The 60,948-nt window shown below is 45.9% G+C and overlaps 2 pseudogenes; both read left to right on the top strand.

Annotated features, from left to right (window-relative positions):
* The first annotated feature begins 25,520 nt into the window (after positions 1-25,520).
* Positions 25,521-26,103, top strand: LOC145356829 (10 kDa heat shock protein, mitochondrial pseudogene; annotated as a pseudogene).
* A 33,874-nt stretch (positions 26,104-59,977) lies between these two features.
* On the top strand, positions 59,978-60,507 carry LOC145356831 (10 kDa heat shock protein, mitochondrial pseudogene; annotated as a pseudogene).
* Positions 60,508-60,948: the final 441 nt, after the last annotated feature.

Here is a 60,948-nt window from a genome sequence, read left to right on the forward strand (position 1 = left end):
AAGATTCCTTAGACAGCACCTTCCAAACCCACGACCACCACCATCCAGAATAGCAAAAGCAGCAGCTACCTGGAAACACCCTTCACCTGGAGATTCCCCTCCAAGTTACTCACCATCCTAATTTGGAAATATACTGCTGTTCATTCACTGTTGCTGTGTCAAAATCCTGGAATTCCAGGATTTTGGAATTCTGGGTGTACAGCAGGGTGGGTGTACCTACACCAAAGAGGCAGGTCACCACCACCTTCTGAAGGGCAACTAGCGATGGGCAGTAAAAGCTGGCCCAGCCAGCGATACCCACATCCTATAAATGACCTTTTAAAAATCCATCCACTTGCACAGGGTTAAAATCAGCTCCAATGGGTTCATCAATGCAAACTAAAACACAAATTGCTTAGTGTACACCCGAAACTATACTGCGATACAGGACTCTTTCCAGTCTAACAGGCCTGGTGTTTGGTACAATTGCTTCTGGCTTCAAACACTAATGGTTTTGGCCTCAAATGAGGGTGCAGTTGGTCCTGGACAATATCACAAAACGTGTACTCACAAATTGCCAGCCTATTTCTCAAACTCTTCTATTTCCCAGTGACTTTTTCTCCAAACTCCAATCGCAAATGACAAGGGGCTCTTTGAACTTGGTGGACGAGATCTTAACTCATTCAAACCCCTCCACTTACACAAAGTTAAAATCAGACCCAATGGTTCTTGCAATGAAAACGAAAACTCTGCTTGACCATCAAGTAATAAACTCACGTTGCTTCTAAGTTCTCAGTGTTCATCCAAAACTAGACCCAGCTCCTCCATATATTCAGGAGGTGGCTGGATGTAGCACTTGGGGTGAATGGGATCAAAGGTTATGGGGAGAAAGCAGGATTAGGCTATTGAGATGGATGATCAGCCATGATCGTGACGAATGGCGGAGCAGGCTCGAAGGGCCAAATGGCCTCCTCCTGCTCCTATCTTCGATGATTCTATGTTTCTATAACAGGCCTGGAGTTGGGTACCATCCATCAACTTTGAAAATTCACCCAGACATGCTGAGAAATTTCACTGCAGCTATGGAAAATAGAAATGGTTTATTAAAATTAGACCCAGGCACCTCTGAAATCTTAAATTAAACTTCAGAATGAGCAAGAACTGAAGACAGCAGCATTTAACAATTACACAGCAGTTTATGACTTTTTGTCCTTTAAAAACAGAAAACATTTTTGCAGCACAATGGCACAGTGGTTAGCGTTGCTGCCTCACAACACCAGGGATTCAAGTTCCCTGTTCAATTCTACGGTTCGGGTGACTGTGTGGAGTTTGCACGTTCTCTGTCTGCGTGGGTTTCCTCCGAGTGCTCCTGTTTCCTTCCACATTCCAAAGATGGTTAGGTGGATTTGCCCTGCCAAATTGCCTCTTGGTATACCAAGGTGTGTGGGTTAGGGGGATTAGTGGGCCAAATGCAGGGGTTACAGGCATAGGGAGGGGTTGGGGCTGGGTAAGATGCTCTGTTGGGGAGTCAGTGCAGACTCGATTGGCCAAATGGCCTCTTTCTGCACTGTAGGGATTCTATGATATTTTCAATGTTTGATTAATGTATCATGTTTTGGGCAATGAAAAATGTTCAGTTTTTCACCATTTTGAACTTTTAATGACTCTTTTTCTCATTTACCAACAGGTAGATGGGACCCAATCCTATCAGAGGTCAGCGTTGTGGGAAATGCCATCACTGTACCGTGTCTGTTCACGGAGAGGGAGAGACCATATAAGAAATTCTTGTGTAAAGCAATCTCTGTAAATAAATGTATTACTATTGCCAGCTCTGATGGAGTTACAGAGAATCGGAATCATGGGAACATTTCAATTATTATTAATAATTCTCATGATTTTACCGTTACCGTGACTAACATAGACAAAGATGATGAAGGAGAGTATTGGTGCGGAGCCGAGAATACCAATGACATAAAGATTGAAGCCATTAAAAAGCTGACAATTACTGAAGGAAAGGATCAATATCAAATTATTATAATTCAATCAATATTGTATAAAACTCACAAAACAATAACAATTGGTCAATGCTGTTCTTCATGTTTTACACAAGCCCATCACCGTCTCTCATCTCAATCTTGCAGCATATCCCCTTCTATTCTTTTCCCCCTCAGTAAGTTTCTCTTGATTACCCCGAAAAGTATCTGAGATATTTGCCACAACTGCACTTTATGGTACAGGTAAACACAGAAACATAGGAAATGGGAGCAAGAGTATTCCTTCAGATTCACCAATAATAAAACCAGCAATGTCCATAAGTTAGATATTTTCAAGATGTTCTATGCACCAATCTTAACTGAGTAAGTATGTTTTTAATTTACCTGGACAATTCAGCCAGGCACTCTGTTGACCATCATGTAGCTCAAGACCAGTTATTGGCTTCATTGCTTCATATTCCACTGTCTCCACCACTCTAAGTGACCCGTACAACAGCCGACCCAGACAGGCATGAACCACCTGTGGCCTGAACCACGCAACCGCCTTCCAGCAAGGCCTAAAATCCAGCAGGACTGGATTTGAGCTATTGAACCCAATTCCACATTGAACAAGTTCCACCTTCTAACAAGACTCTGGGTAAAGAGTTTCAAAAATTTCACTGATACTAATAGTAACCACTCAAGATGAAAATACATTGAAATTTTGTGCTATACCTCACTGAATATTGTATTTCCAACACTATTAGCCCCTTTGAAACCCCCTCAGAAAACCAGACTCCCACCCATTGACTCTGTCTATACTTCCCGCTGCCTCGGAAAAGCAGTCAGCATAATCAAGGATCTTACACACCCCGGACATCCTCTCTTCCATTTTCTTCCATCAGGAAAAAGATACTAAAGTCTGAGGTCCCATACCAACCGAATCAAGAGCAGCTTCTTCTCTGCTGCCATTAGACTTTTAAATGGATCTACCTCGTATTAAGTTGGTCCTTCTCTACACCCTAGTTATGGCTGTAACAACACATTCTGCACTCTCTCCTTCCTGTCTCTATGAACGGTATGCTTTGTCGGTCTAGTGCGCAAGAAATAATACATTTCACTGCATGCTAATACATGTGACAATGATAAATCAAATCAAAATCTTCTCCTCAGCTCACTTTCCAACATGTTAGTTAAGGACACAGAAATCCATTCACAAAATCACTGTTCATTCATCCTGTATTTGATATGAGGAAACTTAACCAGCCAGTCTTCAGAATGAATTAAACCCCTGCCTCCCCATCACCAACCTGCCGTTCCCCCACTCACAACACCCAGGCTCACTTTCTATAAGTACTGTCTACTGAAGAGAATTGTGGTGGTTATCAGTTCTTCATTGAATTATTCATTCATGTTTATTTGCTACAATAGGAAAATCAGAAGTTTCCCACAATACCTCAAGGTAAGTTTGGAATTTGCATCTTATAAATAACAATTTTTTGCTCCAATCTGAATGAAGCCACAGTTGAAAGATAATCCTGCTTTCCCCACACGTCAAGGTGAACAATGCAATATCTATAAATTCCCACAATCCAGATAGTGGCAATCTTGTGTCACCTTTTTCCTCATAATTCTTCCATTGATTGTCTTCCCATTTAAGACACACAACATCGAAGTCGGGGAGCAACGTTCTTGCATGTCCTGGCAATAATCATTCAGTACAATAGCATGTGAGGATTGCATTGCAACTTTCTGCTGATTCCTTCCACCAGGGAGCACCCGTCAGCTCAGCCGGGTGTTTCACTCATTCAGGGGATGTGGGTGCTGCCGACAAAGCCTGCATTTATTCCCCATCCCTAATTACCCTTGAGAAAGAGTTGGTAAATTACCAACTTTCAACCCCATGTGGTGTCAGTGCACCCACAATGTTATTCAGTGGAGAGGGTTTTGACCCCGAAAAGGTGAGAAACCTGTGATACTCTTCCAATTCAAGTTAGTGTGAGAGTTAAAAGGGGAATTACAGATGCCGCTGTGATGCCTGCTGTCCTTGTCTCGCTAAATGGAGATGGTCACACGTTTGGAAGGTCGTGTTGAAGAAACCATAGAAAGTTGCTGCAATGTATCCTCAACAGTGAGATGTAATCTCACCAGAACAAAGCTCAGCTCTCAGCTCAGGAATAAGTAAATGAACTCCTCAAGATGGTTCAATCTGTTGGAGATATTTTCCCTGTGCACACACAGCCCAATAACTCCTTAATGTGATTACACATTGAAAATCAGCCCACAGCTTGTACAAACTGTCTGCGCTTTCAATATGATGTTGCACACATTTTGGGAGGTTGAATATGGTCATCGAAATCCTGCAACGCAGAAGAGTCCATTCGGCCCATCAACTCAGCACCGACTCTCTGCCAGGCCCTCACCTCTGCCCTATCCCCATAAACCCACTCATCTACCATGGGCAATCCGCCTAACCTGCTCATCGTTGGGCACTCAGGGGCAATTATAGCATGGCCAATCCACATAAACTGCGTATCTTTGGGCTGTGGGAAGAAACCGGAGAACCCTGTGGAAGCCCACGCAGGCACGGAAGAACATGCAGACTCCGCACACACAGTGATCCAAGCCAGGAATTGAACCCGGGTCCTCGGGGCTGTGAGGCAGCAGTACTAACCACTGTACCACAGTGCTTATCACACAAGATTATCACATAAACCCTGGGATAAGTTACCTTGTATTAATTATATCTCCTTGTTTTGTCAGAGACGTTCTGTTGGAGGTATGGATGATATTCCGCTGGCTGTTCTTTAGTGCTCTGGTTGCTTGCACTGTTTCAGTCACATGCTATGCACATTTTGCAAAAGACCCAGGTATAATATTTTCAACCTGTTTCCTCTAATATTTATAGATAATTAACTTCAACCTAAAAGCTTAGGCACTTTGAAAGCTGCTGAAAAGGCACAGCAAAAAAAATCCACAAGGAAATGACTCCTCCTCAAGAAAATCGAACCAAATGAACCATTATTACCAGGCCAGTGTTAGAACAAGAACTGCTGGAGTGAATGTTATGTTTGTTAATAGAAAGAATAAAATGTCACTTCATCTGCAGTTTTTCATTTACACATGGGAGTCCAAGATGGGAAAATACCAAGGAGACAGTGGATACAAAGCACTCAGCTTCATTCAATGTTTATTTAAAATGCCTGCTTGTGTACAAAGGTGGCCGTAACACCATAAGAAACAGGAACAGGAGAAGGCTGTTCGGCTCCTCCAGCTGCTTCAATATTCAAAAGGATCATGGCTGATCCCAACATTCCTCACGTCCACTTTCCTGCCCTTTCCCGTAACCCTTGATTCCTTTACTGACCAAAAATCTGTCTATCTCACTATTAAATACACACAAGGGCTCTGCCCCCACAGCTCTCTGTGGCAAGGAGCTCCAAAGACTCACAACCCTCTCAGAGAAGAAATTCCTCCTCATCCCAGTCTTAAATTGGTGTCCCTTGATTCTGAGACCGTGCCCCCGGGTCCTAGATTCTCCCATGATGGGAAACATTCTCTCAGCACTTACCCTGTCCAAGCCCCTTAAGAATCCAAGATGCCTCAATGGCCTGGAACATGGATAAAAGAACACCAGCTGTATTCCTGGATCAGAAACAGTTGGCGGAACTTTCCCGTTCCGGCTGCCGTGGGAACGTAGCCGATGGGGGCAGACCATGAAAAGGGCCATTGACTCCAGATGGGATTCTCCAGTCTTGGCGCCAGTGTGGCCGGAAAATCCCGCCCAGTGTACTGCATTGTAGAACCTGGAACCCAAGATGGGCTCCAGGGCTATGGGCACCACAGGCAAAATAGAAAGTTCCCCCTACCTCAGGAAATTTGAACAATATCACTGTTTGAGGTTCTGCCAGACACACTTCAGTACTTATGTGAGGATATACCTAACCATTCTTTCACCTATTTTTTTTGCCAGAGTCTCTCAAAGTATTTCACTTCATCCATTTCCGACAGTCCAGCTGCTTAAATTAATTTCTCCTTCAGTTCCCCAGGTGAGCAAATGACGGGTTATGTGGAAACCTCAACCACAGAACATAAATAGATCACAGTGGATTTGAAGATTGACTCATTCCTACACCAATGTCCAGAATGTTCCCACTTGCTTTCCAAAGTTACTTTGCAATATTGCATTTTTTTATACTTTATAACATTCTGAAATGCTTTGTACCGCCTCCAAAATTGTGTGCAAATTCCTTTTATTCTAATAAAAAATAGGTAAACTTTCTTGATATTTTCATTTTAAGGAGTCAAGTTGTTTTTTGCCATGGTCACAAATGTCTAAGTTATAAAGTTTACTTATTAGTGTCGCAAGTAGGCTTACACTAACAATGCAATGAAGTGACTGTGGAAATCCCCTCAAAAACCTTTGTGACTAAAGGTATGTTAACTTGTACCAATCGATCAGGGGCAGAGAATGACTCCCAGGAAACCTAAGATTTCAGGCTGGAGTCCAGCTCTCTCTCACGCATGTGAAATATAAACTTTTCTCAAAGTTCAACTCAGTCTCCAAGGCTCAACTTGCTTTATTTCCGTCCTACATCACCCAGGCCCTATCCCTATAACACCTACTTATTTACCCTGCTAACTCCCTGAAACTAAGGGGCAAATAAGAACATAAGAACATAAGAAATAGGAGCAGGAGTAGGCCATCTGGCCCTTCGAGCCTGCCCCGCCATTCAATAAGATCATGGCTGATCTGTCGTGGCTCAGTTCCACATTCCCGCCCTCTCCCCATAACCCTTAATCCCCTCTCTTATCAAAAACCCATCAACCCGCTTCTTGAAAATATTTAGCGAGGCAGCCTCCACCACTTCAACGGGTAGAGAATTCCAGAGATTCACCACCCTTTGAGTGAAGAAGTTCCTCCTCAACTCTGTTCTAAAACGCCCCCACTTTATCTTGAGGCTGTGCCCCCTAGTCCTACTGTCTTTTTTGAGCGGGAAGAGTCTCTCCACCTCTATCCTATCCATCCCATTCATCATCTTATACGTCTCAATGAGATCTCCCCTCATTCTTCTAAACTCCAACGAGTACAAGCCTAGTTTATTCAGCCTCTCCTCATAGCTCAACCCCCTCAACTCCGGTATCAGCCTAGTAAACCTCCTCTGCACTCCCTCCAAGGCCAAAATATCTTTGCGCAGGTGCGGCGCCCAAAACTGCACACAGTACTCCAGCTGCAGCCTCACCAATGCCCTATACAGCTGCAGCAAGACCTCCCTACTTTTATATTCAATCCCCCTCGCTATGAAGGCCAGCATCCCATTCGCCTTCCTGACCACCTGCTGCACCTGCAAGCTGGGTTTTTGCGACTCATGCACAAGGACCCCGAGGTCCCTCTGCACCGTCGCCTGCTGCAGTTTTTCGCCACGTAAGTAATAGCCCTTCCTACCATTCTTCCTACCAAATAAGCTTGGCCAATCTACCTGGCCTGTATATCATTGGAATCTGGGAAGAAACCAGAGCACTCAGAGAAACCCCACGCAGACACAGGGAGGATGTACAAATTCTACGCAGGCAGTGACCCAAGCTGGGAATTGAACCCGGGCACCTGGCATTGTGAGGCAGCAGTGCTAACCACTGTGCCACCGAGCCTCCCCGTGTTTGCAGCCATCTCCTTCCGGGCCTTCAGACCATTACAGCCTTTGTTTCTGAAAAAACTTATTCAATCCAGGAATGTCGTTCTGGATGGTTTCAGCCTGCCCTGAGTGTTTTCAGTTTCAGAAGCCTGGGCACATTGAAGGGTGTTTTTAGCATGGCAAGAAACCAACAGGGGGCGCTGTGGGCTGCATAGTGACTGTAGCCATCAGCTCAACTGTAACAGTGAGGACCAGAATACCCGTGAGAGCTTTCCACACAAAGGGGAAAATGATTCCTTTTGTATTCCAAGCTTCGTCAAAGGATACCATTGTCCTTCAAACACCACGGGAACGATTCTCCCAGCCCTGCTCTGCTGCTTGTGTCGTGCCGTGACCAGGAGACTCGAGCAGGGGCAGGTTCTGGGCCTCCTCGCTGGGCCTCACGACCACTGCACATCTCCCATAGCCGGAATTTTGGTGCAGTCAGCTCCGCCCAGGAAATTGGTGCAGTTGCAAAATGTCTGCAGACCTTCATTTGAATATGTTTTAAATCAGACTCTCCCTCCCCCGACAGGAGTATTTCAATCCAGCGGGGTTTGGCATAGATTCCCCACTTGAGGTGAGGCGGTGGACCGACCCCGCTCGAGAAATGAGGGGCCATCGAGACGTTCCATGGGGTTGGGTACTGTGAGGGGGTGCCCCCTGGGCATTGCCAACTTGGCAATGCCAAACTGGCCCAGACACTGCCCAAGGGCTAAAGTGCCAATGCCCAGGGGACATTTTGGCACTGCCCACTGATCATAGGGCACGGCCAAGGGGAGGGGCCAATTTGAGGAGGGGGGCTGATGAGTAGGATTTCAGGGTGAATGAGGGGTGCAATCTGTGAGTGCGGGGGGTTCCGTGGCCACTCTGTACTTTGCGCTGAGTGACAGAACATAGAACAGTACAACACAGTACAGGCCCTTCGGCCCTCAATGTTGCGCCGAGCTATGTCTGAACCCAAAATCAAGCTATCTCACTCCCTATGATTCAGGTGAGTGATCGAGGGAGGGAGGCCAGCAATCGGTGCTGGCCATCAAGGTGGGAGGGGGCAGCCTGCTGTGTCAGTCAGGACTGCAGGGAGGGGGTTAGAACTGCGGGGGGGGGGATGTCGGGGCTGCGGGGATGGGGGGGGAGCCAGGACCAATTGGGAGATAGGGATAGCCAGGGCTGAGTGGGGGTGGGGGGAAGTGGTTCGAGTCTGGTCCGAGCATGTTGGGGGGGGGGCCAGCAATCGAGCCTCGCTTGGGGGTGGGGTGCTCACACAGCTGGCGGTGTGGGGGTTGCGGGGCTAGTCAGACATCGGGAGGCCAGCAGTGCAGGATTATTGCACATGCATCAATCTCTGCTCTGAACGATCAGCGTATGCGCAGTGACTCGCTCAGCACTACGCTGCTGGCCTCTCCAATGGCAATAGGCACAGCACACTGATCTTTAGGGTGATTCACGCTACTGCACTCTGCAATGCACAATGTGGGAGATTCATTTGGAAACTCCCGCTGAAAAATCCAGCCGGATTTGCTCCAGTTTTAACGTGAATTCAACACTTGGATATTTTTGGAGAGAATCACCCCCGATTCATCCCAAAGGTTTCAGAGATGCAAACTGAAAACAAAACAAATCATACGGTGTTGGTAAAAGTGTTCCCTGGAAAGTTCTTGAAGGTTCCCAAGAGAATTCCCAAGGGGGCAGACACACATTGATGGAGACGCCTCACCCGGTTATAGCCCCACCGAGGGTTCAGCAAAACCTGGCTGACGTCTGAGGGCAATAATGTCCCAGGGAATAGATTGGGGGCAAATCGGTCCCTGAGGTAAGTGGAAAAGGGGAGATGTTTTACCCAAAGACAAACAGCACCTTGTGGAAACCATGGGGGAAATAAAAGTCTGTGTAGAATTACCCACTGAAATATCACAGGGCAAAGTTCAAATTTCTCATCTCACTCAACCCAACAATGCAGATTCATAACCCACTGAGGACAACATGCAGGAGGGGAACTCAAATGTCTCACAAGGATTTCAAAATAATTAATTGCCCAACATCGCGCAACAAGTAAGTGGAATATTTCTGGCGATGGAGGTGGTCTGCCATTGGCTGCCGGTGGGATCTTCCAGTTTTCATTCGTTCGTGGGACACGGGCGTCGCTGGCTGGCCAGTATTTATTGCCCATCCCTAGTTGCCTTTGCGAGGGTGGTGGTGGTGAGCTGCCTTCTTGAAACGCTGCAGTGGGTTGACCCACAATGCCATTGGGAAGTGAATTCCAGGATTTTGACCCAGCGACTGTGAAGGAACAGCGATATATTCCCAAGTCAGGATGGGTGAGCGGCTTGGAGGGGAACTTGCAGGTGGTGGTGTTCCCATGTATCTGCTGCCCTTGTCCTTCTAGATGGAAGTAGTTGTGGGTTTGGAAGGTGCTGTCTAAGGATCTTTGGTGAATTGCTGCAGTGTATTGTGTAGATGTTACACACTGCTGCTACTGAGCGTCGGGGGTGAGGGGAGTGGATGGTTGAGGATATGGTGCCAATCAAGTGATGTCCCCATGGGGTAAAGACAAGTTCTTCTTCGCTGCTTCAATCTGCTTTAGTTCCCTATCATTTGGTGCTTGTAATTCGTCCTCAAACTTCTCCAGTGGGAAGGATCACTCCAACTCTCTTTCCTGGAATCCCCCTTTTCCTTCCCTGCCTCAAACTCTTGCCTCTGCTCCTCCAGCTTAATCTTGCCGAGGATCACCTGGTCCGTGTCGGGTTTGTGTCTTCTGCCTGTTCCAGTTGAGGCCAAGCTCCTCAGCCAGCATTTCTAGTTCCTCAGTGTGTTGTGCCCATTTTCTCACAGTGTGTCCCATCGGGTTAGTTATTGCTTGAAGCTGCTCTGTTGTTGGGGCTGGTAACCTTTGCTGAGTTAAATCCTCCACTTCCACAAATGAGTTCACATTGAATCGAGCCATTCCACCCTCTAGTGGTAACAAACGCACAAAACATGCTGCTCGAGGCTTTTCATTTCAAAGAAACACTTTCAGCTGCTGCACTTTCCCTTCTTCTTCCCAATTTATTCTTTTAATGTCAGATTTGGCTCCAATCTTGGCTGCAGCAACAAATTCTGATATGGACAGGAGAACAGCGGTTAGCACTGCTGCCTCACAGCGCCAGGGAACCAGATTAGATTCCCAGCTTGAGTCACTGTCTATGCAGAGTCTGTACGTTCTCCCCATGTCTGCATGGGTTTCCTCTGGGTGCTCCGGTTTCCTCCCACAGCCTGAAAGACGTGCTAGTTGGGTGCATTGACCCGAACAGGGGCCAAAGTGTGGCAACTAGGGGAATTTCACAATAACTTCATTGCAGTGTTAATGTAAGCCTTACTTGTGACTAATAAATGAATAATCTTTAAACTTTATAAATAGAAACCCTCCAGTTCCCTTCCCTTACTGCCAGGAATCAGTGTGGCTGTTTCTGGAACGGTTTATCTGTGTGACTCTAAGCTCCCTTTAGCACCCGGTCAGTTTAAAGGAACAGCAGGAGGCTTTTATGCGTTTAAAAATAAAGATTATTTCTTCATGCACTCACTCTGAAGAAGCCTAAATGTCACATTATTCTCACACTGAGTAGGGCATTACTGGGTTAAATATTTATTTCAGCTCCAAGCAGTCGGTCCTGCGATGACAGGCTGAAAATGGTGCTCCAACCTTTGGAAAAGCATGGAGTTCGGGCAAAGGCGCTCAGATGCAAAATGTTTCCAATTTCTGTGGAGTGTTTGGGTCACGGGGTGAATGAAGAATGGTTACATCCTACCAGGGGTGAAGTTCAAGATTTAAGAAATGTTCAGGATATCGCTGAGCTCAGATCGGCTTTGGGGCTTAACCACATCTTCTAGAACAGAATGCTGCTTTCCAGAGAGTTTCTCTTACCATCTGGCCATGGCGATGTTCTGAAACACTCATCAGCACCCTGCTACTGACATATCATATTTCCATTTTGATCTCACTCGCTCTATTGGACTCACCTTAGAAGCCATACTTTTAGCATGTAAGTGTGACCTGCTTTCATGTGTCTTCACTTTGAATAGATCTCTTCCTCAGTTTTACAATTCCATACCCTATTGTTCTCCACTTCACTGAGGTAAATACCTGTTTGCCTTGCTGCTAAGCTAATTCATATATTAAAACCTTCCAGACAACTGCATTGCCCTTTTAACCAATTCTTTAAACATTATTTTGTTGGAACTTCTTTCATCTTTATTTCATCCAATGCTTAAATTTTTACTTTATCCAATCTTAGGTTTCAAGTTTAAAAGTATATATAAAGTTTATTTATTGGTGTCACAAGGAGACATAATTTAACACTGCAATAGCACCAGGGACCTGGGTTTGATTCCTGGCTTGGGTCACTGTCTGTGTGCAGTTTGCACTTTCTTCCTGTATTGGCATTGGTTCCCTCTGAGTGCTCCAGTTTCCTCTCACATTCAGAAAGATGTGCTGGTGAGGTGCATTGGCCATGCTAAACTCTCCCTCAGTTTACCCGAACAGGTGCCAGAGTGTGGCGACTAGGGGATTATCACAGTAATTTCATTGCTCTGTTAATGTAAGCCTTACTTGGGACGAATAAATAAACTGTATTTAAAGTTAGTGTGAAAATCCCCTAGTTGCTACACTCTGGCACCTGTATGGGTACACTGTGGGCAAATTTAGCAGGGCCAATGCATCTAACCAGCACATCTTTTGGACTATGGGCTGAACTGGAGCTTCCTGACACTTTACAAAGTCATGGTGATTAAAATCCAGCCTTCTGCATTTTCCGTGCCCTCCTTCCAAGTGTCTCTGCTTGAAATGGGCCTTGGCACCTTTTCAAGTGCCAAATTCCTTGTCCTCTCAGGAGGGGCTACAGGCCAAATTCCCCTCTTCCAGAAATTGGGTACGTTACAGCATCAACAGTTTTTGATCTATGACTTTACTTGTACTTTCTTTTTAAACAGCTCTTCCAACACTTCAATATGCCCTCAATCAGTTGGTGAATCGTAGCTGGCACTCTGTCTTCGTGTCCATTTTCCCGAGAACATTTAGCACAGTGAGTGGAAGAGGGACAAAACCAGACAGGAAGAGAATCCTGATCGGGGTGGAGTTAGAGAAACAAGCCTGAAGTTAAACCAGGAAGTTAAGATGAAACAACGTCATCAGAAGTGGCTGAGAAGATTACCAAGAATAGTCATGAAAATGTGTGACCTTTACACATGTTCATTCAAAATGTTTGATGCTGGAAATGTTACGTTTGTACACATACATCTCGTTTTAACTTCAGTGATTCACAAAGGTTAAGGAGGTTAGAAAGAATCAAGTGAGTTGATGAATTGGACATTTGGGATGTGAATGCAACACAAGGAACGGCTGAATCCTGTTCAGATGCAAGTCAGAGTCAGACAGACAGACGTGTCTGGGGAGGTGGAATTTCAGGGCCGGGGTTTGGGAATGAGGGAGGGAGGGGGGTGGTGGAGGCGGGGGGTGCTGGTGGCGTGAGGAGAGGGGGGGCGGCTGGCTGCAGGGACACAAATGATCCAGTGAACCTTCAGCTCGGTGTACAAGGAATGGAGACTGACTCAACCCAGTGACAATGTCTCACTCACAATAAAACTTTATTTAAAACCCAAATGCCGCACTAAGCCCTCAGCTCACTAGCCATCTGCCAATGTCGAAAATAAGAAGTCTCACAACCCCAGGTTAAAGTCCAACAGGTTTATTTGGCTGGACTTTAACCTGGTGTTGTGAGACTTCTTACTGTGCTTACCCCAGTCCAAGGCCGGCATCTCCACATCAACGTGGAAAACCCATTGAACTGAGGAAAATATTCATGTGACTTCAGCTAAGTGAATGTGGGAGGGACCATTGATCACATCCAATGCTTCAGCTGAGGAACATTTTCAGCTGGGGTGGAGGTTTGGAAGGGGCAGGGGAGGGGCACAGAGGTTGATCATGGCTGGTTAGGTGGTCTCACTAAATGTTACATGTCAGATATTGAATGTAGCCCTGTCAGCCTCTGCAATTGATTTGATGTCTTTTTATTTATTATTCTCACGTGTATTGGGATACAGTGAAAAGGATTAAAGGTCAAACATTAAAGGTCGATAGAGCTCTGATAACAAATGAATAGAAATCTGATAAGCTCGGTTTCTCTTTGAATCTCATAAACCCGAGGGAGCAAACACCCCAGTTCCAAATACTATGTATGTGCTTCAAGTTAAAACACCCTCAGTCCTGTTCCTCTTTACACTCCCTGAAAACCCACTCACACTGATTCCCATCCCTCAATTGAATTGTTGATTATAAGAACATAAGAACATTAGAAATAGGAGCAGGAGTAGGCCATCTAGCCCTTCCAGCCTGCCCCGCCATTCAATAAGATCATGGCTGATCTGAAGTGGATCAGTTCCACTTTCCCGCTTTCTCCCCATAACCCTTAATTCCCTGTCTGTCAAAAACCTATCTACCCGTGACTTAAATATATTTAGCGAGGCAGCCTCCACCACTTCAACGGGCAGAGAATTCCAGAGCTTTACCACCCTTTGAGTGAAGAAGTCCCTCCTCAACTCCGTTCTAAACTGCCCCCCCCCCTTATCTTGAGGCTGTGCCCTCTAGTCCTGCTATCCTTTCTGAGCGGGAAGAACCTCTCTACCTCTACCCTATCCATCCCTTCCATTATCTTATACATCTCTATAAGATCCCCCCTCATCCTTCTAAACTCCAACGAGTACAGACCCAGTCTATTTCGTCTCTCTTCATTATCTAACCCCCTCATCTCCGGTATCAGCCTAGTGAACCTCCTCTGCACTCCCTCCAAGGCCAAAATATCCTGGCGCAAGTGCGGCGACCAAAACTGCACACAGTACTCCAGCTGCGGCCTCACCAGTGCGCTGTACAGTTGCAGCAAGACCTCCCTGCTTTTATATTCTATCCCCCTCGCTATAAAGGCCAGCATCCCATTTGCCTTCTTGATCACCTGCTGCACCTGCAGACTGGGTTTTTGCGACTCATGCACAAGGACCCCCAGGTCCCTCTGCACCGTAGCATGCTGCTGCTTTTCGCCCTTTAAACTGTAATCCCTCCTACTATTATTTCTGCCAAAGTGGATAACCTCACACTTGCTAACATTGTACTCCATCTGCCAGGTCCTCGCCCACTCGCTCAGCCTATCCAGATCCCTCTGCAGACTTTCCACACCCTCTGCAGAATTTGCTTTTCCACTCACCTTTGTGTCATCAGCAAATTTCGGTACCCTACACTCAGCCCCCTCCTCCAGGTCATCTACATAAATGGTAAATAGCTGATGCCCCAGCACCGATCCCTGCGGCACTCCACTAGTCACCAACCGCCAATCAGAATAGCACCCATTGATACCAAGTCTCTGCCTCCTATTAGACAACCAATCCTCTATCCACACTAACACCTTACCCCCAACTCCATGCCCCCTAACCTTCTGAAGCAACCTTTTGTGCGGCACCTTATCAAACGCCTTTTGAAAATCGAGAAACACCACATCCACTGGTTCCCCTCTGTCTACCGCACTAGTCACATCCTCATAGAATTCCAATAAATTCGTCAAACACGACTTCCCCTTAACGAATCCGTGCTGCGTCTGCTCTATCAAACCATTCTTTTCTAAGTGCCTCGCTATTTCTTCTTTGATGACGGATTCAAGCATTTTTCCAACTACAGACGTTAAACTAACCGGCCTATAATTCCATGCTTTTGCCTGCTACCTTTTTTAAACAGCGGCGTAACATTAGCCGTTTTCCAATCTCCCGGCACTTCCCCGCAATCCATCAAAGTTTGGTAAATAACCACTAAGGCCTAATCACTAAATCACATAATCACTAAATAATCATGACCCAAACAGGATGCATTGGAATTAATTTCCGATGTAAAGCACCAAGGAGGGTGATTATTGCTTCAACACACATTACAGCAAAAAGCAGAGCAACCAGAAGTAAAAACTGAAAATATATTTACAAAGGAGATGTCTTTCCTTTGATAACACCTTCATGTAACATTGTACTTTGACACCAGTCAGCCAAGGGCCGATCACTTCCTGCAACTGTCCCCATTGACATCAACACAAACCACGTTGTGAAACTGTGTGGTTGGTCAACTTCCCTGATGCTGTGGGTGTGGGGGAGATAGTTCCACTGCTATCAGGAAGTAAATGATTCAGTGCAGATCCTCTGACCGACTTAGGGACACTTGTGCCGATCACTGGAGATACTTTCCTCGGGACCATGAGGTTCAGCGCGTTCCTAATCCTCACTTCGATGTCAAGTAAGATTTTCCAGTTCTACATTTAGAACGGCAGTTCAGGTTTATGTAGAATCTGAGGAAATTGGCTCAAAGTTCTTCACACAGGAGTAAAGGAACACAGACTCTGGGCCAAAGGAGGGCAGGCTGAAAGGGTGAACCTAAAGATCAGTCAAAGAGATGGGTTTTAAAGAGGGGGAGAGGGATTTGGCAAGAAGGAGAAGTTTGACAACAGAGTTTCAAAATGTTGGATCTAATTGAACGGCCATGAACGGTGGGGCATTTTATTTCCGAGGAATGGAGAGTCTCCTCTGGGAGGGGGATAGTGGGATATTGGAGGACATTACAGGAATGTGAACAAATGAGTACAATTTGCAAATTAATCTAGAAATCCACATGGTGCTCACTCCTGCCACCCAGAGATAGCGACAGGAATAGAATCCATCATACCTTTCATGCCCAAAGTAAAGAAAAGAGAGGAAGATGGGGAATAAGGACAGCTTGGATAGTTCTTCCTGAGAGTTCTGCAGTTACAATGATGGGCAGTAGAGTTTCTTTCTGTGCTGTGAAATACGGTGACAGCGTGGTTAGCACTGCTGCCTCACAGCGCCAGGGACTTGGGTTCGATTCACAGCTTGGGTCACAGTCTGTGCAGACTCTGCACATTCTCCCCATGTCTGTGGGTTTCCTCCGGATGCTCTGGTTTCCTCCCAAAGCTCAAAAGACATGCTGGTTAGATGCTTGGTCATGCAAATACTCCCTTGGTGTACCCAAATAGACACCTGAGTGTGGCGACGAAGGCATTTTCGCAGTAACTTCATTGCAAAGTTAATGTCAGCCTACTTGTGACACTAATAAATAAGCTTTACTACGTTGCCCACATGGAAATCAAATATCTCAGGATACGGATTGAACCCATTACTTCCCCACATGTTGAGCAAATGCCATGTTGAAGAAATTCTTGCCTACGTCCTCAACTATCTTTCCTGCCATCCTATCTATTGAATAAGATAACACACCCTCATTTCTGACCAATTAACATCACTTCATAATATAGATCAACGTGACATTTTAGGTGTATTTCTGCTTCAAATATGATTAAAGAAACGCGGACAAAACTTCTGGGGTCTAAAGGACCCTCTATATTCATAGAGAATGTGGCTTCACATGACCCAGGTTTTTATCTGTATAAAATATTGATCAGGCTGGGAAGATGAATGAGATCACAGCCCTGGTGCTGAGATTCTATAATTGAGGCCATTAACTGATTCACTCCTGCTTGCGATGACAAAAAGGAAGAAAGGACATTACTCGAAAAGCAGGGTATATTGCTCCTACTGGAAGAGTACAGGCTTCAAATTGCCTCACCCCAGTGCTAGGACGAGGGCCTTACCTGCTGAATGTGCTTCTCCCTCTCAGTGAGCTGGTGTCGCATTCCTGTATCCCACATCCTACTGCAATGGCAGCTGTCCCAGAACACATCCAGACACCAAATGCATCACAGAGATGGCCGCTGTCATGATTGGCTCAATCCTGAAGGAGCTGGTCCAAAGTATGTATATACTTGGAATATAGTGTTCAATTCTGCTCGCCACACTACGAGAAGGATGTGGAGGCTTTGGAAAAGGTACAGAAAAGATTTACCGGGATGTTGCCTGGTATGGAGGGCATTAGCTATGAGGAGAGGTTGGAGAAACTTGGTTTATTCTCATTGAAACAACAGAGGTTGAGGGGAGAACTGATAGAAGTCTACATGATTATGAGAGGTATGGATAGTCAGTGCATAGTCAGAAGTTTTTTCACAGGATGGAAGAGTCAATTACTAGGGGGCACAGGTTTACGGTGCGAGGGGTAAGGTTTAAAGGCCGATTTTTTACACAGTAGGTGGTGGGTGCCTGGAACTCATTGCCGGGGGAGGTAGCAGAAGCGGATACGGTAGTGGCTTTTAAGGGGGCATCTTGACAAGTCGATAAATAGGATGGGAATAGAGTGATATGATCCCCAGAAGATAGGGGGTTTTCGTTCAGTCGGGCAGCATGGTCAGTGCAGACTTGGAGGGCCAAAGGGCCTGATCCTGTGCTGTAATTTTCTTTGTTCTTTGTTCTGTGTTCACAGAACGCACACGTACACATACACACGCACATACACGCACACATGCACACACGAAAACATGCACGCACACACATACACACACACAAACACGCACACACATATGCACATGCACACACGCACATACATACACACACAGGCATGCATATACACACATGCACATACACACACATACAGACATGCATGTACATTGACACACAGCCACATACACACACACACCTACACTCACACAAACACACACACACACACGTACACACATATACACACACATATACACATACACATACACATGAACACACACACACGCATGCACACTCACTCAAATAAACATGTGAACACACACACATACACACTCTAACACAAACACATACACATGCACATTCACTCACACACGCACATATACATAAATACATACACACACCCACACGCACATTCACACACTTACATACACACACATGCACGCATGCACATACACACATGCACATGCATGCACACACACATACACAAGCACACACAGTCATACACATGCACACACAGACACACACACATACACACAGACACACACAAACGCATGCACACATGCTCAGCATTCAATTCATACGCACATACCTACACACACATTCACATACACACATGCGCACACACACAGTCACACACACACAAACGCATAAAAACACACACACACACACACACATACACACATTCACGCATGCACATACAGACATATGCATACACAAGCACATGGGCAAACATGCACGCACACACATACACACACATTCACAGATGCACGCACACACACATACACGCACCCACAGACACACATACACATGCACGCACACACACACATACACACACACATGTATGCATGCAAACTCACCTGCACACATCCATACACACACACATACTCACATAAACACACACATGCATTCACATGCATGCACACACACACTCACACATACATGCACACACACAAACACACTCACTCATACACACACACAAACACACACATGCGCACGCACACACATGCCTCTCTCCCTCCCTTACAGACACACACACTCTCACTCCCAAGGACACACACCCACACAATCCCTCACACAGACATGCACGCACACTCACTCATTCCCTTACACATAGACCCTCACTTACTCTCTTACTCGCTCTCAAACACACACATGCACACACTGTCTCTCTCTCTCTCTCTCTCTCCCACAAAAACACTATCCCTCTCTCACTCCCACACACACTCACTCACACATACAGGGCTCTGCTCAGCAGAGTCTCACTCCTGGGTCTTGTGGCCAGCTCTCCTCCCCAGGGCCTCCTCACACCCAGACCCAGTTTGGAGGTGCTGGAGTTGGATTCCGTGCACTCTGACAGCAACACCCCACTGGTGGAAGGGCAGGTTGAGAGGCAGTTGTGGAATTCTTGGGATTTTAAATATGAATATTAATTATAAAAATGAGGAGTTACATGAAACTTTTAATGCTCACTTGTTAGGTCTCTGCTGGAGTATTGGGTACTCCAATATGGGGATATAAAAAGGGGGTGCATGGTTTCACAGTGATTAGCTCTGCTGCCTCACAGCACCAGGGATCAAGATTCGATTCCTGGCTTGGGTCACTGCCTGTGTGGAGCCTGCATGTTCTCCCCATGTCTGCATGGGTTTCCTCAGGGTGCTCCAGTTTCCTCCCACAAACTGAAAGTTTTGCTGGTTAGATGCATTCTCCCTCAGTGTACCCGAACAGATGCCGCTGTGTGGCGACGAGGAGATTTTCACACTAACTTCATTGCAGTGTTAATGTAACCCTATTTGTGACAAGTAAATAAACTTTACAATTCTGGGCCCCACACCCAAGGAAGGAGGCAAAGGCACAGGGCAGATTGACCAGGATGGTGCCAGGGATGGGGGAGTTTGGTTATGTGAACAGGTTGAAAAGACTGGGATTATTGTCCTTGGAAAAGAGCAGATTAAAAGGAAATCTAATCAAAGTATTGAAAATGAGGAAGGGATTTAAAAGGCAGTTGGACATGTGTTTGGAGGGGACTAATGTGCAGGGTTGTGGGGGAGGCTGGGCCTCGGGATTCAATTAGACAATAAATTTTCAATGAGCTAGCACAGAAATGACAGTCCGAATGTCCTCCATCTCTGCTTTAAGATTCTTGATTCCAGTCCCACCCAGGACTTGTGTGTGTCCCCTTGTGAAGCACTGGCTAGCATTGTACCAAAAGGATTGTCTACAACTGGGTTCTGGGATATTTCCAGCTTTCTTAAAACGTTATGTTTCACCAACAGTTTTACGGACACAAACTGCCTCGATAAGGATGAAAGCTGCAGTGGGAGAAACCATCACCGTGGAATGTCCACAGGCAACACAGTATAAACATCGAGAGATCTGGTGGTGTAAGGAAACTTCAGTTAATAATTGCAATCTGATATCGAGCACTTATAGATATAGTATCAGGAATGGTGATGCAAGAACGTCGATCGCGAATATCAACGGTAAAATTTCTGTAACCATAAAACGGCTTCTGAAGACAGATACAGGAACATACTGGTGTGGACCACAAGAACAGAACAGGATCCATTCTTTCGATGTTATAATACTGCAGGTTTTCTCAGGTAAGAACATTTCAGAAGATTGATCATAGTTCTGATAATGTGATCTGGCTGCAATAACACAGGGCAGTTGCTGTGTGAATTCAGATTAATAAAATACCACAACCCCTCATGTACAAGTAGTGGCCTCCCATATTCCCATTTCTATCCATTTCCATTGACCTATTTCCCCATCCTTTCCATTTATACTTTTACAAATCAAAAATTATATTTCACCCAAGGCTCCTTTATTGATTCTTTCATGTGATGTGAGTGTCTGGAACAGCATTTATTGCACATCCCTAATTATCCTTGAACTGCCTTCTTGAATCACTGCAGCTCATGAAGTGTACGTACACCCACAGTGCTGTTAGGGAGGGAGTTCCAGGGTTGAGCCAGTGACAGTGAAGGAACGGTGATATATTCCCCAGTCTGGATGGTATGTGTGTTTTGGAGGGAAGCTTGTCAGTGGTGGTGTTCCTATGCACCCGCTTCTCTCCTCCTTCTAGGTGTTAGATGTTGCAGGTTTGGAAGGAGATTTAATTCATTGCTTTGTGTCTCCACAGTAACTTGTAATAGAACGAGGGAGACTCAATGTGGCTTGAAACAATAAATGTTTTATTGCCAACAATATCGCGTGCTTGCCTTCATCGGACTGGGCATCGAGTATAAAAGTTGGCAAATTATGTTACAGTTGTTTAAAACATTGGTTAGGCCACATTTGGAATGCTGTGTCCAATTCTGGTTATCACAACATCAGAAGGATGTGGAGGCTTTGGAGAGAGTGTGGAAAAAGTTTACTAGGATGTTGCCTGGTATGGAGGGTATTAGATATGAGGAGAGATTGAATAAACTGGGATTGTTCTCCCTGGAAAGACGGAGGCTGAGACGACCTGGTAGAACTTTATAAAATTATGTCAGGTATAGATAGGGTGAACATTTGGAAGCTTTTTCCCAGGGCAGAAAGGACAATTACAAGGGAGCACAAGTTCAAGTTAAGGGGGGAAAGGTTGAGTGGAGATGTGTAGGGGAAGGTTTTTCACACCGGGGATGATGGGGGCCTGGAACGCACTGCCAAGTGAGGTGATGGAGGCAATTACTTTAGTCACATATAAGACGTATATCGATAGGCATACGAACAAACGAGGAATGGAGGGATATAAGCAATTGGTTTAGATAGGTAAACATGATCAGCGCAGGCTTGGAGGGCCGAACGGCCTGTTCATGTGCTTACATGTCCAAACACGACAGCTCAGAGACTGTCACTGTTTGCTGTGCAGATTCATGGATTTGGGCCAGTGTCTGCGGGAGTTTGCGCATTCTCTCCGTGTTTGCGTGGGTTTTCTCCGGGTGGTCTGGTTTCCTCCCACACCTCAAAGATGTGCTCTTAGGCTGATTGGTGTAACAAATTGTCCTTAAATTAGTCTTCCCTCAGTGTGGAATGCCATAAGCATAGACAAGGGTCATGGGTGGAGAGGGGACTGATAATGTTAAAATGGCGGCGTGGGCTCGTTGGGCCAAAGGGCCTGTTTCCCGTGCTGTGTTGTTCTTTGTTCTTTGTAATAAGAATATATATATATATCTATACAACAAGGTCAGAATGAATTACAGTGCAAATCTACTACTCGGCTCCCTGGCTCCAACTGCAAAACCTTCCCCAACCCATGGGACGCACCCTCTTGCCGATTGGCTCAGCTTCCAGGCTTGAGAATCCACAGGGCCTGACCCGACCACATGACCCTCTAAACACTCCCCCATCCCAATTAAAGGACCACAATCCTTCCCCCTAAAATCCAAAATACAACTATGGAGGAATAAAGGACAGGAAAACTCGTCAAAGGTTTAATCAGTCTGGAGAATTCCGGTCTCTGGTAAAGCGCCTCAGTTCAGTGGTTTACTCTCCTAAGTTTAAAGGGCCAGATGGGACAGACGAGAAAGGCAGACTCATTAATCCAGGATCTGGTGGATCTTCAGCAGCTTCTGTTCCTCAGTCTCCACAGCCAGCGGTTGCTGCGCTCCCACACTCTACAAAGAGCAAAGAACAAAAACAGCCCGGGAAACAGGTCCTTTGGCCCAACGAGCCCACGCCGCCATCTTAACACCACCAGTCCCCCTCTCCACCCATGACCCTTGTCTAATGTTTTATGGCCATCCACATTGAGGGAAACTAATTTAGGGACAATTTATTCCTGCCAATCAGCCGAACAGCACATCTTTGGGGTGTGGGAGGAAACCGGAGCACCCGGAGAAAACCCACGCAAGCACGGGGAGAATGCGCAAACTCCCACCGACACTGGCCCAAATCCATGTGTCTGCACAGCAATCAGCGATAGTCACTGAGCTGTCGTCTTGCCCAGTATCTTGTCCAGTTTAGGAACACACTAACGACATGAAGCACTAGGCCAATCTCGAACAACCAAGAGCAGCCCCAGTACGACCCATCGCGTGTATGCCCCTCGGTGGACACGAGGTGGACCGACTTAAAACCTGTGAATGAAAAGAGAAAAAAAACATTATTTTTGTACCATATCCATTTGCCTTACCAGGGACACTCCAATGCTAATAACCCTTATTTAAAACAATCTCCTATATCAACCCATCTCCAACCCAGTCATGTGCCTGTCTAAGTTACTCTTAAATGACTCTAGCGTGTTTGCCTCCATCACCTTACTTGGCAGACCATTCCATACGCCCACTACCCTCTGTGTGAAAAACCACCCTCTAATATCTGCGTTATACCTCTACCCCCTCACCTTAAGCCCATGGCCCCTTGTCCGATGTGTCTCTATCATAGGAAATAGCTTACCTCTTTACTCTATCTATACCCTTCATAATCTTATACACCTCTATTAGATCCCCCCTCAGTCGCCGTCTTTCAAGGGAAAACAGCCCCAATTTGTTCAATCTTTCCTCATAACCCAGTCCTTCCATACCAGGCAACATCCTGGTAAACCTCCTCTGCACTCTCTCCAGAGTCTCCATGCCCTTCCGGTAGTAAGGCGACCAGAACTGGACGCAGTACTCCAAATGCGGCCTAACCAACGTTCTGTACAACTGCAACATTAGACTCCAGCTCTTATATTCTATACCCCTTCCGATAAAGGCTAACATACCATAGGCTTTCTCCACCACATTCTCCACTTGCACTGCCACCTTCAAAGTCTTGTGCACTTGCACCCCCAGGTCTCGCTGCGATTCTATATTCCTTATGGGCTTACCCTTTATCATATAACTCCCCCCTATATTATTCCGGCCAAAATGCATCACCTTACATTTATCCGGATTAAACTCCATTTGCCGTGTATCTGCCCAATACACCAGCCTATCAATATCCCCACCAATTCTCCACCAAAAACCCAGTAACCAACCCTGGCAAACTTCACCCAACTGCAGGGGGCGCCTGTTGATCCTCTGTGTCCATCACTCTCTCCTCCTTCGATGGTTTACCTGCTTCCTGAGCCGACAGCCTTGTATCTCCACAACGTCGGACACCAGTCCTGTTCTCTTCACCAGCCACCCAGGATGGTGTAAAATTTGGAAACAAGACTGCATCCCCCCACTTGAAACACTCTGTTTCCTTTTCTCGAATCACTGTTTTCCTTCTGAAAGACTAGCCCATCCTGCACACTCCCTGCCAAATTTGGGAATATCATGTCCAATAGTGTTCTGAACTGGCATCCCATCAGCAACTCTGCTGGAGTAACCCCTGTGGTCACGTTTGGGGCGGTTTTATAAGACAAAAAACTGTCCATACATAAAGGAAGAGGACAGTTTACTTGTTTTATTATTGATGACTTGAATGTTTGTACCGCACGCTCCACTGGTCCATTTGAGGCTGGGTGGGAAGGTGTTGACCTCACATGGTGAATGCCATTGGACTTGAGGAATTTTTGGCACTCTTCCACAGTGAATGATGTGCCATTGTCCGACACAACCACTTCCGGAATGCCATGGATAGTGGAGAATTTCCTCAACCTATCAATGGTGTCCATGGCTGTTGGGGACTTCATCAACTGCACATCCAATCACAACTAATATAAGAAACATATGACCCAGAAATGGCCCGGCAAAATCTACCTGTAACTTCCACCAAGGTTCACCAGGCCATTCCCAACGACGCAAATTCACCTGTGATGGTGAAGCCCATTGATCTTCGTAACTCGGGCATTGATGAACCATCCGTTCTGTTTCCTTCCCAATGCCTGGTGAAAACACATATGCCTGGGGCCTTCATTCTACTTTGACCTGGATGAGAGTGATGCAGTTCTTGTAACAGGAATTAAAGTTAAAGTCACAAGTCGGCTTACATTCACACAGCAATGGAGTTACTGTGAAAATCTCCCAGTCGCCACATTCCGACGCCTGTTCGGGCACACTGAGGGAGAACTTAGCACGACCAATGCACCTAACCAGCGCATCTTTGGAGTGTGGGAGGAAACTGGAGCACCCGGATGAAACCCACACAGACACGGGGAGATCATGCAGTCATGACACAGACAGTGACCCAAGCCGGGATTCGAACCCTGGTCCCTGGCACTGTGACAGATCAGTGCTAACCACTTTGCCATCGTGCCTGCCTGGAGTCATTTCCCTGTGGTGGCACTATAACTCTAGCCACCCACAGCAGCATCCCATCTTCACAGGGTATCTCCATCCTTCTACTTTGGTCGGGTTTGAGCTACTCTGACTTATATCACCACCCTTACATTACCACCTTCTTCAGTTTTGACCATACCGGATCTATTTTTCTCCACAGTTTTATATGTTTCACAGAGACTGGTAAGGTCTCACACAGAATGGTAAAGTGCACGCTGACCTTGTGCAATAATTTTATTTTTTTGCATTTCCTCCCTAAAATTGCATTTTAAACTTCCCCCGAAGCGCTGTGGCTATGAAATGCAGCCGGAGCTGTTGTAGGAGTTTGTAAAGCTGTAGAATTGAGACATTTCCCAATGTAACATTCTCCTGACGTTCGAGGTCACGTCTCCGGGTTTGAAGGTATTTGTTCACGTGGAGAGGCTGCTGCAAGAGGCTCGCCTTGTTTCTAGCACTTTCTACAGACAATAGCAGGCATGGCAGGTCAGGCGTTCAAAAAATTTTTACCCCCCTTTGATCGCGTTTTGGTGGAAAGGGTTGCAGCAGAAAAAGTAACAAAAGGCGGCATCATGCTTCCAGAAAAATCCTAGGGAAAAGTGCTTCAAGCAACAGTTGTAGCGGTTGGAGCTGGTAACCGAGTAAAGAATGGTGAAATCCAACCAGTTAATGTAAAAGTTGGTGAAACAGTTCTACTTCCAGAATATGGAGGGACTAAAGTTGTCTTGGAAGATAAGGATTACTACTTGTTTAGAGATGGAGATATTCTTGGAAAATATACAGCATAAATTCTGGATGTTGCTCTCAGTTTTAAGAAACTGACCATTCCATGAAGTACTTGTCTTTTTGTTTCAGAATGTAAATACCATTTTTTTGAACTTTGGTGCAATAAATTCCATGTTAAACCCATATGTTCTGTGAACTGCAACTGCTTACATTATACCTGATTAAACATGTATTTGGTTCACTTGAACCTTTGAAATTAGGCGCAAAACTTGTGAATCTAAATTGATGGGCAGGGGGACATAAATGTAGCTGTGGAGAACACTGGGTTATAGGGTTGTAAACTGGACAGTATTGCAGTTGATAAGGAGGATGTGCTAGTTATTCTTGAGGGTTTGAAAATAGATAAGTCCCCTGGGCCGGACAGGATTTACCCTAGGATTCTCTGGGAGGCAATTGCAGAGCCTCTGGCTCTGATCTTCAGGTCGTCGTTCGTCACCGGTATAGTGCCAGAAGATTGGAGGTTAGCAAATGTTGTCCCATTGTTTAAGAAGGGGAACAGAGACTTCCCCGGGAATTATAGACCGGTGAGTCTTACTTCTGTTGTGGGCAAGGTTTTAGAAAAAATTATTAGGGATAGGATTTATAGTTATTTGGAGAGTAATGAATTGATTAGAGATAGTCAGTATGGTTGTGTGGAGGGTAGGTCGTGCCTTACTAACCTTATTGAGTTTTTTGAGAAAGTGACCAAAGAAGTGGATGGGGATAAGGCAGTTGACGTGGTATATATGGACTTTAGTAAGGCGTTTGATAAGGTTCACCATGGAAGGCTTCTGCAGAAATTGCAGATGTATGGGATTGAGGGTGATTTAGGTAATTGGATCAGGAATTGGCTAGCAGATAGGAGACAGAGGGTGGTGGTTGATGGTAAGTATTCGACATGGAGTTCAGTTACGAGTGGTGTGCCTCAGGGATCTGTTTTGGGGCCACTGCTGTTTGTAATTTTTATAAATGATCTGGATGAGGGTATAGTTGGGTGGATTAGCAAATTTGCTGATGACACCAAAGTCGGAGGTGTGGTAGATAGTGAGGAAGGGTGTCTTAGTCTACAGGGAGACTTGGACAAGTTGCAGAGCTGGGCCGAGAGGTGGAGGATGGAGTTTAATGCGGAAAAGTGTGAGGTTATTCACTTTGGCAGGAATAACGGATGTGTAGAGTATAGGGCTAACGGTAGGACTCTGAATAGTGTGGATGAACAGAGGGATCTAGGTGTATGTGTACATAGATCCCTGAAAGTTGGGAATCAAGTAGATAGGGTTGTTAGGAAGGCATACGGTGTCTTGGCGTTATTGGTAGGGGGATTGAATTTAGGAGCCGCAGCGTCATGTTGCAACTGTACAAAACTCTGGTGCGGCCGCACTTGGAGTATTGTGTGCAGTTCTGGTCCCCACATTATAGGAAGGATGTGGAGGCTTTGGAGAGGGTGCAGAGGAGGTTTACCAGGATGTTGCCTGGTATGGAGGGGAGGTCCTATGAGGAGAGACTGAGGGATTTGAGGTTGTTTTCGTTAGAAAGAAGGAGGCTACGAGGGGACCTTTTTGAAACATGTAAGATGATTAGAGGTTTAGATAGGGTGGACAGTGATAGCCTTTTTCCTCAGATGGAGAAAGCTAGCACGAGGGGGCATAGCTTTAAATTAAGGGGTGGTAGGTTTAGGACAGATGTCAGAGGTAGGTTCTTTACCCAGAGGGTGGTGAGGGATTGGAATGCCCTGCCTGCTGCAGTTGTAGATGCGCCTAGTTTGGGGGCGTTTAAGAGATCCGTGGATAGGCTTATGGATGGTAAGGGTTTGGTTTAGGTTAGAGGGTCATTGTTTTTCAACTGGTCGGCGCAACATCGTGGGACGAAGGGCCTGTTCTGCGCTGTAATGTTCTATGTTCTATGTCTCTACCAGATGCAGAGCCAGTATAATCTCTTGAGGAACCGGTGGTGGTGTGACTGTTTGTGGCAAAGGCAACGGTTAATTGTGTCTGCTCGGGATATCTCCATTCCAGGGTGATGCTGAAATGTATAACTGTACGCTGCAAACAAAGGAGCCCATCTCTGCATCCCTGCAGAGGCAATTAGTGGCGCTGGTTTCTCTAAATAGACCCACAATGGCTTGTCATCTGAAACTATTGTAAAATGTCACCCATAAATAACCACCTCATTTTCCTCATCTATCTGGGACTATGGCTTTTCCACATTTGATCATGTCCCTCTCTCACACACAGACTTTCCCCCTCACTCTCTCCCTCTCAGACCCTCTCTTTCACTCTTCCTCCCACACACTCTTAGTCCCCCTCACTCCCAAACACATTAACACATTCTATCAGTCTCTTATTCTCGCTCCCACTCACACACGTGCTCTACCTTCCTCTCACTCTCTCTCACTCTGTCCACACTCATACACACACACACACACACACACACACACACACACACACACACACACACACACACACACACACACACACACACACACACACACACACACACACACACACAGCAGTCTTACTCTTCTGCCCTCCATCCTGATTTAGGGCTTTGCTCAGCAGGGCCTCACTCCTGGGCCTTGTTGCCCAGTTCTCCTCCCCTCCCCAGGCCCTCCTCACACTTGTCCCCAGGCCCAGTTTAGAGGCGCTGGAGTTGGATTCCGTGCACTCTGACAGCAACACCCCACTGGTGGAAGGGCAGGTTGAGAGACAGTTGTGGGATTCTTGGGATTTTAAATGGGAATATTAGTTATAAAAATGAGGAGTAACACTAAACCTTTCCTGCTCACTGGGTAGCTTTCTGCTGGAGTTCTGGATTTAATTCTGGGTTCCACATCGAAGAAGGGGGTTAAGGCCCTGGCAAGGGCACGGAGCAGATTTACCAGGATGATGCCGGGGATGAGGGAGTTTGGTAATGTGAACGGATGGGGAAATTGGGATTATTGTCCTTGGGACAGAGCAGATTAAAGGGAAATCTAATCAATGTATTGAAAATGAGGAAGGGTTTTAATACAGCAAGTGGAGAGAGAAATTATTTCCTCTCGCTGGTGGATTGGTAACCAGAGATCATAGATTTCAAATAGTTGGAATACAAACCAGTGGATAAATGAGGGGAAATTATTTCATGCAGGAGATTGTTATGATGCAGAATACGCCACCTGGAATGGTAATGGAATGAGATTCCAAAGGAACTTTCAGAAGGCAGATGGACATATGTTTGGAGGGGACTAATGTGCAGGGTTGTGGGGGAGGCTGGGCCTTGGGATTCAATTGCACAATAAATTTCCAACGAGCTAGCACAGACATGACAGGCCGAATGTCCTCCATCTCTGCTTTAAGATTCTTGATTCCAGTCCCACCCAGGACTTGTGTGTGTCCCCTTGTGAAGCACTGGCTAGCATTGTACCAAAAGGATTGTCTACAATTGGGTGTTGGGATATTTCCAGCTTTCTTAAAATGTTATGTTTCACCAACAGTTACACGGACACAAACTGCCTCGATAGTGATGAAAGCTGCAGTGGGAGAAACCATCACTGTGGAATGTCCACAGACAACACAGTATATACAACATGAAATCTGGGGGTGTAAGGAAACTTCAGAAACTTATTGCAATCATATATCGAGCACTTATGGAGAAACAGTCAAGAATGTTGATGCAAGAACATCGATCGCTAATACCAACGGTAAAATTTCCATAACCATGCAACGACTTCAGAAGACAGATGCAGGAACATACTGGTGTGGACCTCAAGAACAAAACTATATCCATGTTTTAGATGCTATAATACTGCAGGTTTTCTCAGGTAAGAATATTTCAGAAGATTGATCATAGTTCTGATAATGTGATCTGGCTGCAATAACACAGGACAGTTGCTGTGTGAATTCAGATTAATAAAATACCACAACTCCTCATGTATAAGTCGTGACCTCCCATATTCCCATTTCTATCCATTTCCATTAACCTATTTCCACATCCTTTCCATTTATCCTTGAACTGCCTTCTTCAAACACTGTGTATGTACACCCACAGTGCTGTTAGGGAGGGATTTCCAGGATTGAGCCAGTGACAGTGAAGGAACGACGATTTATTCCCCAGTCTGGATGGTGTGTGTTTTGGAGGGAAGCTTGTCAGTGGTGATGTTCCCATGCACCCGCTTCTCTCCTCCTTCTAGGTGTTAGATGTTACAGGTTTGGAAGGAGATTTAATTCGTTGCTTTGTGTCTTCATAGTAACTTCCAATAGATCGAGGGTGACTCAATGTGGCTTGAATCAATAAATGCTTTTATTTCCAACAATATCGCATGCTTGCCTTCATCGGACTGGGCATCGAGTATAAAAGTTGGCAAATTATGTTACAATTGTTTAAAACGTTGGTTAGGCCACATTTGGAATACTGTGTCCAATTCTGGTTACCACAACATCAGAAGGATGTGGAAGCTTTGGAGAGAGTGTGGAAAAAGTTTCCCAGGATGTTGCCTGGTTTGGAGGGTATTAGATATGAGGAGAGATTGAATAAACTGGGATTGTTCTCCCTGGAAAGACGGAGGCTGAGACGAACCGGTGGAAATTAATAAAATTATGTCAGGTATAGATAGGGTGAACATTTGGAAGCTTTTTCCCAGGGCAGAAAGGACAATTACAAAGGAGCACAAGTTCAAGTTAAGGGGGGAAAGGTTGAGTGGAGATGTGCGGGGGAAGGTTTTTCACACCGGGGATGATGGAGGCCTGGAATACACTGCCAAGTGAGGTGATAGAGGCAATTACTTTAGTCACATATAAGACGTATATCGATAGGCATAGGAACAAATGGGGAATAGAGGGATATAAGCAAATGATTTAGATAAGTAAGCATGATCAGCACAGGTTGGGAGGGCCGAACGGCCTGTTCATGTGCTTACGGTTCTTTGTTCTTTGTTATAAAAATATATATATATATCTATACAACAAGGTCAGAATGAATTACAATGCAAATCTACTACTCGGCTCCCTGGCTCCTACTGCAAAACCTTCCTCAACCCGTGGGACGCACCCTCTTGCCGATTGGCTCAGCTTCCAGGCTTGAGAATCCACAGGGCCTGACCCGACCACATGACCCTCTAAACACTCCCCCATCCCAATTAAAGGACCACAATCCTTCCCCCTAAAATCCAAAATACAGCTATGGAGGAATAAAGAACACGATAAGTATAAACGTGGAAAGAGTAACAGAAATAGAAAACCCATCGAAGATTTAATCAGTCTGGAGGAATCCAGTCTCTGGTAAAGTGCCTCAGTTCAGTGGTTTGCTCTCCTAAGTTTAAAGGGCCAGACGGGACATACGAGAAAGGCAGACTCATTAATCCAGGATCTGGTGGATCTTCAGCAGCTTCTGTTCCTCAGTCTCCACAGCCAGCGGTTGCTGCGCTCCCACATTCTCCACCAAAATCCCAGTAACCAACCCTGGCAAACTTCACCCAACTGCAGGGGGCGCCTGTTGATCCTCTGTGTCCATCACTCTCTCCTCCTTCGATGGTTTACCTGCTTCCTGAGCCGACAGCCTTGTATCTCCACAACGTCGGACACCAGTCCTGTTCTCTTCACCAGCCACCCAGGATGGTGTAAAATTTGGAAACAAGACTGCATCCCCCCACTTGAAACATTCTGTTTCCTTTTCTCGAATCACTGTTTTCCATCTGAAAGACTAGCCTATCCTGCACACTCCCTGCCAAATTTGGGAATGTCATGTCCAATAGTGTTCTGAACTGGCATCCCATCAGCAACTCTGCTGGAGTAACCCCTGTGGTCACGTTTGGGGTGGTTTTATAAGACAAAAAACTGTCCATACATAAAGGAAGAGGACAGTTTACTTGTTTAATTATTGATGACTTGAATGTTTGTACCGCACGCTCCACTGGTCCATTTGAGACTGGGTGGGAAGGTGTTGACCTCACATGGTGAATGCCATTGGACTTGAGGAATTTTTGGCACTCTTCCACAGTGAACGATGTGCCATTGTCCGACTCAACCACTTCCGGAATGCCATGGATAGTGGAGAATTTCCTCAATCTATCGATGGTGTCCATGGCTGTTGGGGACTTCATCAACAGCACAGCCAACCGCAACTAATATAAGAAACATATGACCCAGAAATGGCCCGGCAAAATCTACCTGTAACTTCCACCAAGGTTGACCAGGCCATTCCCAATGACGCAAATTCACCTGTGATGGTGAAGCCCGTTGATTTTCGTAACTCGGGCATTGATGAACCATCCGTTCTGTTTCCTTCCCAATGCCTGGTGAAAACACATATGCCTGGGGCCTTCATTCTACTTTGACCTGGATGGGAGTGATGCAGTTCTTGTAACAGGAATTAAAGTTAAAGACACAAGTAGGCTTACATTCACACTGCAATGGAGTTACTGTGAAAATCTCCTTGTAGCCACAATGCAGCGCCTGTTTGGGTACACTGAGGGAGAATTTTGCGTGGCCAATTCACCTAACCAGCACATCTTTGGAGTGTGGAAGGAAACCGGACCACCTGGAGGAAACCCACACTGATACAGGGAGAGCGTGCAGACACGACACAGGCAGTGACCCAAGCCGGGAATCGAACCCTGGTATCTGACACTGTGACGCAGCCGTGCCATCCATTGTGTCATCATACCTTCCTGGAGTCATCTCCCCTGTGGTGGCACTGTAACTCTAGCCACCCACAGCAGCATCCCATCTTCACAGGGTATCTCCATGTTCTACTTTGGTAGGGTTTGAGCTATTCTGACTTATATCACCACCCTTACATTACCATCTTCATCACTTTTGACCATACCGGATCTATTTTTCTCCACAGTTTTATACACATTGCCGAGACTGTCAAGGTCTCTACCAGATGCAGAGCCAGTATAATCTCTTGAGGAACCGGTGGTGGTGCGACTGTTTGTGGCAAAGGCAACGGTTAATTGTGTCTGCTCGGGATATCTCCATTCCAGGGTGATGCTGAAACGTATAACTGTACGCTGCAAACAAAGGAGCCCATCTCTGCATCCCTGCAGAGGCAATTAGTGGCATTGGATTCTCTAAATAGACCCAACAACGGCTTGTCATCTGAAACTATTGTAAAATGTCACCCACAAATGACCAGCTCGTTTTCCTCAAAAATCTGGGAGTATTTCTTTTCCACATTTGATCATGCCCCTCTCTCACACCCACACTCTCCCCCTCACTCCCTCTCCCTCTCACTCTCCTCCAATTCTCCCCCCTCCATATACAATGCACACACTCTCCCTCTCTCTCTCTCTCACTGTCTCCCTCATACACACTCTCTCTCTCTCACTACCACACACACTCACTCACACATACAGGGCTCTGCTCAACAGAATCTCACTCCTGGGCCTTGTGACCAGCTCTCCTCCCCAGGCCCTCCTCACGCTTGTCCCCTGGCCCAGTTTGGAGATGCCGGAGTTGGGTTCCGGTGCACTCTGACAGCAACACCCCACTGGTGGACGGGCAGGTTGAGAGACAGTTGTGGGATTCTTGGGGATGGCACAGTGTCACAGTGGTTAGCACTGCTGTCTCACAGCACCAGGGACCTGGGTTCAATTCCTGGCTTGAGTCACTGTCTGTGCAGAGTCTGTACTTTCTCTCCCTGTCTGCGTGGGTTTCCTCTGGGTGCTCTGGTTTCCCCCACAGACTGAAAGACGTGCTGGTTCAGTGCATTGCCCATCCTAAATTCTCCCTCAGTGTACCTGAACAGGCACTGAAGTTTTACGACTAAGGGATTTTCACAGTAGCTTCATTGCATGGTTAATGTGAGCTGATTTTTGACAACAAGATAAATAAATGAATAAAATCGGAGTATTAATTAGAGAAATGGGGAGTTCCACTCAACCTTCACTAATCACTGATTAGGTCTCTGCTGGAGGACTGGGTTCAATTCTGGGCACCACACTCGAGGAAGGAGGTTAATGCCCGGGCAAGGGCACAAAGCAGATTCACCAGGATGGTGCCAGGGATAGGGGATTTTGGTTATGTGAACAGATTGGAGAAACTGTGATTATTGTCCTTGGAACAGAGCAGATTAAAGGGAAATCTAATCGATGGATTGAAAATGAAGAAGAGATTTAAAAGGCAGTTGGACATGTGTTTGGAGGGGACTAATGTGCAGGGTTGTGGGGGAAGCTGGGCCATGGGATTCAATTGGATAATAAATTTCCAACGAGCTAGCACAGACATGACAGGCCAAATGTCCTCCATCTCTGCTTTAAGATTCTTGATTCCAATCCCACCCAGGAATTGTGTGTGTCCCCTTGTGAAGCACTGGCTAGCATTGTACCAAAAGGATTGTCTACAATTGGGTGTTGGGATATTTCCAGCTTTCTTAAAACGTTATGTTTCACCAACAGTTTTACGGAAACAAACTGCCTCGATAGTGATGAAAGCTGCAGTGGGAGAAACCATCACTGTGGAATGTCCACAGGCAGCACAGCACAGACATCGAAAAGTCTGGTGGTGTAAGGAAACTTCAAATAACAGTTGCAATCAGACATCGAGTACTTATGGAAATAGTACCAGGAATGATGATGGAAGAACATCAATCGTTAATACCAACGGCAACATTTCTGTAACTATACTACAACTTAAGGAGACAGATACAGGAACGTACTGGTGTGAACCTCCATATCAAAACACATCACAGATTTCAGATGTTATATTGCTGAAAGTTTTCTCAGGTAAGAATATTTCAGAAGATTGATTATAGCTCTGATAATGTGATCTGGCTGCAATAACACAGGACAGCTGCTGTGTGAACTCAGATTAATAAAATATCACAACTCCTCATGTGCAAGTAGTGACCTCCCATATTCCCATTTCTATCCATTTCCATTAACCTGTTTCCGCATCCTTTCCTCCTTTATTATCTTTCCTTTATACCCCTACAATCCAAAAATCATATCCCACCCAAGCCTCTTTTATTCATTCATTCACGGGATGTGTCTACAACAGCATTTATTGGCCATTCCTAATTACCCTTGAGAAGGTTGCGGTGAGCTGCCTCCTTCAACTGCTGCAGCCCATGTGGTGTATGTACACCCACAGTGCTGTTAGGGAGGGAGTTCCAGGATTCAGCCAGCGACAGTGAAGGACAGTTGGTGGCGCGGGCTCGTTGGGCCGAAGGGCCTGTTTCCCGTGTGTGTTGTTCTTTGTTCCTGGAACGGCAATAGATTCCCCAGTCTGGATGGTGTGTGTGTTTTGGAGGGAAGCTTCTCAGTGGTGGTGTTTCCATGCACCTGCTTCCCTCCTCCTTCTAGATGCTAGATTTGGAAGGAGATTTAATTCATTGCTGTGTGTCTCCATAGTAACGTTGTAATAAATCAAGGGCGGCTCAATGTGACTTGAACCAATAAGGCTTTATTGCCGACAATATGGATATATGTATATACCTGACAAGGTCAGACTGAATTACAATGTGACTCAACAACTCGGCTCCCTGCCTCCAACCCACGGTACACACCCTCTTGCTGATTGGCTCAGCGTCCGGCCTTGACAATCCATAGGGTCCGGCGGGATCACGTGGCTCTCGGGAATGCTTTTCCCCCTAAAGGGTCACCCTGCTACAAAATTATCCCTAACTTCAGTTGGTATCCAGAGAAACAGGTCTACAATTCTATAAGACACATAAGCACCTGAGTAATACACACACACACACACACACACACATTCATTCACAAATTTCCCCTCATTCCTAACCAAATCTACCATACCTGAACTCAGCAACACTTCCCCATTCCCCAAACAACCTCCACCTTAAACAAATCTACAAGCAAAATCCAGCCTGTTGTTACCACTCGGGACCAGGTGGGTGATCCAGTCTGGAAAGTGCCTGCCTGGTTTAGCGAAGACAGATAACCTGTCTTTATGAAGGTTTTTTCATTAAGTTAGCTGTAAGACTTTAGAAGTGGCCACTCTTATTAGCGAGCTTGCTGTTAGATGTTATCCTGGCCTAGGGAGGGGTTGGGGCTGGGTAAGATGCTCTGTTGGGGAGTCAGTGCAGACTCGATCGGCCACATGGCCTCTTTCTGCACTGTAGGGATTCTATGATATTTTCAATGTTTGGTTAATGTATCATGTTTTGGGCAATGAAAAATGTTCAGTTTTTCACCATTTTGAACTTTTAATGATTCTTTTTCTCATTTACCAACAGGTAGATGGGACCCAATCCTATCAAACATAAGTGGTGTTGTGGGACATGCCGCCTCTGTACCATGTCTGTTCACAGAGAGGGAGAGACCGTACAAGAAATTCTTATGTAAAGCAACCTCTGTAAATAAATGTATTACTATTGCCAGCTCTGATGGAGTTACAGAGAATCGGAATCATGGGAAAGTTTCAATTATTATTAATAATTCTCATGATTTTACCGTTACCGTGACTAACATAGACAAAGATGATGAAGGAGAGTATTGGTGCGGAGCCGAGAATATCAACGACATAAAGATCGTAGCCATTAAAAAGCTGACAATTACTGAAGGTAAGGATCCGTATCAAATTATTATAATTCAATCAGTATTGTATAAAATTCACAAAACAATAACAATTGGTCAATGCTGTTCTTCATGTTTTACACAAGCCTATCACCCTCTCTCATCTCAATCTTGCAGCATATCCCCTTCTATTCTTTTCCCCCTCAGTAAGTTCCTCTCAATTTACCCCTAAAAGGATCTGTGATATTTGCCACAACTGCACTTTATGGTACAGGTAAACACAGAAACATAGGAAATGGGAGCAAGAGTGTTCCTTCAGATTCACCAATAATAAAACCAGCAATGTCCATAAATTAGATATTTTCAAGATGTTCTATGCACCAATCTTAACTGAGTAAGTATTTTTTTAATTTACCTGGACAATTCAGCCAGGCACTCTGTTGACCATCATGTAGCTCAAGACCAGTTATTGGCTTCATTGCTTCATATTCCACTGTCTCCACCACTCTAAGTGACCCGTGCAACAGCCGACCCAGACAGGCATGAACCACCTGTGGCCTGAACCACGCAACCGCCTTCCAGCAAGGCCTAAAATCCAGCAGGACTGGATTTGAGCTATTGAACCCAATTCCACATTGAACAAGTTCCACCTTCTAACAAGATTCTGGGTAAAGAGTTTCAAAAATTTCACTGATACTAATAGTAACCACTCAAGATAAAAATACATTGAAATTTTGTGCTATACCTCACTGAATATTGTATTTCCAACACTATTAGCCCCTTTGAAACCCCCTCAGAAAACCAGACTCCCACCCATTGACCCTGTCTATACTTCACGCTGCCTCGGAAAAGCAGTCAGCATAATCAAGGATCTTACACACCCCGGACATCCTCTCTTCCATTTTCTTCCATCAGGAAAAAGATACTAAAGTCTGAGGTCACATACCAACCGAATCAAGAGCAGCTTCTTCTCTGCTGCCATCAGACTTTTAAATGGATCTACCTCGTATTAAGTTGGTCTTTCTCTACACCCTAGTTATGGCTGTAACAACACATTCTGCACTCTTCCTTCCTGTCTCTGTGAACGGTATGCTTTGCCGGTCTAGTGCGCAAGAAATAATACATTTCACTGCATGCTAATACATGTGACAGTGATAAATCAAATCAAAATCTTCTCCTCAGCTCACTTTCCAACATGTTAGTTAAGGGCACAGAAATCCATTCACAAAATCACTGTTCATTCATCCTGTATTTGACATGAGGAAACTTAACCAGCCAGTCTTCAGAATGAATTAAACCCCTGCCTCCCCATCACCAACCTGCCATTCCCCCACTCACAACACCCAGGCTCACTTTCTATAAGTACTGTCTACTGAAGAGAATTGTGGTGGTTATCAGTTCTTCATTGAATTATTCATTCATGTTTATTTGCTACAATAGGAAAATCAGAAGTTTCCCACAATACCTCAAGGTAAGTTTGGAATTTGCATCTTATAAATAACAATTTTTTGCTCCATTCTGAATGAAGCCACAGTTGATAGATAATCCTGCTTTCCCCACACGTCAAGGTGAACAATGCAATATCTATAAATTCCCACAATCCAGATAGTGGCAATCTTGTGTCACCTTTTTCCTCATAATTCTTCCATTGATTGTCTTCCCATTTAAGACACACAACATCGAAGTCGGGGAGCAACGTTCTTGCATGTCCTGGCAATAATCATTCAGTACAATAGCATGTGAGGATTGCATTGCAACTTTCTGCTGATTCCTTCCACCAGGGAGCACCCGTCAGCTCAGCCGGGTGTTTCACTCATTCAGGGGATGTGGGTGCTGCTGACAGAGCCTGCATTTATTCCCCATCCCTAATTACCCTTGAGAAAGAGTTGGTAAGTTACCAACTTTCAACCCCATGTGGTGTCAGTGCACCCACAATGTTATTCAGTGGAGAGGGTTTTGACCCCGAAAAGGTGAGAGAACTGTGATACACTTCCAATTCAAGTTAGTGTGGGAGTTAAAAGGGGAATTACAGATGCCACTGTGATGCCTGCTGCCCTTGTCTCGCTAAATGGAGATGGTCACATGTTTGGAAGGTCGTGTTGAAGAAACCATAGAAAGTTGCTGCAATGTATCCTCAACAGTGAGATGTAATCTCACCAGAACAAAGCTCAGCTCTCAGCTCAGGAATAAGTAAATGAACTCCTCAAGTTGGTTCAATCTGTTGGAGATATTTTCCCTGTGCACACACAGCCCAATAACTCCTTAATGTGATTACACATTGAAAATCAGCCCACAGCTTGTACAAACTGTCTGTGCTTTCAATATGATGTTGCACACATTTTGGGAGGTTGAATATGGTCATCGAAATCCTGCAACGCAGAAGAGTCCATTCGGCCCATCAACTCAGCACCGACTCTCTGCCAGGCCCTCACCTCTGCCCTATCCCCATAAACCCACTCATCTACCATGGGCAATCCGCCTAACCTGCTCATCGTTGGGCACTCAGGGGCAATTATAGCATGGCCAATCCACATAAACTGCGTATCTTTGGGCTGTGGGAAGAAACCGGAGAACCCTGTGGAAGCCCACGCAGGCACGGAAGAACATGCAGACTCCGCACACACAGTGATCCAAGCCAGGAATTGAACCCGGGTCCTCGGGGCTGTGAGGCAGCAGTACTAACCACTGTACCACAGTGCTTATCACACAAGATTATCACACAAACCCTGGGATAAGTTACCTTGTATTAATTATTGCTCCTTGTTTTGTCAGAGACGTTCTGTTGGAGGTATGGATGATATTCCGCTGGCTGTTCTTCAGTGCTCTGGTTGCTTGCACTGTTTCAGTCACATGCTATGCACATTTTGCAAAAGACCCAGGTATAATATTTTCAACCTGTTTCCTCTAATATTTATAGATAATTAACTTCAACCTAAAAGCTTAGGCACTTTGAAAGCTGCAAAAAAAATCCACAAGGAAATGACTCCTCCTCAAGAAATCTAACCAAATGAACCATTATTACCAGGCCAGTGTTAGAACAAGAACTGCTGGAGTGAATGTTATGTTTGTTAATAGAAAGAATAAAATGTCACTTCATCTGCAGTTTTTCATTTACACATGGGAGTCCAAGATGGGAAAATACCAAGGAGACAGTGGATACAAAGCACTCAGCTTCATTCAATGTTTATTTAAAATGCCTGCTTGTGTACAAAGGTGACCGTAACACCATAAGAAACAGGAACAGGAGAAGGCTGTTCGGCTCCTCCAGCTGCTTCAATATTCAAAAGGATCATGGCTGATCCCAACATTCCTCACGTCCACTTTCCTGCCCTTTCCCGTAACCCTTGATTCCTTTACTGACCAAAAATCTGTCTATCTCACTATTAAATATACACAAGGGCTCTGCCCCCACAGCTCTCTGTGGCAAGGAGCTCCAAAGACTCACAACCCTCTCAGAGAAGAAATTCCTCCTCGTCCCAGTCTTAAATTGGTGTCCCTTGATTCTGAGACCGTGCCCCCTGCTCCTAGATTCTCCCATGATGGGAAACATTCTCTCAGCACTTACCCTGTCCAAGCCCCTTAAGAATCCAAGATGCCTCAATGGCCTGGAACACGGATAAAAGAACACCAGCTGTATTCCTGGATCAGAAACAGTTGGCGGAACTTTCCCGTTCCGGCTGCCGTGGGAACGTAGCCGATGGGGGCAGACCATGAAAAGGGCCATTGACTCCAGATGGGATTTTCCAGTCTTGGCGCCAGTGTGGCCGGAAAATCCCGCCCAGTGTATTGCATTGTAGAACCTGGAATCCAAGATGGGCTCCAGGGCTATGGGCACCACAGGCAAAATAGAAAGTTCCCCCTACCTCAGGAAATTTGAACAATATCACTGTTTGAGGTTCTGCCAGACACACTTCAGTACTTACGTGAGGATATACCTAACCATTCTTTCACCTATTTTTTTTTGCCAGAGTCTCTCAAAGTATTTCACTTCATCCATTTCCGACAGTCCAGTTGCTTAAATTAATTTCTCCTTCAGTTCCCCAGGTGAGCAAATGACGGGTTATGTGGAAACCTCAACCACAGAACATAAATAGATCAGAACTGGATTCGAAGATTGACTCATTCCTACACGAATGTCCAGAATGTTCCCACTTGCTTTCCAAAGTTACTTTGCAATATTGCATTTTTTTATACTTTATAACATTCTGAAATGCTTTGTACCGCCTCCAAAATTGTGTGCAAACTCCTTTTATTCTAATAAAAAATAGATAAACTTTCTTGATATTTTTATTTTAAGGAGTCAAGTTGTTTTTTGCCATGATCACAAATGTCTAAGTTATAAAGTTTACTTATTAGTGTCGCAAGTAGGCTTACACTAACAATGCAATGAAGTGACTGTGGAAATCCCCTCAAAAACCTTTGTGACTAAAGGTATGTTAACTTGTACCAATCGATCAGGGGCAGAGAATGACTCCCAGGAAACCTAAGATTTCAGGCTGGAGTCCAGCTCTCTCTCACGCATGTGAAATATAAACTTTTCTCAAAGTTCAACTCAGTCTCCAAGGCTCAACTTGCTTTATTTCCGTCCTACATCACCCAGGCCCTATCCCTATAACACCTACTTATTTACCCTGCTAACTCCCTGAAACTAAGGGGCAAATAAGAACATAAGAACATAAGAAATAGGAGCAGGAGTAGGCCATCTGGCCCTTCGAGCCTGCCCCGCCATTCAGTAAGATCATGGCTGATCTGTCGTGGCTCAGCTCCACTTTCCGGCCCTCTCCCCATAACCCTTAATCCCCTCTCATATCAAAAACCCATCAACCCGCTTCTTGAAAATATTTAGCGAGGCAGCCTCCGCCACTTCAACGGGTAGAGAATTCCAGAGATTCACCACCCTTTGAGTGAAGAAGTTCCTCCTCAACTCTGTTCTAAAACGCCCCCCCTTTATCTTGAGGCTGTGCCCCCTAGTCCTACTGTCTTTTTTGAGCGGGAAGAGTCTCTCCACCTCTATCCTATCCATCCCATTCATTATCTTATACGTCTCAATGAGATCTCCCCTCATTCTTCTAAACTCCAACGAGTACAAGCCTAGTTTATTCAGCCTCTCCTCATAGCTCAACCCCCTCAACTCCGGTATCAGCCTAGTAAACCTCCTCTGCACTCCCTCCAAGGCCAAAATATCTTTGCGCAGGTGCGGCGCCCAAAACTGCACACAGTACTCCAGCTGCAGCCTCACCAATGCCCTATACAGCTACAGCAAGACCTCCCTACTTTTATATTCAATCCCCCTCGCTATGAAGGCCAGCATCCCATTCGCCTTCCTGACCACCTGCTGCACCTGCAAGCTGGGTTTTTGCGACTCATGCACAAGGACCCCGAGGTCCCTCTGCACCGTCGCCTGATGCAGTTTTTCGCCACGTAAGTAATAGTCCTTCCTACCAAATAAGCTTGGCCAATCTACCTGGCCTGTATATCATTGGAATCAGGAAAGAAACCAGAGCACTCAGAGAAACCCCACGCAGACACAGGGAGAATGTACAAATTCTACGCAGGCAGTGACCCAAGCTGGGAATTGAACCCGGGCACCTGGCATTGTGAGACAGCAGTGCTAACCACTGTGCCACCGTGCCTCCCTGTGTTTGCAGCCATCTCCTTCCGGGCCTTCAGACCATTACAGCCTTTGTTTCTGAAAAGACCTATTCAGTCCAGGAATGTCGTTCTGGATGGTTTCAGCCTGCCCTGAGTGTTTTCAGTTTCAGAACCCTGGGCACATTGAAGGATGTTTTTAGCATGACAAGAAACCAACAGGGGGTGCTGTGGGCTGCATAGTGACTGTAGCCATCAGCTCAACTGTAACAGTGAGGACCAGAATACCCGTGAGAGCTTTCCACACAAAGGGGAAAATGATTCCTTTTGTATTCCAAGCTTCGTCAAAGGATATCATTGTCCTTCAAACATCACGGGAACGATTCTCTCAGCCCTGCTCTGCTGCTTTTGTCGTGCCGTGACCAGGAGACTCGAGCAGGGGCAGGTTCTGGGCCTCCTCGCTGGGCCTCACGGCCGCTGCACATCTCCCATAGCCGGAATTTTGGTGCAGTCAGCTCCGCCCAGGAAATTGGTGCAGTTGCAAAATGTCTGCAGACCTTCATTTGAATATGTTTTAAATCAGCCTCTCCCTCCCCCGACAGGAGTATTTCAATCCAGCGGGGTTTGGCATAGATTCCCCACTTGAGGTGAGGCGGTGGACTGACCCCGCTCGAGAAATGAGGGGCCATCGAGACGTTCCATGGGGTTGGGTACTGTGAGGGGGTGCCCCCTGGGCATTGCCAACTTGGCAATGCCAAACTGGCCCTGACACTGCCCGAGGGCTAAAGTGCCAATGCCCAGGGGACATTTTGGCACTGCCCACTGATCATAGGGCACGGCCAAGGGGAGGGGCCAATTTGAGGAGGGGGGGCTGATGAGTAGGATTTCAGGGTGAATGAGGGGTGCAATCTGTGAGTGCGGGGGGTTCAGTGGCCACTCTGTACTTTGCGCTGAGTGACAGAACATAGAACAGTACAACACAGTACAGGCCCTTCGGCCCTCGATGTTGCGCCGAGCTATGTCCGAACCCAAAATCAAGCTATCTCACTCCCTATGATTCAGGTGAGTGATCGAGGGAGGGAGGCCAGCAATCAGTGCTGGCCATCAAGGTGGGAGGGGGCAGCCTGCTGTGTCAGTCAGGACTGCAGGGAAGGGGTTAGAACTGCGGGGGAGGGGATGCCGGGGCTGCGGGGATGGGGGGGGAGCCAGGACCAATTGGGAGATAGGGATAGCCAGGGCTGAGTGGGGGTGGGGGGAAGTGGTTCGAGTCTGGTCCGAGCATGTTGGGGGGGGCCAGCAATCGAGCCTCGCTTGGGGGTGGGGTGCTCACACAGCTGGCGGTGTGGGGGTTGCGGGGCTAGTCAGACATCGGGAGGCCAGCAGTGCAGGATTATTGCACATGCATCAATCTCTGCTCTGAACGATCAGCGTATGCGCAGTGACTCGCTCAGCACTACGCTGCTGGCCTCTCCAATGGCAATAGGCACAGCACACTGATCTTTAGGGTGATTCACGCTACTGCACTCTGCAATGCACAATGTGGGAGATTCATTTGGAAACTCCCGCTGAAAAATCCAGCCGGATTTGCTCCAGTTTTAACGTGAATTCAACACTTGGATATTTTTGGAGAGAATCACCCCCGATTCATCCCAAAGGTTTCAGAGATGCAAACTGAAAGCAAAACAAATCATACGGTGTTGGTAAAAGTGTTCCCTGGAAAGTTCTCGAAGGTTCCCAAGAGAATTCCCAAGGGGGCAGACACACATTGATGGAGACGCCTCACCCGGTTATAGCCCCACCGAGGGTTCAGCAAATCCTGGCTGACGCCTGAGGGCAGTAATGTCCCAGGGAATAGATTGGGGGCAAATCCCTCCCTGAGGTATGTGGAAAAGGGGAGATGTTTTACCCAAAGGCAAACAGCACCTTGTGGAAACCATGGGGGAAATAAAAGTCTGTGTAGAATTACCCACTGAAATATCACAGGGCAAAGTTCAAATTTCTCATCTCACTCAACCCAACAATGCAGATTCATAACCCACTGAGGACAACATGCAGGAGGGGAACTCAAATGTCTCACAAGGATTTCAAAATAATTAATTGCCCAACATCGCGCAACAAGTAAGTGGAATATTTCTGGCGATGGAGGTGGTCTGCCATTGGCTGCTGGTGGGATCTTCTAGTTTTCATTCATTCATGGGACACGGGCGTCGCTGGCTGGCCAGTATTTATTGCCCATCCCTAGTTGCCTTTGCGAGGGTGGTGGTGGTGAGCTGCCTTCTTGAAACGCTGCAGTGGGTTGACCCACAATGCCATTGGGAAGTGAATTCCAGGATTTTGACCCAGCGACTGTGAAGGAACGGCGATATATTCCCAAGTCAGGATGGGTGAGCGGCTTGGAGGGGAACTTGCAGGTGGTGGTGTTCCCATGTATCTGCTGCCCTTGTCCTTCTAGATGGAAGTGGTCGTGGGTTTGGAAGGTGCTGTCTAAGGATCTTTGGTGAATTGCTGCAGTGTATTGTGTAGATGTTACACACTGCTGCTACTGAGCGTTGGGGGTGAGGGGAGTGGATGGTTGAGGATATGGTGCCAATCAAGCGATGTCCCCATGGGGTGAAGACAAGTTCTTCTTCGCTGCTTCAATCTGCTTTAGTTCCCTATCATTTGGTGCTTGTAATTCGTCCTCAAACTTCTCCAGTGGGAAGGATCACTCCAACTCTCTTTCCTGGAATCCCTCTTTTCCTTCCCTGCCTCAAACTCTTGCCTCTGCTCCTCCAGCTTAATCTTGCCGAGGATCACCTGGTCCGTGTCGGGTTTGTGTCTTCTGCCTGTTCCAGTTGAGGCCAAGCTCCTCAGCCAGCATTTCTAGTTCCTCAGTGTGTTGTGCCCATTTCCTCACAGTGTGTCCCATCGGGTTAGTTATTGCTTGAAGCTGCTCTGTTGTTGGGGCTGGTAACCTTTGCTGAGTTAAATCCTCCACTTCCACAAATGAGTTCACATTGAATCGAGCCACTCCACCCTCTAGTGGTAACAAACGCACAAAACATGCTGCTCGAGGCTTTTCATTTCAAAGAAACACTTTCAGCTGCTGCACTTTCCCTTCTTCTTCCCAATTTATTCTTTGAACGTCAGATTTGGCTCCTTTTAGTTCAATTAGATCCAATCTTGGCTGCAGCAGCAAATTCTGATATGGACAGGAGAACAGCGGTTAGCACTGCTGCCTCACAGCGCCAGGGAACCAGATTAGATTCCCAGCTTGAGTCACTGTCTATGCAGAGTCTGTACGTTCTCCCCATGTCTGCATGGGTTTCCTCTGGGTGCTCCAGTTTCCTCCCACAGTCTGAAAGACGTGCTAGTTGGGTGCATTGACCCGAACAGGGGCCAAAGTGTGGCAACTAGGGGAATTTCACAATAACTTCATTGCAGTGTTAATGTAAGCCTTACTTGTGACTAATAAATGAATAATCTTTAAACTTTATAAACAGAAACCCTCCAGTTCCCTTCCCTTACTGCCAGGAATCAGTGTGGCTGTTTCTGGAACGGTTTATCTGTGTGACTCTAAGCTCCCTTTAGCACCCGGTCAGTTTAAAGGAACAGCAGGAGGCTTTCATGCGTTTAAAAATAAAGATTATTTCTTCATGCACTCACTCTGAAGAAGCCTAAATGTCACATGATTCTCACACTGAGTAGGGCATTACTGGGTTAAATATTTATTTCAGCTCCAAGCAGTCGGTCCTGCGATGACAGGCTGAAAATGGTGCTCCAACCTTTGGAAAAGCATGGAGTTTGGGCAAAGGCGCTCAGATGCAAAATGTTTCCAATTTCTGTGGAGTGTTTGGGTCACGGGGTGAATGGAGAATGGTTACATCCTACCAGGGGTGAAGATCAAGATTTCAGAAATGTTCAGGATGTTGCTGAGCTCAGATCTGCTTTGGGGCTTAACCACATCTTCTAGAACAGAATGCTGCTTTCCAGAGAGTTTCTCTTACCATCTGGCCATGGCGATGTTCTGAACCACTCATCAGCACCCTGCTACTGACATATCCTATTTCCATTTTGATCTCACTCGCTCTATTGGACTCACCTCAGAAGCCATACTTTTAGCATGTAAGTGTGACCTGCTTTCATGTGTCTTCACTTTGAATAGATCTCTTCCTCAGTTTTACAATTCTATACCCTATTGTTCTCCACTTCACTGAGGTAAATACCTGTTTGCCTTGCTGCTAAGCTAATTCATGTATTAAAACCTTCCAGACAACTGCATTGCCCTTTTAACTAATTCTTTAAACATTATTTTGTTGGAACTTCTTTCATCTTTATTTCATCCAATGCTTAAATTTTTACTTTATCCAATCTTAGGTTTCAAGTTTAAAAGTATATATAAAGTTTATTTATTGGTGTCACAAGGAGACATAATTTAACACTGCAATAGCACCAGAGACCCGGGTTTGATTCCTGGCTTGGGTCACTGTCTGTGTGCAGTTTGCACTTTCTTCCTGTATTGGCATTGGTTCCCTCTGAGTGCTCCAGTTTCCTCTCACATTCAGAAAGATGTGCTGGTGAGGTGCATTGGCCATGCTAAACTCTCCCTCAGTTTACCCGAACAGGTGCCAGAGTGTGGCGACTAGGGGATTATCACAGTAATTTCATTGCTCTGTTAATGTAAGCCTTACTTGGGACGAATAAATAAACTGTATTTAAAGTTAGTGTGAAAATCCCCTAGTGGCTACACTCTGGCACCTGTATGGGTACACGGTGGGCAAATTTAGCAGGGCCAATGCATCTAACCAGCACATCTTTTGGACTATGGGCTGAACTGGAGCTTCCTGACACTTTACAAAGTCATGGTGATTAAAATCCAGCCTTTTGCATTTTCCGTGCCCTCCTTTCAAGTGTCTCTGCTTGAAATGGGCCTTGGCACCTTTTCAAGTGCCAAATTCCTTGTCCTCTCAGGAGGGGCTACAGGCCAAATTCCCCTCTTCCAGAAATTGGGCACGTTACAGCATCAACAGTTTTTGATCTATGACTTTACTTGTACTTTCTTTTTAAACAGGTCTTCCAACACTTCAGTATGCCCTCAATCAGTTGGTGAAGCATAGCTGGCACTCTGTCTTCGTGTCCATTTTCCCGAGAACATTTAGCACAGTGAGTAGAAGAGGGACAAAACCAGACAGAAAGAGAATCCTGATCGGGGTGGAGTTAGAGAAACAAGCCTGAAGTTAAACCAGGAAGTTAAGATGAAACAACGTCATCAGAAGTGGCTGAGAAGATTACCAAGAATAGTCATGAAAATGTGTGACCTTTACACATGTTCATTCAAAATGTTTGATGCTGGAAATGTTACGTTTGTACACATACATCTCGTTTTAACTTCAGTGATTCACAAAGGTTAAGGAGGTTAGAAAGAATCAAGTGAGTTGATGAATTGGACATTTGGGATGTGAATAAATTACCAATAGTTACTGCAACACAAGGAACGGCTGAATCCTGTTCAGATGCAAGTCAGAGTCAGACAGACAGACGTGTCTGGGGAGGTGGAATTTCAGGGCCGGGGTTTGGGAATGAGGGAGGGAGGGGGGTGGTGGAGGCGGGGGGTGCTGGTGGCGTGAGGAGAGGGGGGGCGGCTGGCTGCAGGGACACAAATGATCCAGTGAACCTTCAGCTCGGTGTACAAGGAATGGAGACTGACTCAACCCAGTGACAATGTCTCACTCACAATAAAACTTTATTTAAAACCCAAATGCTGCACTAAGCCCTCAGCTCACTAGCCATCTGCCAATGTCGAAAATAAGAAGTCTCACAACCCCAGGTTAAAGTCCAACAGGTTTATTTGGCTGGACTTTAACCTGGTGTTGTGAGACTTCTTACTGTGCTTACCCCAGTCCAACGCCGGCATCTCCACATCAATGTGGAAAACCCATTGAACTGAGGAAAATATTCATGTGACTTCAGCTAAGTGAATGTGGGAGGGACCATTGATCACATCCAATGCTTCAGCTGAGGAACATTTTCAGCTGGGGTGGAGGTTTGGAAGGGGCAGGGGAGGGGCACAGAGGTTGATCATGGCTGGTTAGGTGGTCTCACTAAATGTTACATGTCAGATATTGAATGTAGCACTGTCAGCCTCTGCAATTGATTTGATGTCTTTTTATTTATTATTCTCACGTGTATTGGGATACAGTGAAAAGGATTAAAGGTCAAACATTAAAGGTCGATAGAGCTCTGATAACAAATGAATAGAAATCTGATAAGCTCGGTTTCTCTTTGAATCTCATAAACCCGAGGGAGCAAACACCCCAGTTCCAAATACTATGTATGTGCTTCAAGTTAAAACACCCTCAGTCCTGTTCCTCTTTACACTCCCTGAAAACCCACTCACACTGATTCCCATCCCTCAATTGAATTGTTGATTATAAGAACATAAGAACATTAGAAATAGGAGCAGGAGTTGGCCATCTAGCCCTTCAAGCCTGCCCCGCCATTCAATAAGATCATGGCTGATCTGAAGTGGATCAGTTCCACTTTCCCGCTTTCTCCCCATAACCCTTAATTCCCTGTCTGTCAAAAACCTATCTACCCGTGACTTAAATATATTTAGCGAGGCAGCCTCCACCACTTCAACGGGCAGAGAATTCCAGAGCTTTACCACCCTTTGAGTGAAGAAGTTCCTCCTCAACTCCGTTCTAAACTGCCCCCCCACTTATCTTGAGGCTGTGCCCTCTAGTCCTGCTATCCTTTCTGAGCGGGAAGAATCTCTCTACCTCTACCCTATCCATCCCTTCCATTATCTTATACATCTCTATAAGATCCCCCCTCATCGTTCTAAACTCCAACGAGTACAGACCCAGTCTATTTAGTCTCTCCTCATTATCTAACCCCCTCATCTCCGGTATCAGCCTAGTGAACTTCCTCTGCACTCCCTCCAAGGCCAAAATATCCTGGCGCAAGTGCGGCGACCAAAACTGCACACAGTACTCCAGCTGCGGCCTCACCAGTGCGCTGTACAGTTGCAGCAAGACCTCCCTGCTTTTATATTCTATCCCCCTCGCTATAAAGGCCAGCATCCCATTTGCCTTCTTGATCACCTGCTGCACCTGCAGACTGGGTTTTTGCGACTCATGCACAAGGACCCCCAGGTTCCTCTGCACCGTAGCATGCTGCTGCTTTTCGCCCTTTAAACTGTAATCCCTCCTACTATTATTTCTGCCAAAGTGGATAACCTCACACTTGCTAACATTGTACTCCATCTGCCAGGTCCTCGCCCACTCGCTCAGCCTATCCAGATCCCTCTGCAGACTTTCCACACCCTCTGCAGAATTTGCTTTTCCACTCACCTTTGTGTCATCAGCAAATTTCGGTACCCTACACTCAGCCCCCTCCTCCAGGTCATCTACATAAATGGTAAATAGCTGAGGCCCCAGCACCGATCCCTGCGGCACTCCACTAGTCACCAACCGCCAATCAGAATAGCACCCATTGATACCAACTCTCTGCCTCCTATTAGACAACCAATCCTCTATCCACACTAACACCTTACCCCCAACTCCATGCCCCCTAACCTTCTGAAGCAACCTTTTGTGCGGCACCTTATCAAACGCCTTTTGAAAATCGAGAAACACCACATCCACTGGTTCCCCTCTGTCTACCGCACTAGTCACATCCTCATAGAATTCCAATAAATTCGTCAAATACGACTTCCCCTTAACGAATCCGTGCTGCGTCTGCTCTATCAAACCATTCTTTTCTAAGTGCCTCGCTATTTCTTCTTTGATGACGGATTCAAGCATTTTTCCAACTACAGACGTTAAACTAACCGGCCTATAATTCCATGCTTTTGCCTGCTACCTTTTTTAAACAGCGGCGTAACATTAGCCGTTTTCCAATCTCCCGGCACTTCCCCGCAATCCATCAAAGTTTGGTAAATAACCACTAAGGCCTAATCACTAAATCACATAATCACTAAATAATCATGACCCAAACAGGATGCATTGGAATTAATTTCCGATGTAAAGCACCAAGGAGGGTGATTTATTGCTTCAACACACATTACAGCAAAAAGCAGAGCAACCAGAAGTAAAAACTGAAAATATATTTACAAAGGAGATGTCTTTCCTTTGATAACACCTTCATGTAACATTGTACTTTGACACCAATCAGCCAAGGGCAGATCATTTCCTGCAACTGTCCCCATTGACATCAACACAAACCACGTTGTGAAAGCGTGTGGTTGGTCAACTTCCCTAATGCTGTGGGTGTGGGGAAGATAGTTCCACTGCTATCAGGAAGTAAATGATTCAGTGCAGATCCTCTGACCCACTTAGGGACACTTGTGCCGATCACTGGAGATACTTTCCTCGGGACCATGAGGTTCAGCGCGTTCCTGATCCTCACTTCGATGTCAAGTAAGATTTTCCAGTTCTACATTTAGAACGGCAGTTCAGGTTTATGTAGAATCTGAGGAAATTGGCTCAAAGTTCTTCACACAGGAGTAAAGGAACACAGACTCTGGGCCAAAGGAGGGCAGGCTGAAAGGGTGAACCTAAAGATCAGTCGAAGAGATGGGTTTTAAAGAGGGGGAGAGGGATTTGGCGAGAAGGAGAGGTTTGACAACAGAGTTTCAAAATGTTGGATCTAATTGAAAGCATGGCCATGAACGGTGGGGCATTTTATTTCCGAGGAATGGAGAGTCTCCTCTGGGAGGGGGATAGTGGGATATCGGAGGACATTACAGGAATGTGAACAAATGAGTACAATTTGCAAATTAATCTAGAAATCCACATGGCGCTCACTCCTGCCACCCAGAGATAGCGACAGGAAAAGAATCCATCATACCTTTCATGCCTGAAGTAAAGAAAAGAGAGGAAGATGGGGAATAAGGACAGCTTGGATAGTTCTTCCTGAGTCACAATGCTGGGCAGTAGAGTTTCTTTCTGTGCTGTGAAATACGGTGACAGCGTGGTTAGCACTGCTGCCTCACAGCGCCAGGGACTTGGGTTCGATTCACAGCTTGGGTCACTGTCTGTGCAGACTCTGCACATTCTCCCCATGTCTGTGCGTTTCCTCCGGATGCTCTGGTTTCCTCCCACAGCTCAAAAGACATGTTGGTTAGATGCATTGGTCATGCAAATACTCCCTTGGTGTACCCAAATAGACACCTGAGTGTGGCGACGAAGGCATTTTCGCAGTAACTTCATTGCAAAGTTAATGTCAGCCTACTTGTGACACTAATAAATAAGCTTTACTACATTGCCCACATGGAAATCAAATATCTCAGGATACGGATTGAACCCATTACTTCCCCACATGTTGAGCAAATGCCATGTTGAAGAAATTCTTGCCTGCGTCCTCAACTATCTTTCCTGCCATCCTATCTATTGAATAAGATAACACAGCCTCATTTCTGACCAATTAACATCACCTCATAATATAGATCAACGTGACATTTTAGGTGTATTTCTGCTTCAAATATGATTAAAGAAACGCGGACAAAACTTCTGGGGTCTAAAGGACCCTCTATATTCATAGAGAATGTGGCTTCACATGACCCAGGTTTTTATCTGTATAAAATATTTATCAGGCTGGGAAGATGAATGAGATCACAGCCCTGGTGCTGAGATTCTATAATTGAGGCCATTACCTGATTCACTCCTGCTTGCGATGACAAAAAGGAAGAAAGGACATTACTCGAAAAGCAGGGTATATTGCTCCTACTGGAAGAGTACAGGCTTCAAATTGCCTCACCCCAGTGCTAGGACGAGGGCCTTACCTGCTGAATGTGCTTCTCCCTCTCAGTGAGTTGGTGTCGCATTCCTGTATCCCACATCCTACTGCGATGGCAGCTGTCCCAGAACACATCCAGACACCAAATGCATCACAGAGATGGACGTTGTCACGATTGGCTCAATCCTGAAGGAGCTGGTCCAAAGTATGTATATACTTGGAATATAGTGTTCAATTCTGCTCACCTCACTACCAGAAGGATGTGGAGGCTTTGGAAAAGGTACAGAAAAGATTTACCGGGATGTTGCCTGGTATGGCGGGCATTAGCTATGAGGAGAGGTTGGAGAAACTTGGTTTATTCTCATTGGAACGACAGAGGTTGAGGGGAGAACTGATAGAAGTCTACATGATTATGAGAGGTATGGATAGTCAGTGCATAGTCAGAAGTTTTTTCACAGGATGGAAGAGTCAATTACTAGGGGGCACAGGTTTACGGTGCGAGGGGTAAGGTTTAAAAGCCGATTTTTTACACAGTAGGTGGTGGGTGCCTGGAATTCATTGCCGGGGGAGGTAGCGGAAGCGGATACGGTAGTGGCTTTTAAGGGGGCATCTTGACAAGTCGATAAATAGGATGGGAATAGAGGGATATGATCCCCAGAAGATAGGGGGTTTTCGTTCAGTCGGGCAGCATGGTCAGTGCAGACTTGGAGGGCCAAAGGGCCTGATCCTGTGCTGTAATTTTCTTTGTTCTTTGTTCTGTGTTCACAGAACGCACACGTACACATACACACGCACATACACGCACACATGCACACACGAAAACATGCACGCACACACATACACACACACAAACACGCACACACGTATGCACATGCACACACGCACATACATACACACACAGGCATGCATATACACACATGCACATACACACACATACAGACATGCATGTACATTGACACACAGCCACATACACACACACACCTACACTCACACAAACACACGCACACACACTCGTACACACATATACACACACATATACACATACACATGAACACACACACACGCATGCACACTCACTCAAATAAACATGTGAACACACACACATACACACTCTAACACAAACACACACACATGCACATTCACTCACACACGCACATATACATAAATACATACACACACCCACATGCACATTCACACACTTACATACACACACATGCACGCATGCACATACACACATGCACATGCATGCACACACACATACACAAGCACACACAGTCATACACATGCACATATACACACACACAGACACACACACATACACACAGACACACACAAACGCATGCACACATGCTCAGCATTCAATTCATACGCGCATACCTACACACACATGCGCACACACACAGTCACACACACACAAACGCATAAAAACACACACACACACGCACATACACACATTCACACATGCACATACAGACATATGCGTACACAAGCACATGGGCAAACATGCGCGCACACACATACACACACATTCACAGATGCACGCACACACACATACACGCACCCACAGACACACATACACATGCATGCACACACACACATGTATGCATGCAAACTCACCTGCACACATCCATACACACACACATACTCACATAAACACACACATGCATTCATACGCATGCACACACACACTCACACATACATGCACACACACAAACACACTCACTCATACACACACACAAACACACACATGCGCGCGCACACACATGCCTCTCTCCCTCCCTTACAGACACACACACTCTCACTCCCAAGGACACACACCCACACAATCCCTCACACAGACATGCACGCACACTCACTCATTCCCTTACACATAGACCCTCACTTACTCTCTTACTCTCTCTCAAACACACACATGCACACACTGTCTCTCTCTCTCTCTCTCTCTCTCTCCCACAAAAACACTATCCCTCTCTCACTCCCACACACACTCACTCACACATACAGGGCTCTGCTCAGCAGAGTCTCACTCCTGGGTCTTGTGGCCAGCTCTCCTCCCCAGGGCCTCCCCACACCCAGACCCAGTCTGGAGATGCTGGAGTTGGGTTCCGGTGCACTCTGACAGCAACACCCCACTGGTGGAAGAGCAGGTTGAGAAGCAGTTGTGGGATTCTTGGGATTTTAAATATGAATATTAATTATAAAAATGAGGAGTTACATGAAACTTTTAATGCTCACTTGTTAGGTCTCTGCTGGAGTATTGGGTACTCCAATATGGGGATATAAAAAGGGGCGGCATCGTGTCACAGTGATTAGCACTGCTGCCTCACAGCACCAGGGATCAAGATTCGATTCCTGGCTTGGGTCACTGCCTGTGTGGAGCCTGCATGTTCCCCCCGTGTCTGCATGGGTTTCCTCAGGGTGCTCCAGTTTCCTCCCACAAACTGAAAGTTTTGCTGGTTAGATGCATTCTCCCTCAGTGTACACGAACAGATGCCGCTGTGTGGCGATGAGGAGATTTTCACACTAACTTCATTGCAGTGTTAATGTAACCCTATTTGTGACAAATAAATAAACTTTACAATTCTGGGCCCCACACCCAAGGAAGGAGGTAAAGGCACAGGGCAGATTGACCAGGATGGTGCCAGGGATGGGGGAGTTTGGTTACGTGAACAGATTGAAAAGACTGGGATTATTGTCCTTGGAAAAGAGCAGATTAAAGGGAAATCTAATCAAAGTATTGAAAATGAGGAAGGGATTTAAAAGACGGTTGGACATGTGTTTGGAGGGGACTAATGTGCAGGGTTGTGGGGGAGGCTGGGCCGTGGGATTCAATTAGACAATAAATTTTCAATGAGCTAGCACAGAAATGACAGTCCGAATGTCCTCCATCTCTGCTTTAAGATTCTTGATTCCAGTCCCACCCAGGAATTGTGTGTGTCCCCTTGTGAAGCACTGGCTAGCATTGTACCAAAAGGATTGTCTACAATTGGGTTCTGGGATATTTCCAGCTTTCTTAAAACGTTATGTTTCACCAACAGTTTTACGGACACAAACTGCCTCGATAAGGATGAAAGCTGCAGTGGGAGAAACCATCACCGTGGAATGTCCACAGGCAACACAGTATAAACATCGAGAGATCTGGTGGTGTAAGGAAACTTCAGTTAATAATTGCAATCTGATATCGAGCACTTATAGATATAGTATCAGGAATGGTGATGCAAGAACGTCGATCGCGAATATCAACGGTAAAATTTCTGTAACCATAAAACGGCTTCTGAAGACAGATACAGGAACATACTGGTGTGGACCACAAGAACAGAACAGGATCCATTCTTTCGATGTTATAATACTGCAGGTTTTCTCAGGTAAGAACATTTCAGAAGATTGATCATAGTTCTGATAATGTGATCTGGCTGCAATAACACAGGGCAGTTGCTGTGTGAATTCAGATTAATAAAATACCACAACTCCTCATGTACAAGTCGTGACCTCCCATATTCCCATTTCTATCCATTTCCATTGACCTATTTCCCCATCCTTTCCATTTATACTTTTACAAATCAAAAATTATATTTCGCCCAAGGCTCCTTTATTGATTCTTTCATGTGATGTGAGTGTCTGGAACAGCATTTATTGCACATCCCTAATTATCCTTGAACTGCCTTCTTGAATCACTGCAGCTCATGAAGTGTACGTACACCCACAGTGCTGTTAGGGAGGGAGTTCCAGGATTGAGCCAGTGACAGTGAAGGAACGGTGATATATTCCCCAGTCTGGATGGTATGTGTGTTTTGGAGGGAAGCTTGTCAGTGGTGGTGTTCCTATGCACCCGCTTCTCTCCTCCTTCTAGGTGTTAGATGTTGCAGGTTTGGAAGGAGATTTAATTCATTGCTTTGTGTCTCCACAGTAACTTGTAATAGAACGAGGGAGACTCAATGTGGCTTGAAACAATAAATGTTTTATTGCCAACAATATCGCGTGCTTGCCTTCATCGGACTGGGCATCGAGTATAAAAGTTGGCAAATTATGTTACAGTTGTTTAAAACATTGGTTAGGCCACATTTGGAATGCTGTGTCCAATTCTGGTTATCACAACATCAGAAGGATGTGGAGGCTTTGGAGAGAGTGTGGAAAAAGTTTCCCAGGATGTTGCCTGGTATGGAGGGTATTAGATATGAGGAGAGATTGAATAAACTGGGATTGTTCTCCCTGGAAAGACAGAGGCTGAGACGACCTGGTAGAACTTTATAAAATTATGTCAGGTATAGATAGGGTGAACATTTGGAAGCTTTTTCCCAGGGCAGAAAGGACAATTACAAGGGAACACAAGTTCAAGTTAAGGGGGGAAAGGTTGAGTGGAGATGTGCAGGGGAAGGTTTTTCACACCGGGGATGATGGGGGCCTGGAATGCACTGCCAAGTGAGGTGATAGAGGCAATGACTTTAGTCACATATAAGACGTATATCGATAGGCATAGGAACAAATGGAGAATAAAGGGATATAAGCGATTGGTTTAGATAGGTAAACATGCACAGGCTTGGAGGGCCGAAGGGCCTGTTCATGTGCTTACATGTCCAAACACGACAGCTCCGTGACTGTCACTGTTTGCTGTGCAGATTCATGGATTTGGGCCAGTGTCTGCGGGAGTTTGCGCATTCTCTCCGTGTTTGCGTGGGTTTTCTCCGGGTGGTCTGGTTTCCTCCCACACCTCAAAGATGTGCTCTTAGGCTGATTGGTGTAACAAATTGTCCTTAAATTAGTCTTCCCTCAGTGTGGAATGCCATAAGCATAGACAAGGGTCATGGGTGGAGAGGGGACTGATAATGTTAAAATGGCGGCACGGACTCGTTGGGCCAAAGGGCCTGTTTCCCGTGCTGTGTTGTTCTTTGTTCTTTGTAATAAGAATATATATATATATCTATACAAGGTCAGAATGAATTACAATGCAAATCTACTACTCGGCTCCCTGGCTCCAATTGCAAAACCTTCCTCAACCCGTGGTACGCACCCTCTTGCCGATTGGCTCAGCTTCCAGGCTTGAGAATCCACAGGGCCTGACCCGACCACATGACCCTCTAAACACTCCCCCATCCCAATTAAAGGACCACAATCCTTCCCCCTAAAATCCAAAATACAACTATGGAGGAATAAAGGACAGGAAAACTCGTCAAAGGTTTAATCAGTCTGGAGAATTCCGGTCTCTGGTAAAGCGCCTCAGTTCAGTGGTTTACTCTCCTAAGTTTAAAGGGCCAGACGGGACAGACGAGAAAGGCAGACTCATTAATCCAGGATCTGGTGGATCTTCAGCAGCTTCTGTTCCTCAGTCTCCACAGCCAGCGGTTGCTGCGCTCCCACACTCTACAAAGAGTAAAGAACAAAAACAGCCCGGGAAACAGGCCCTTCGGCCCAACGAGCCCGCGCCGCCATCTTAACACCACCAGTCCCCCCCTCCACCCATGACCCTTGTCTAATGTTTTATGGCCATCCACATTGAGGGAAAGTAATTTAGGGACAATTTATTCCTGCCAATCAGCCGAACAGCACATCTTTGGGGTGTGGGAGGAAACCGGAGCACCCGGAGAAAACCCACGCAAGCACGGGGAGAATGCGCAAACTCCCACCGACACCGGCCCAAATCCATGTGTCTGCACAGCAATCAGCGATAGTCACTGAGCTGTCGTCTTGCCCGGTATCTTGTCCAGTTTAGGCACACACTAACGACATGAAGCACTAGGCCATTCTCGAACAACCAAGAGCCGCCCCAGTACGACCCATTGCGTGTATGCCCCTCGTTGGACACAAGGCGGACCGACTTAAAACCTGTGAATGAAAAGATGAAAAAAACATTATTGTTGTACCATATCCATTTGCCTTACCAGGGACACTCCAATGCTAATAACCCTTATTTAAAACAATCTCCTATATCGACCCATCTCCAACCCAGTCATGTGCCTGTCTAAGTCACTCTTAAATGACTCTAGCATGTTTGCCTCCATCACCTTACTTGGCAGAGCATTCCATACCCCCACTACCCTCTGTGTGAAAAACCACCCTCTAATATCTGCGTTATACCTCTACCCCCTCACCTTAAGCCCATGGCCCCTTGTCCGATGTGTCTCTATCATAGGAAATAGCTTACCTCTTTACTCTATCTATACCCTTCATAATCTTATACACCTCTATTAGATCCCCCCTCAGTCGCCGTCTTTCAAGGGAAAACAGCCCCAATTTGTTCAATCTTTCCTCATAACCCAGTCCTTCCATACCAGGCAACATCCTGGTAAACCTCCTCTGCACTCTCTCCAGAGTCTCCATGCCCTTCCGGTAGTAAGGCGACCAGAACTGGACGCAGTACTCTAAATGCGGCCTAACCAACGTTCTGTACAACTGCAACATTAGACTCCAGCTCTTATATTCTATACCCCTTCCGATAAAGGCTAACATACCATAGGCTTTCTCCACCACATTCTCCACTTGCACTGCCACCTTCAAAGTTTTGTGCACTTGCACCCCCAGGTCTCGCTGCGATTCTATACTCCTTATGGGCTTACCCTTTATCATATAACTCCCCCCTATATTATTCCGGCCAAAATGCATCACCTTACATTTATCCGGATTAAACTCCATTTGCCGTGTATCTGCCCAATACACCAGCCTATCAATATCCCCACCAATTCTCCACCAAAAACCCAGTAACCAACCCTGGCAAAGTTCAACCAACTGCAGGGGGTGCCTGTTGATCCTCTGTGTCCATCACTCTCTCCTCCTTCGATGGTTTACCTGCTTCCTGAGCCGACAGCCTTGTATCTCCACAACGTCGGACACCAGTCCTGTTCTCTTCACCAGCCACCCAGGATGGTGTAAAATTTGGAAACAAGACTGCATCCCCCCACTTGAAACACTCTGTTTCCTTTTCTCGAATCACTGGTTTCCTTCTGAAAGATGAGCCTATCCTGCACACTCCCTGCCAAATTTGGGAATATCATGTCCAATACTGTTCTGAACTGGCATCCCATCAGCAACTCTGCTGGAGTAACCCCTGTGGTCACGTTTGAGGACAGTTTACTTGTTTTATTATTGATGTCTTGAATGTTTGTACCGCACACTCCACTGGCCCATCTGAGGCTGGGTGGGAAGGTGTTGACCTCACATGGTGAATGCCATTGGACTTGAGGAATTTTTGGCACTCTTCCACACTGAATGATGTGCCATTGTCCGACACAACCACATCCGGAATGCCACGGATAGGAGAGAATTTCCTCAACCTATCAATGGTGCCCATGGCTGTTGGGACTTCATCAACAGCACATCCAATCACAACTAATATAAGAAACATATGACCCAGAAATGGCCCGGCAAAATCTACGTGTAACTTCCACCAAGGTTGACCAGGCCATTCCCAACGACGCAAATTCACCTGTGATGGTGAAGCCCGTTGATCTTCGTAACTCGGGCATTGATGAACCATCCATTCTGTTTCCTTCCCAATGCCTGGTGAAAACACATATGCCTGGGGCCTTCATTCTACTTTGACCTGGATGAGAGTGGTGCAGTTCTTGTAACAGGAATTAAAGTTAAAGCCACAAGTCGGCTTACATTCACACAGCAATGGAGTTACTGTGAAAATCTCCCAGTCGCCACATTCCGACGCCTGTTCGGGCACACTGAGGGAGAATTTAGCACGACCAATGCACCTAACCAGCGCATCTTTGGAGTGTGGGAGGAAACTGGAGCACCCGGAGGAAACCCACACAGACATGGGGAGAGTGTGCAGACATGACACAGACAGTGACCCAAGCCGGGATTCGGACCCTGGTCCCTGGCACTGTGACAGATCAATGCTAACCACTTTGCCATCGTGCCTGCCTGGAGTCATTTCCCTGTGGGTGGCACTATAACTCTAGCCACCCACAGCAGCATCCCATCTTCACAGGGTATCTCCATCCTTCTACTTTGGTCGGGTTTGAGCTACTCTGACTTATATCACCACCCTTACATTACCACCTTCTTCACTTTTGACCATACCGGATCTATTTTTCTCCACAGTTTTATATGTTTCACAGAGACTGGTAAGGTCTCACAGAGAATGGTAAAGTGCACGCTGACCTTGTGCAATAATTTTACTTTTTCGCATTTCCTCCCTAAAATTGCATTTTAAACTTCCCCCGAAGCGCTGTGGCTATGAAATGCAGCCGGAGCTGTTGTAGGAGTTTGTAAAGCTGTAGAATTGAGACATTTCCCAGTGTAACATTCTCCTGACGTTCGAGGTCACGTCTCCGGGTTTGAAGGTATTTGTTCACGTGGAGAGGCTGCTGCAAGAGGCTCGCCTTGTTTCTAGCACTTTCTACAGACAATAGCAGGCATGGCAGGTCAGGCGTTCAAAAAATTTTTACCCCCCTTTGATCGCGTTTTGGTGGAAAGGGTTGCAGCAGAAAAAGTAACAAAAGGCGGCATCATGCTTCCAGAAAAATCCTAGGGAAAAGTGCTTCAAGCAACAGTTGTAGCGGTTGGAGCTGGTAACCGAGTAAAGAATGGTGAAATCCAACCAGTTAATGTAAAAGTTGGTGAAACAGTTCTACTTCCAGAATATGGAGGGACTAAAGTTGTCTTGGAAGATAAGGATTACTACTTGTTTAGAGATGGAGATATTCTTGGAAAATATACAGCATAAATTCTGGATGTTGCTCTCAGTTTTAAGAAACTGACCATTCCATGAAGTACTTGTCTTTTTGTTTCAGAATGTAAATACCATTTTTTTGAACTTTGGTGCAATAAATTCCATGTTAAACCCATATGTTCTGTGAACTGCAACTGCTTACATTATACCTGATTAAACATGTATTTGGTTCACTTGAACCTTTGAAATTAGGCGCAAAACTTGTGAATCTAAATTGATGGGCAGGGGGACATAAATGTAGCTGTGGAGAACACTGGGTTATAGGGTTGTAAACTGGACAGTATTGCAGTTGATAAGGAGGATGTGCTAGTTATTCTTGAGGGTTTGAAAATAGATAAGTCCCCTGGGCCGGACAGGATTTACCCTAGGATTCTCTGGGAGGCAATTGCAGAGCCTCTGGCTCTGATCTTCAGGTCGTCGTTGGTCACCGGTATAGTGCCAGAAGATTGGAGGTTAGCAAATGTTGTCCCATTGTTTAAGAAGGGGAACAGAGACTTCCCCGGGAATTATAGACCGGTGAGTCTTACTTCTGTTGTGGGCAAGGTTTTAGAAAAAA

The sequence above is a fragment of the Carcharhinus amblyrhynchos genome, chromosome 22, assembly GCF_965287045.1.
Source record: "Carcharhinus amblyrhynchos chromosome 22, sCarAmb.v2.hapA, whole genome shotgun sequence".
NCBI lineage: Eukaryota > Metazoa > Chordata > Chondrichthyes > Carcharhiniformes > Carcharhinidae > Carcharhinus > Carcharhinus amblyrhynchos.